Here is a 71,362-nt window from a genome sequence, read left to right on the forward strand (position 1 = left end):
TGTTGCATATGGACGCGTTGCTTGAATTAATGTTTAACAGATTGCAAGTGAAAAAAAATAAATACATTTGAAAGTAATAAAAAAATAATATTTTTATACAAATAAAATATTCAAAAAAAAAAACAAAAATATATATTAAATAAATACATTATTCAAAATAAAAAAAAAATCGTGAAGTGATTTAAAAAATAATTAAACTACAAAAACTATATGGCGAAAATGTCGTCTCAACGAAATTTGGATTTTTATAAAGTCAATATAACTTAAAAAATAGGAAATTATTAAAAAAATAATTAAATAAAAATTATGGAAAATGAAATTAAAAATGTGAAATCTTTTAAAAAATCAAAGAAGTTTTGTACATTTCTTAAAATAAAATAATTTTTAATTTTTTTGTTTTCCAAATTGAAAATAAAAATTATTGTTTATTCAATTGGTTTCAATTGATTTCCAACAAAATTTGTTTACCTTGCGCCGGATTGCACTGGTCTGCAATATTTCATCAAACTGGATTACTTAATAAATTCAAAGATGGAAGACGAAAGCGATGACAAAGATGACACAAAAAGGTGAGTTGAACATATATGACTTCTTCTCTTATATACTTATTTCATTGTCTGCCGACTACGTAAGCCGGGTTTTGTAACAACTTTCAGAAGTAATCTTCATGAACTGCTCTACTTTCTATTTTTATATAAATTGTGTTCTATAATAGAAATTCACGATTATATATAACATACGAGTTTATAATGTGAAAGAAAGAATTCAAATGAAACGCTTGTTTTTAAATCAATTTATTTAAAATCGTTCTTAAATAATCAAAATAAAATTTAACGTCAGAAATAAATATATTTTCAAATTATTTTATTCAAGTGATCTACATTTCATCAGAGATCTGTACACATAAATTTAAATAAGACCTGTATGATACTCTTTTAATATCAAGTATAACATTATAAATTTTTTTTAATACTTCCTACAAAAGAAAGAAGCTTAAAATAGTATTCATTTTGTATCGGAGTTAATATTTTATAAGTGAATTTATAAATAAGCATGTTGCTTCCTAGACCTATGATTTGGGGAGCATTACTTTAACCTCTTTGTCCAATTATACCAAAACAGAACAACATTTTAAAAATCACGACAAATTTTAACACATTAATTTATTAATATTATTATAAATAAGTAAATAAAATTATTTTTTAATTTAAAGTATTTCATCTACTGATTGTCTTTAATAGGTATTTAGTGCTTCTAAAAGATTTTTGTTTTATAACTGCTTTTAACGATCCGAGAAGCTTTGAAGACTAGAATTGTCTTCAAGATATTCTGAAGTCGTTGTACCATATTTATGTTAGCCAGACTAGTGCTTCCTTAGAATCAAGCATCGTAGCTTCAAGGATTTAAGGAATTGTTTATAAATTTAAAGCTTGATATGTCTGGATGAGATCATAAGCTATCTAGGTCTATATTCTACTATATATCTAATATATATATATATATATATATATATATATATATAAGACCATGTGTGCTGTGATTACTTTTACTTGTTATTTTTAGATATAATTTTTATTTAATTATATTTGAATACAATTTATAGACAATTCGAAACCTTAAAAGAGAACTAGTATTAGAAAAATTACATTTTCGTTTTTTTTGTAATTAATAAGATAACTGAAATATATTCTTCTTTGGTGTAAGAATTCTTAAAAGGCTTAAATCTATCGCATTATATTCTTGCTGATATTTTACTTCTATCTGCCAGTTAGTGACGTCTACTTTCGAGTTTCTATAATGTCCTTTTCTCTTGTTCCTTCGCAAGTCAACAATTAAAACCTTTAACTTTGATCTTCTTTTCAGTATTTTCATAATAGGGTTAGCCAATTTCAATTTCCGCTTCTTGACATATTCAACTGTGATATATCTATTAATCAACTAATACTGATCCTAATTTAAAATATATGTAGGGTCATAAAATATAAAGATGTGATGTTGCAATTTTATAAAAAAAGATTCACCACTGTGTGTAGCTATGTTTTTCAAAACCAATCATTCAAATTATTTAAAGTATTATCTTATTTTTTGATTTAATGATTTTCTACGAGTAATACTTTAGGATGGACACTATGAGTATTTAAATTTCAGTAAAATAAAAAAACTTCTCAAATGTTTTTTATATTTGCTATATAGATCAGAACTCCCAATACCAATTTAATAAAATTCATCACTTACGAGACTCGAAGTTCTTATAATTTCAGTAGAAATAAAAATATTACTTAGACCTATACTTCACAAACTAACGATTTATTTAAAAATCGAAAAACTACGTTCATAAGTAAGATAGAAATCTGAATCAAGATCAGGATGCCAAACTATTTTAGAAAGTGTTAAGTTTCTAAAGAGTTAAGAAATGTCTAACTTTATAAGTTTGTATTAAAATTATTTATTTACTATAGTAGTATTAATTTAATTATTGGCGGATTATCAGTGTTTTCAATAATTCAATGGTTAAGATAATCTTGGAGTTAGCAAACACTTAGCATTGTAACTGTTCTACTTTTAGTATTTTTAACTATTTCGAACCATAAAGCTCGGTGATAATTCTTTGGTCGAAAAATTAAAAGAAAATGAAGTCCATATTCAAAATTTATCAATACGCGGGATGTCGAAAAGAAAACTTTATCCACAAAATTTTCACTACTAAAAATTTTTCAATATTTCAGAAATTCTTAGATTTAATAACAGATATCTCCTAATTTGTTATATATAAACAATAATAAAATTTAAATGAATGCGGAATTGTGGTAATAAGAGTTAACTTTTTTACTTTAAAAATTTCAAATTTTTGCAGAAAACCTCAACTCTCTCAAAATTTTTGTTCCAATAAATAAAGTCCCAAGTTATAGAATTAAAGTATATAGACCAATCGTCTTTGATTTGGCCAGTGTGATAAGATATGATCAAAAATTGGCATGTATCAGAAAGTGATTATAATTTATACTTCGTCCATTCTGCTTATCTTAGATGAAGTATTTGAGAATTGCTAATAAGAAATACTCGGTATTTCTTGGTGTTAAGGACGGCTTAAATCTTTTTAAGAAAAGCTGAAGCGTGCCACAAAGTGTGTTCACTCGCAATTGAGTCTTGCAATTGAGTAGGTGTAGAGTTATTATCATATTCATAAATATATTCAAAGAGCAAAATAATGAACTAAGACTACATTGAGAGACAATATGAATAGTTATTTAAAGGATTTCAAGTGTCTTATGTTTTGTAAGATAAATAAAATAATTACTATCATATTAATATTATTTTGTAAGCCTTGATAATGTTTCGGAATTTCAGTTTTCAGATCTGAAATATTTTTCTTCAAATTTGTATTGCTAAAAAAAAATCGAATCTGTGGGTGTAGGTTATATCATTATCAGTGATAATGTCACAATAAAAATCGGTATATGTAGTTATTAAAACCTTTTATATAAGCTTAATTTCATTAATATGAGTTAAAGCTTGAAGCTACTTTTCGTAGGAAAACTGTGAAATCTTTCTTAAGTCAAATCTTTTTAATATTTTAGTCAACCAATTATTGATAGAAAATACATTAGAATGTATCGATAATACCACCTTTCATGTTGTTCGTTTGAAATTTTATAATAATGTAATAAGGTTGTGAGATATTTTGTAAAGAATTAGAAATAAGCTCAATCTGCACTTTTTCCTCTTTTCAAAACTTAAAGGAAGAGACTCATAAATTCAAGAATCTCATGAAAGTACGAAAGGTTGACATGATTGAAGATAAAACATTCTCATCCTCAATCCTCAAAAGAAAGACTGATGACGACAACAAAAAGGGCATATTAGAAGTGTTGGAACAGAAGTATAATACACCGGGAGAAGTATAACTGTATTGATGAAGATAAAAAAGGTATTGATGAATAACTAAATACTTTTCGAGGAGAAAAATTCATCCTACTTTTTGAACAAACGTAGTACAAAAAAAATTTATGAAAGTTTAAATCGTAACACGATATATTCACACAAGAATCATCTGACAAAATTTGAACCTTTGATATTCAAGTGCAAAGAAAGGTTTATTTTGCAAAGAAATAATATTTCAATGCTAACAGACTTTATCATCGAACATAACCATATGGGACGATATCCTTGAAGAAATAGTATTATATTCAATGACTACAGATAAGTCAATAATAGTAGGCTGTACCAAGTTAATAAACAAAGAACAGCCATAATAAATAAGTATCCACAAGACATCATACTAATGAAAAAATTCTATTTGGCTATATTAAGTAAGACTATTACTTACTAGAGACTTTATATATCGGATAGTTCCAATTATTTGTCAAATAAAAATTTGGGAAGTATTGATGAACAAGGAGAAGAAACTATTATATTCTGTCTAACGTATGTGGTTATAGTAAGCATATATCAGCTGAAATTTATTTGATGTGTTGGGAGCACGAATCTAACAAGGTTACAAAAATGAATTACCATGGTCAGAATGGTTAAAAAACATTAAAATATAATAAGGCACCGCTGTGATATCACAATGGATGAACTCAGCTAAAGTGTGACGTATTTAAAGTAGAAAAGTAGTCGGCCATACTTACCTACTTGACATAAATTTAAAGTAGCAGTAGCGGGTAGCAGTTCTCAAGCCAAGATATTAGCTTCATGATATCCATTTTCCAGAAATATATAGCATAAAGTAGCGCCAATAAAACAGCTACAACTAAATAAGTGATCGTTCGAATGTCATGATAGGTATCATTTAGAAGTTGCGAGTTTTTAAAATTTATATAGATTTTTCATTAGTGGCAATGCCAGTATATTATCATATTGAAATTAAACTCTATTTGATACATTTACTGGACTCACATAATTGAATATATTATTGCGTTTGTTCCACCCTATTTACGTGGTCGTTCGCGATTACTGGATCCTGATGAGAAATTAATAGTCAACTTGAGTTTAATGTAACCGTATTTATTATGCTCTGTACTTTGTTAAAAACAAGCACAATTTTTCTTAATAACAACCAATATATATCAAAACATTCCTAGAAATTATATCAAAGTTTACTTAAATTCCATATTCACAACAATATTTACAGTAATTTATTAAAACTGTTTAAATAAATAACAAATAATATACTAGTACTGTAGGTAAATGTAACAATAAAGCTTTATATACACCGACTCATTAAAGGAGTTTAATGTGTTTTTACAAAAGAAATTTGTTGTAGAACTCAATCAATACACTAATATTGGAGTTAGGAATTGTACTCATCAATTTCTTTAATTTTTTTCGTCTGACATATCAATGATGTGAATAATATATCCATATTCGTCACATATTTATTTATAAACTTGGTTCCATGAACAAAAACAACCCCGGAAAATACTTTATCAATCTGTAAAATGATAATCTCAAATATCAGTTAGTCAGACGGGGGGCTTGGATTTGCTCGCGATCACAAGTTGATTAGTGAATAAAAGTACAGGAAAGCCATATCTTCTAATAACAACCCTTAGCTTGTCTGCTTAGCCAACTACCACCCATGCAATCATTTATTTTCCTTTAAATTAGATTAAACTTGATTACGGTAGCGATGTAGACATAGCCTAAGAGTATTAAAGCAGAAACCTAATCAAATGTGCTTTAATGTGGGCGCAACCCAACAAAAATTGAATATTATTTCATAAATGAAACAAACCGCTATCAGTTCCATTAATTAAGTGTATTTAATTGCATAAATTCATTTTCAGTAAAAAATTGTGCTTCGGCTTATTGATGCAAATGCTCAACTGTGGGTTGCTGGTTCACATAGCAACACTTTGTCACAGAGAAAACCAATTGATTGGTGATTGGTCAAATCACAAAGGTTATGCAATTCAATTTGGAAGAGGAAAATTAATTTTCCTCCACGTCATCGGTATTGATTTCGGTGTGTAAATCATTTTTTTCGCATTAAGGTGCGAAGGACTTTAACATATTTTCGACTTAGCCTTCGATTTCCAGCATCCAACAATTATATCCAATTTTTTTATTTATTCAAATTCAGAAAGAAAACAGTTTTTGTTCCTTAGCTGAGTTAAAAATTTGCATGTGATTTTAAAGACTTTCTCTGCTTGTTGCTGACAGTATCTTTATTGATTTGGACAGTAAATCACGTTTTCCACAACATTTTGTGTGTGTGAGACAATTAAATAAACAAACATATGATTATATTAAACATATGTATTTATGGCAACAAATGGAACAACAATCCTTCAATTCCACCACCAAACATTTTCTGTTTGCATCCTTGCTTCCTACGTTGGCGTTGCATGCACGTAAGTCGACTAGATTTTTAGGTTTTTTTCTTGTTTATTTATTTTTTGCAAGCCCAAACAAATGCCAAATGACAAGTCGCTGTCAGACGCACGCCAAGACTTACTGTAGCGAATTAAATCTAAAATGACAATAGTTGTCGAGATACATGGAAATCTCCTCAGCTAGAGCTAATGGGATTCACCTGTACATTCAATGCACGACAAAATAAAACGAGTTTAAAAATTGAAATATGACTATATTTGATAAATAATTAGCAAAATTAAAGGAAAAATTTTAATAATTATAAAAATTGTATATTAATGAACATATGGACACATTATCTTTGGATTTCCCAAAACTTTACTTTACTCAAATCAGTACTTGTATAAGAATACACGGTAAATTTATTTAATATTTTAATTTTAAAAAATAACTACAATTATATATATACATATATGCATATAAACCTATATCCATATATGTTTATCTGTAATATCCAAATTAACCTTCTTGATATTTCGACTTTTAAGGTTTTGCCCGCCAAATATTAAAATAGATAAGAAATTTACTCTCATTTAATTCAAAAATATCTTGGAATTCGTAATCTATGAACATATCTGAGCCTCCAGTCAAATCTTGTGTATCGTCACAATCTCCAAATATCGCCGTTAAATCTTCACGATTAACGTGGTTATTTCATTCATTACCATATTCTTAAAAAAGGTTGTTAGTTTATCCACTACAAAGAAATAACCTGAGTATCTCTACACCATCCTGGACAACTTTTGTTTTGAAGGCCACAATAAGGGCACACCTAGAGTGCCACAAAAAAAATTGGCACCCTGCATGCCATCGATAACTCCTTAACTCATTGCTAACATCTGAAACTAATATGTAGCGAAGCTATTTCTAAGGTCTGAGGTAGAAAAAATTAAATTAAATTGAAGAGTTCTAAATTTCGTTAATGACAACAAAATTGTTGGATGGGTAATCAACACATATTTAAAATTCACCAATCATATGTACTTTATAGTCGAAAATTCAACATATATTTATCAACATTAATAGATTACTTCGCCACACATTAAGCATCCATACAGAAAATACTGTATCATATCCCATCCAAAAATGCAACAAAACAATCAAAGTTATACTCAAACTAACGCAAATGATATACTAATTATAGAAGTATTACCATATAAATGGTGAAGATAATACAAACTCTGCCAAATGAATTTATTTTAAAGATATAAATTTAAAGCAATTGCTATACTTCAGAGATTTTTACTTAATTTTCTAATCTATATATTCTTGGACTAGGAGAAATTCAAGTATCGGAAATCAATTTTAAACAACCGAAATGTACCTAATGAAGAGAAAACGAAATAATAGTTATTTATGATAAAGTTGATAAGTTAAATTTATATGTATATACATTAAGACTGAAAAGTTTTCGGAAATTCTCATTTAAAATTCGCGCGCTGTATATTTTTCGATATTTTAAGTTTATGTAGTTTGGCAGCACTGTCCTTAATTACTATGCCAAAAATGAGCTCGATCTGTCAGACAGTTCGTTTACGGCAGCTGTTGAAACCAGTTCACCTCAGTAGTGCGTTGCGAAATGTCTTCGACGGTCGTACGACCGTCCTGGAAGGCTTTGTACCACTCATAAACTTGAGTTTTCGATAAAACTGATTCCCCATAAGCCTTTTGTAGCATTCGCAACGATTCTGCACACGAAATTTCGTTCGAAACACAAAATTTGATGCAAACTCTTTGTTCAATATTTTTTTCCATTGTTTTTTTCGCAACGCCCTACTGAGGTGAACTGGTTTCAACAGCTGCCGTAAACGAACTGTCTGACAGATCGCGCTCATTTTTGGCATAGTAATTAAGGACAGTGCTGCCAAACTACATAAACTTAAAATATCGAAAAATATACAGCGCGCGAATTTTAAATGAGAATTTCCGAAAACTTTTCGGTCTTAATGTATATGAATATATATATAATGAATACGGAAAAGATTTCTATGCCGATGATGATAAAAGTTTGAATAAAAATGAGATAATAATTATTAGTTCATTGTACTTAATAGAACTGGAGGCGCCAAATTGTATCTCTACTCAGTAATCCTTAAAACATAATATTGAACGTTAACCTAGAGGAATAAAAAAATAGAAAGTAGAATAGAAAACAACTGCAAAACTATATTAACAATGCTGTGAATCGTTAAAAGAATCATGATGACACTGAGCTCTTCGCTAAGAACTAGATCTTAAATCCAACCAAGACTTTTACTCAGTTATTGACATATAGTTTAATTTGTTTTAAATTAATTTTTAACGTCTGCTTTAGTGAAAGAAACTAAATTCTTAATATAAACTATTTCTTTCAAGGTTTTATCGAACAGTAGTGAATTGCAACGACGAAAATTTTTATTATTTTTAATTAATTGAGTTTGTAGCTGACCTTACAGCTGTTTCGAGTATTGCCAAATACCTATCAGCAAGGTCTTCAAATTGTTTCTTATTTTTATTTATTTATAAGTAATTTTTTGAGACTGCAAGTACCGACGGTTGAACTTGTACTCTGCCAAATTTGAAGCTCAGAACATTGATCATTAGTTAACCGACCCGAAGTCGTAATTGAGTTGTATATTCGAACATGAAGATTTGTTAATTTGCTATAAAAGCGTATTAACATATTAAGCCTAAGTTATTAAATCTGAAGGTTTTAGATTCCGCAGTTATATAGATCAAAATTTAAACTAAGGTACCAGGATATTGTTAGCAACATATTAATCAATTTGGTAGTTTTTTAGTCCACATTTTGAAATAGTCATTCCAGTGGAACTTCAGCCAGTCTATGTATTTCAATGTTCTATGTGCAATATGTGAATATGTGTTATAGTTATATGTGTTAGTTAATTTGTTGAACTATTGCTACAGGACGCGATGAACTATGTTGCTCAAAAATTGAGTTTCAAGCTGGAAATTTTTAGAATTTTTTTAGGTACAGTGTTCTAATAGTTTAAGCCTTTCAGAATCTTGTACAATTATTTCGATTATGAATATTAATTGTAAGACAAAGAATACTTTTTGTCTAGTATTTTAAATTGGAAACTTATAATATTGCATATAGCATATTATAGCACATAGTTCTGCTGACCTATATCTTTCTGAAATGTGACCAGTTTTTCTTCTTATGTTCTCATGGCTAACACCTATTTTTAAAATTTTTGCCCATTTTGTAGTATATTTAGTCACAAAAATGTTTGTTAAAGTTCTATAAAAGTTTAAGCTCTCAAAAAAAGATTCATTGTTGAAAAAATATGCTATTTTCCTGTTATATACAATAATCTTACTTACTTATATTTTAGAAAATCTCGGAATCTCAGTGAAAAGAAACGTCGTGATCAATTTAATTCATTGGTAAATGACTTAAGCGCTCTTATATCAACAACCAACCGTAAAATGGATAAGTCGACTGTACTAAAGTCAACGATAGCATTTCTTAAGCATCACAATGGTAAATGAGTAAAATATAGATAACCTATAAATCAATATTTATATAAATGTTTACTATATTTTAGAGGCCACTGATAGATCGAAAGTGTTTGAAATACAGCAAGACTGGAAACCATCTTTCTTAACCAACGATGAATTTACACATCTAATGTTGGAATCACTGGATGGTTTCATTATAGTTTTTAGCAGTAGAGGTTCCATATTTTATGCATCCGAAAGTATTACCTCCTTACTAGGTTATTTACCAGTAAGTATTTATTTTAATTTAATATCATGTAAGGTAAGTTTATTGTTTATGTATATATAACATATGTCTCATAAAACAATCCATTTGGTTGGAGCAACATTGACACGAAACAGCCTGTATATATTAATCTGTATACAGGGATTTTTTATATTAATATAGATTTTTATATTTCTCAGCATATTCTTATATATTTATATATTATTACAGAATGATTTATTAAATATGACCATATTTGACTTAGCCTATGAAACGGATCACGAAAGTCTGCTTAACATATTTCTAAATCCAAAGCCTGTAATAGAACCACTGCAGACTGATATCAATTCCTGCAATCAGATTACATTCTATGTCCATCTTCGTAGAGGTGGCATTGAAAAGGTTGATGCCAACGCATATGAATTAGTAAAGTTTGTGGGATATTTTAGTAAGTTATTATTTAGACTTGAGTTAGATTACTTCTTGATAATAAATTTTTATTATCTTCAGGAAATGATGCCAATGTAGATAATATGCCAACGCCAAATACTCAAACACCACCAAGAATATTTCAAATGAATCCTGGCGCAGAGGTTGACAAGAAACTGATTTTTGTTGGTACCGGACGTATACAGACGCCGCAATTAATACGTGAAATGTCTGCCATTGATCCAACCAGAAATGAATTCGTTTCGAAGCACAGTATGGAATGGAAGTTTTTATTTTTAGATGATCGAGCGCCACCTATCATTGGTTATATGCCATTTGAAGTGCTGGGAACATCAGGCTATGATTATTATCACTTCGATGACTTGGACAGCATAGTGTCGTGCCATGAAGAACGTAAGACTTAAGTTTATATTTATAATATATAATAATTGATTAGAAAACTACTTTCTAAAATTTACAGTTATGCAAAGAGGTGAAGGCAAATCGTGTTATTACCGCTTTCTTACCAAAGGCCAGCAGTGGATTTGGTTACAAACAGATTTCTATATATCCTATCATCAATGTAACTCAAAACCTGATTATGTTGTATGTACCCACAAAGTAGTTAGTTATGCAGATGTGATAAAGCAAAATAAATTGCTTGCAAAAAATAGTAAACCACAAGTTGTGAGTAGCAATCTGTCGAAATCGTCAACACTAACATTACGTGACGTCGATAGTAATAGCCAATGCGTTGACTCGACAACTGTTTCAACAGGCTGTTTAGGTTTATTTAATAGCACCTCACCCACCCTAGACTCGCCACAATCAATGTGGACAAGTGCAGTTTCCTCGACAACCTCAATACAAATTCCAACGCATAAATCTTCACGGTCAGCCTCTTGTATTACTGACTCATCACCCAGTAAAAAGAGACGTTATCCTAGCAACGCTATCGAATCTGACTCAGCTTCAATGTCAGCTGATTCGGTGACGAGCAAGAATTCCTTAATGACGCATACGAGCTCGGTAAGTAATAATTGTAAAACTGCTATAAAAAGAGTAACTATTATAATCTATTACATTATAATACACATATATAGTGAACTACATACATGGTTAAGCGATTGAAGTGTTACCTATTCAAGCGACCATATATTTTTTGTGTGAAATTAATTTTTATTGATTACAAAAATTTACAAAAATTACAAATATTTATGAAAATAATCAACACTTCTGAAATGATCACTGCAGCTCGATGTGGTCAGCTTTTACCTTAACTATGACCTTCAAACGATTAAAAAATGAGTTGTATGCTTCACGAGTGTAATATTCCTGTAGTTAGGCCCATTCCAAACGAAGTCTGTAACATGATTTTTTAACTATTCTTACTTCACACGAGTTTTATGAGACGGTGTCGAGTCCTGTTGGAATTTCATGGTCTACGACCGAAATGTTTGCATGTCCACGGCTCTAAAGCAACTTCCAAAACTCTTCCCGATAATCAGTCGCATTAACTTTGACACTATGCTCGATAAAAGCGATTGGAGAGCGTCCATCGGCGGTCACAGCTACCCATATCATTACTTGAGATGAAAAATTACTTCGGATGGCCATTCGTAGTCAAATTTTAGGCAGTGCGTTCAGTTAAGTAAACCCGATCGAAATTCGCCACGTTAGTGTAACCGTAACAACTCCTTTGCTCTTTCGAGTCTTACTTTCTTGTGCCTTTTGGAACTTGTAATGCCCTTAACCTTTAGCTTTAACCTTTAGGAATATGCGTCGGATTCTTCGCTGGGATATTTTTAGTTCTTTGGCCATTTGGTTACTACTACGACATGAATTTCGTTCAAGTCGAGCCATTACTTTTCGAACCAAATCAGATGATGTTGCTGTTCTTTTTTGTCCATAACCAAAGTGTTCGGCAACGCTGCCTATACTATTATAACGATTTATGGTACGATATACAAACATTTTATTCACTTCGAGGTGTTTGAGCTCACGAACCATAGCTGGTTGTGATGTTTCAGCGGAAAATAACACACTATTACGTTTGAACGCCATTTCGAATAATTTTTGTTCTATAAAACTTAAAAGCGAATGCTTGTGGTAGACAATATAAACAGTTGTCCTTCGAATGAATATCACGTAGATGGCAATATAAGTTTGACAGATATATCTGTCTGTAGTTGGTAACAGTTCAATCGCTTAACCTTGTTTGTCGATATAGTAACAATAGTTTCACACTGTGTTCCATAGCATATATTTTATATATATTAAAACGAAAAGCAAATGATTTTATGTCATTTTCCACTTTTGTTTTCTGAAGCAGAACAGACAACAACGTCATAGTATAACAGGCACGCAGCAACAGCAGCATTTATTGCAGAGCAACCAGGTCCAGCAGTCAAATCAAGGAGCTCAACATATCTTCCAACAGCAGCAACACCAGCAACAACATATGCAAATGAGTCATGTGCAGTCGCAACAAAAAATGATACCAATGTTAACACCACATGCTGCAATGGCGCCAGCGCAAATATTAACAAATAATACCTGTCAGTTTCCACAACCCGCCTTTCCAATACGTAATACGCAGTTGATGGGTACAACATTTCTAGATCCAACGCAATATCTTACGGCGATACCAGTGCAACCTGTTATAGCACCATTCCCAGTAACTCCTGTTGCGCCTGTACTCTCGCCGCTCACCGTAAGTAGGTCACACATATATGGTATTAAATATTTGACTTGAAATTCTCGCAGAGTCAAGCTGATATGCTATCTGGCGCCATGGTTATGACGCCCACACACACAACGCAACTACAGGAGCAACTGCAGCGAAAGCATGACGAACTGCAAAAGCTCATTATACAACAGCAGGATGAGCTTCGTATTGTATCTGAACAACTACTTTTAGCACGTTATATACCAATGGTTTCTGTCAATTATAATAACGCAGCGAATAGCAATAGAAGTTTTAACTTCAATAGCAGTGCCGTGGAACCGCAGTACAACCAGTATGGATTCGCTTTGAACTCAGAGCAAATGCAAAATAATCAGGATCAACAAATGATGTTGCAACATCAACAGAATCTGCAACATCAACAACAGCAATTGCATAATCAGCAACAACAGATGCAGAATCAACAAGTACAACAACAACAACAACAACAACAACAACAACAACAGCAGCAGCAGCAGCAGCAGCAACAACAACAACAACATAATACACAACAATCGCAGCAGCAACAGTCACAGCAACAACAATCGCAGCAGCAACAACAATCAAATCTACTATCACGCAGTGTACCTGATCTAGATCAATTCCATGATGATATTGACGCCTTTCTAAACTTATCACCATTACAATCGATTGGTTCGCAGAATGGTTTAAATCAAATCAGTAGCAATAATGACGGTGGCAGCAGTAATCAACAAAATACACTCAGTCAAAACTACATAAACAGTACAAACACCCCGCAAGCTTCCGCAAATGAAGATTCGTTATTGTCCTATATGAATATGGCGACGGAGTCAAGTCCAACGCTCAATTTCGCGATGGGCATTAGTGACGATGGTTCCGAAACGCATAGTGAAGACATTAAAATGATGCAAAATCATCATCAACAACTACAGCAGCAGCAACAACAACAGCAACAACAACATCAGCAACAAAATCGCTCATTTTACTCCAATAATCCCTTTCAGAACCTCAACAATCAAACAACTAATCAATTACCAAATGATCTGGAAATTCTACCATATCAAATGTCACAGGAGCAATCACAAAATCTCTTCAACTCACCACATGCATCCGGCACCAGTCAATAGCTGTAGGGTTAGGTCCTAACTTATGTGTATATATATGTTTATATTATCTTATGTATTCCTTCCGAAATCGCTGTTATATATATTTTTGTACATATTAGGCATAGAGAAAATGTTTGAATATTACAACGAAGCATTGGATTCGCTTTTAAAAAGCTCATGGTGTGGTAATTGTAATAATTTTAATTAATTATTTAATTATTTGCAGCTCACAGATAAAAAAAATAATTGTATTAAAATTTATTCAAATATCACGCGATTAGGTTTCGTCTATAATTTTCTCGTTACTTATTTAGTGAATTTTGAACTGTGAGAAAAAAATTATAATTTCTGTGTATATGTTAATTATGTGTAAGATAGTCATAAGTAGATCCTATGTGTATCTTAAATCGTGTAAAATATTATTGCAATACTATTATCTCTAATGATATTTTAGTTATTTAGTTTAAGATAATCAACAAAACGCTTAAGGCTTTTTGTTTAGGCCAAGTTAGTTATAATTGAAGATGTGTATATTATTTAATTTATATTAAAAGTTAGTTAATTTTATAAAAAAAATTATTAAGTTTGTTTTCTTTTATGGAACATTAAATATTAATTTCTTTTAATTCCAATTAGTAAAAACAAAAATTTTGTAATAAAATAAATGTGATCGAAATATAGTTTCAACTATTTTACATTCATTAAAATTACAATATATAACTCTTAACTAAGTTCTTAATTTATTTATTATATTTTTTAATTTTCTAATCATATATATTATAATTAAAAATTTTGCTACCATTTTTTTTCTAAAGATTTTAAGCAGATGTTTTGAGTCATACTTAAGTGATATTCTCGAAGTATGAAATTGGAGCATTGGAAGTGAAATTTAATTATCAATTTTTTTATAAAGATTTTAGTCATAAAATAAGTTTTTATCAGAATATAACTTATAATACAAAATCGTATTCTCAAAACGTGTGTCGACCCCTGAAGGATTAAACTCAATTTCACAAGGTCCAGAACCTGCAACTACTCAAACAACATAACTCGAAATCATTTGAAGTGGTTTTAACCTTCACTAACTGACTGGACTATAAGTAATTCATTATTATTAAACATTAAAAATGTTCAAACGGAGAGTTCTTACAAAAAAAATATATCTTATTGAGCTAGGTGATTCTCACTATTTTTTTTTCTTTAAAAACCATCAAAAGTCACAGTATACGACTTGAACATATTGAAACCACCTCTTAGGAATGAATAGAGAAGATTTCCACAGCAATATGAAAACTTCTTTCCAGTAATCTGTGGACAGAGATTTGAGCGAGAGCGTAGTGGATCAAACTAGTGGACTAACTTTATCTAGGTCAGAAAACGTGGGCGTGGCTCAAATAGATTGGGGTACGAATTGTACACCTTTAAATCGTAAACATAGTCAAGTACGAACACTACATAGTATTTGAGCAAGAGAGGGGCTAACTTAAGTAACCATCAAGCTAAAAAGTCCGCATCAGCCTCTATATCTATATTTTGAGTCTAGATTTCTGTATTGTTATTATTTTTGTTATTGCTTTCATTGTTGTTGTAAGTTTTGTATACATTTATGCACGAATATGAATGTAAATAATTTCCAAGTTAAGTTAGAAATGAGTTATTTATTTTAATCTGTTTTATCATTTTAAATATTTATATTATTTATTTTATTTCAGTTATATTTATTTTTGATTATCTGTTTATCTGTTCAGAATTCAGAAAATAACAGCTAATAAGTGACTACGAAAGTTTATTTCATTTCATTTTATGACATATTTATTTATAATACTTGATTACTTTAATATCCAATGTTAATGACCTTATAATTATTTTTTATTTTTTAATGCAATTTTTAATTGACATATTTCTTAAAATTGTTAACAAAAGACTGAAACATTTTGTAATAAAATTGTTTAATTTGCAACATTTTTTGGCCATATGTTCAGTCTTATAAAAACTAATCGTTAAAAAATTTAAAATAAAAAATTAATTATTTAAACCAGTTATTAAATCAGTCATTAAAGAAATTTAAATAAAGTATTCATATCTGGATTAATCATATATGAAGAACTGAATTAATTAGAATTATTGTGATTACTTAATTAAAGAAATCCGACATTCTGACTTTCATTCGGAAGGCGGAATGTCTGCTGTTCGGTTAGGGTCTGTTGCAACTCAAAAGATCAATCATGGTCGCAGTGCTCTGCTCCGTTGAGAGCTAGTGCCCCGATATATTTTAACATTACAAAGTGAATTTATTTCTTTGAATGTATTTTTTCAAACTCTCAATAAATAAAATCGAATTAAAAATAAAATGTACGTCTTACTTGCATTCATACTTATCCATTCATACATACATATATTATAATAACTATTTATAAATAATAATTAGTATAATATCATAGCAGTATCCACAAAAAAAATTTAATTTATTTATTTATATTTATATATTATAATAACTACCTATAAATAATAATTAGTATAATATCATAGCAGTATCCACAAAAAAATTATATTCATTTTGTGAAATATATATTTAATATTCATTAAAATTCCGCATCTTACATGACATCCATATCTGTTTCATATTATAATAATTTAATATAATATTTATTAAAGTACGTAAAATATTTTATACATAAATATTACTGAAAAACGTTTTGGTATAAACTAGATTCTTTTCGAAATTGTTTAAAGTTTAATATATACATTTTTTTAAAACAAAATAATTTTTTTAAGTTTGTATTTTAAATCTTGGGTTTACTAAAACCCACACGAAAGTTATTAATATTAACTATCGACAACAATTAAACAAAATATAATATATTAGAAAAAAAATCAACCAAATTTATATTATAAAATTTAATGTTTTATTATAAATATATAAATAGTAAAATTTTTAATATATATATATAAATATATAAACACACATTTATATACAGATTTAATAGAAATATTTTATATAATTAAATGGTCATAATTCTAAATCTAATTAAATTTAAATAATTATTAATTATTTGAAATATTATCTTATTTAACTAAACTCTTAATTTTTCCACTGCATTTTGAAGTATTTGGAATTCACAATGGATGATGTTCATCAGATTGGAAACTTGATGCTTGGAGTCCAGAACTTCAATACTCTGCGTATAGGCATTATAACGAACACCGAAAGGACGTGGTATCGAGTTAGCAAATTTACTAAAAATAAAATAATTTCAAATTAAATTTATTAAAATTTGAAAATTATTGAGATAAAAGTAATTCAATATTAGATAGTTAATATTTAATATTAGCTATTAAATATACATAGTGCCAATAATTTCGTTATTTTATTTTTAAATGTTTTTATTATAATAATAATAATATAACATTATTATTATATATTATTGTATATTATATATATTATATATTTGAATTTTATCATATATTGTTGTTAATTAAATCATTAAACTTGTACTTACATTGTTTTTTCCTTAGCACATTCAAAACTTCCGGCCACATAATAAACTTCTTGGAATTTTGTTATTGGATACTTGGTTTCACCAGTTACAGTTGGCTCAAATTCTCTATGTTCTGGTTTGTCAGTCAAGCAATACTGTAGTTCACCGTATGAAGACAATAATCCAGCGCCGTAAGCCTTTAAATCACCATCCTGACGACAAATTCCGTACTCCACAGTAAACCAGAATATCTAAGATATATAAAAAAATCACACAATATTATATATATGAAAAATTATTATATATATTAATCTTTAATATAATTATTATTTATAAGGAAACAATTTTTATGCATTGTGACTTACCGTTGCTAATTTCTCAACATATTCATCAGAAGCTCCCAAAGAAGCTAAACCAATCTCTTGACAGAATTGTGCAAATGCAGGATCAGCGAAAAGTGGCACATGTCCCAAAAGTTCATGACAAACATCTGGTTCCGGTGTATACATTGGTTTGCTAGGGTGACGAATATACTGTGTAGAATGGAAAACACGAAAGGCAAGACCAGCAAGAAAATCGCGAGATGATAATAGACCAGCTACTGGACGTAAAGTAAAGCCAGTGCAATCTATGAAAATAATGATGGTAAAATTTTAAAATATATAAAAAATTTAAAGTAGATTTAAAGCTAAAATTTGCTATTAGTATTATTAATAGTAATATTAATACAAACATATGTAATCAAATTTATTTCAATATATGGTCTTTCCCATATATAAGTTATCTTTCACTTATACATTTTAGTTATACCATAACCTATCATTTCTATCTTTCTATTTTATTGGTATGCATATTTATTTCATTTATCAATTTCATTAATAAGAACTTACCTTTAAGAAAGTTTGAAACATCCTCCAACTGTGGTATATTATCATCTCTAAAGCCGCAATTATCAACCAACAATGGGAACACATGATTATATTCCTTGCATGCATGAGTTTTGTACAACTTTGTTAGATTCCGGAAAATGATTCCCCAAGTTTCTGTTTCTTCTTTGGTGTAATTTACATGCGGTAAAGGCTCTCCATGTTTATAATTGTAAGCAATATCAGCAAAATATTTTCTTCAAAATTTGATAAGAAAGAATAATTCATATTAATATTACAAACATTTTTATTAATTATAATGTTTACCTTCTAGCACGATATTCTGGATCAGTAAAGCCAGGATGATCAGAGTCAAGCTCAGCGCCATAACTCAAGATCTGATTAGCAAAACGATCCAAGTCACGTATTCTACGTGGAAACCATGGTACAGCAGATGTATTATCCCTATAATCTCTTGATATAATATTGAAGTAGCTGCATTGTTGACGCAAATCATCAATAGCTTTTCCAAGTGAACCTGAGGTACTGTCGATTTCCACAAAAAATTCATAACCAGGCACACGTACAGATGATCGTGACTCTATGTGCACCAAATTGATGTCATGTTTCTTGAAAATCTTCAGACTTTTGGCGAGAGAGCCGCTGCTTTGTTCTTTTGGTGAGAATAGCAAGCAAGTATTACGTGCTTCTTGCGCCTCTATGCCTTCTACTATATAGGATGAACCTTCTATACGAGTTGGCTATAAAAATTATAATGGATTGATTTTATACTTTAATTTTTTTGTACAGTGAAATGCAATAAAATTTTTTTTTTTTTATTTTTTCTTTAAAGCTATTAAATTATTGCGACTTAATATTTACTATTTAGTCCAATCAATGATTTTGCTAAACGAGGTCTTTAATGACTTGCAATGTGGCTTATCTGGCCAATAATAAAAATTATTCAATTTTTAATCGACAAGAAATAAATTCTATGCAAAAAAAAATGCATTTAAATTAAAAATTCAATTAAAACGAATGTTTATTTTTTTTTGTTTTCTTAAATTTAATCTTTAAAATTGTTTTAACTATCTTAATTACTAAGAAGTGAATAACACAAGTTTATAGCTTTCAATAATTTATGCAGAATTTTTTTTTAATATTTATAGACAAGTTAAGTTCTTTTCATAAGAAGATTGATACTGATGGACAATCAGTATTAGTAGATGTTGATACTGTCAAGGGCTATATAGTTAGCAAAGAATTTGATTTTGCTTAGTACTGTTGTCAATGTTTGTACTTTTTTAAAAATAATCTCACAAAAAATCAAATATAATTAAATTAATTTGTTTATGTTATTTCCAGTTCAAACATATATATTTCTACGTAGATAATACGGCTAAGCAATTGCATTGTATAGACAGCAGGATCTTTTGCCATATCAGCTTGTTTATAAGAACCGCTCAATGGACTGACAGCAATCGGTAGAAATACAAACGGAAGTTCTAAAATCGAAGAACACTTAGAGACACAATTCAAAATCTGATAGTTTGGTTAGTTTTAAATTAATTGCATATACATCACTAATAGCAATTGTCATAATTATATAAAATAATTCCTCAAATTAATTAATTAAAGAAAAAAATTTCATTATCAGAGCTTTTCGAAAAAAAGTTTTCTAAACCTCTTTATAAGTACATAAGCACTTAATCACATAATAATTAAGACGTACATTGCATAAAAAACAGCATTAAAGAATTAAAAATATTGTTTTTAATGAATTATTAAAAATATTATGTATTAAACTTAATTGAGACATTTACAATCCGGTATAGGAAATGTCGGAGATCATATAAATTGTACATGATCTCTAAAAGCAAGATAAGATGAGTAGATGTAGATCTATTGCCTATTTGTTTACTTGCCTATCTGTCTGTGTTTCTAGGTGTCAATCAGTGTTTTAATATACATATTAGCTTCAAACTTGTTGCGCTAATCGAATAAACTACGCTCACAGATACTTATGACAGCAGATTGGTCACATTAATGAATAAATTGCTTCCCTATATCATATATAACTGGAATATCATACGATTAAAATTCACAGATTAAAATGTATATATGGAAGTATTTCTTTGGCAACTTACATATCAGATTTCTCATCGATAAAAACGAAGGATCTAATATATTAAATTATCTAAATTCAACGGAATGGATTGAGTCTATATTCTTCAAACTTAAGGGTTCTTGCAGGGAATCTGATAGCAAAACGACGACAAATCTTTAATTGGAGTACATGAAAAGTTACCTTGTAGTCTGCACACAGTAATCATAAACCAGCCATAATGTATATATAATACACATATATGTATTATAGAAATTTATTTTTATTTTTTATTTTATTTTTGTTAAATAAAATATATAATATATTGAACAGTAAGCATCCTATATACAATATCATTCACTTGGGCTTAAGGCACTAGAAAACACATGAAAATTAAAATTCGTCTGAACTATCTAAATACGTATTTGTCATACATATCAGAGCAATAATTTCTGTTATCCATACATACATACAATCACTTTAGTAGAACATTAATGGTAATCAGTATAGTCAAGCTACAACTTATTATGAACCATAATTGTAGTCTCTTCTGTCATCCTCATTCCCAGTGTAGCATAGGGCACAGTAAATAAGATTAATATCAAGGTTGCAAAACTTAAAGCGTGGGTGATAGGCGACATAGTATTGACCGATATTGAAAAATTAGATATTATCTTTAACCAAAAAACTATTATAAAACCTGTAGAGTAGAAAAGTAAAAATAACAACTAAACTCTTGTTGTGTATATGTTCAAGCCAAATAAGATTAAGACTTTCCACTATAAAAATCTACATAATATTGAGTATTGAGATTGACATACATTTCCAATGTATTCAAGTCACCTAAAACTAATATTGAGGTATGTATTTGGAATGTTTATTTAAAAATATTTAGTTTCAATTTCTTTTCATTCATATGTTTAACACATCATATTGAAGTAAAGCGGGAATTTTGCGGGTCACACGATTTTGACGGCTCTTAAATGATATTATGATAATAAAATTATTATTTTATTATCACCATATCATTATAATCTTCATAATTTTGCAGATTATATGGTAGTTTTATTTTGCGAAAGTGTGTATGTATGATCCGGTATGTTTTTTGCTTGACAAATATGTGTGACTATATGTGATATAGTATGAAGATTTATGCTATCAGTTGCGTATTATTGAGTACGGTTTTGAAGCTTTCAGTTTAGTTATGGTGAGAAAAAATATTGTCATTACCATAGATTGTTATTTATATTCTTGTCAAAACAACCCTTCAAACATAATTATAACACCTCAGTTTAAAGGGATTTAAATATAGTAAAATAATAGATTTTATATATATTCATTCGTCTTTTAACGTAAATATAATATTTGTACCATTTTTTCGTAATAATCTTCTGATATATTTAAGACTCTGACGGGAACGAAATCTGTATTTTATGACAAAGTAGATGATTAATGTGAAACTTGTTTTAAAGTTCAATATCTTTAGAAGAAGTAATGCGTGTTACTACAATATGAAGTTAAAAATAGGCTTATAACTAAACTGCTTTCTGTCAAACTAAGGTTTTTGCAAGTCACAAATATTTTGGAAACGTCATATATCCTCTCAACAATATTAATCACTATTTATGGAGAAACAGTTCCAACTATTTTTTTAAATGGTCTACCATTTCCATCGTCCTTTTATTATTCCCAAAAATTATTATATCTTATATTCACGAACCTTGTCGAAAGATTGTTGTCTTTGCATATTGATCCTTTCAAGTCTTCAACTTTCTTGTAAAATTATTAATGTATATCGTTAAGTGTAATGTTTTGTAATAAATTTTTATTTTACAAAATTTTTTAATTTCGCTTTCACAATTTGCAATCACAGATACTTTTAATTCTGGTAATTAATTCTGAGCTCAGTATCGCGCCACACGCCGTTTTCACACAAACTGAAGTGAATTCTCAAGTGCGCGCATGTTTAAATAGACTTTATGGACGGCAATTGGAAATGACTTTAATGTACCATAGCTTCGCTGATAATTCCTAGCCTGAGATGTGGGGTTATCGTTGTGTCCGCAAACTACGTGCGCTGCTGTTAATCATAAAAAGATGAATTAAGAATTAAATTAGAAACTAAAAAGTACACTAATTTATTTTTGATACAATTGGCATCAATGGTATTTTAAAAGACATTTTCAAAAAATAGCAATCGAATTATACAATAATGCTAAAAATTTTGCAATCAAAATAAATGCTAAATAATCGCAGTTCGGAGATTTGAATTAACCTACAATAACAACAACAACGGAGGTCTTTTGTATGACGTATGTTACACATGGAAATTAATTTTTAATAAATAAATTAATAAAAATTCAAACTAAAGCTCAAGAAAAATATTTTTATTTAATTGTTTTTCTTGTTTTACAAATGCGTAAAAGCCAATGTTTTTGTAAATACATTTTTCCAAACAAGTGGCTGAGTAATTTTTTCCACAATTGACGAACGCTTTGTTATCTTTTGGCTGTGGTCTTAGCTCAATAGGTTCAACGACTGGAAATATTAGAATTTAATTGCTATCAGATATTTTACTGCTGTGAAAACCTCCTTGTTTCAGCTGCAATCAAAGCAAGTGAACGGCAAACCGACATTTGTGAGGTGAGGTCAGGTTTTATGTCTTTGCTCTACAACAATGTGTTATGTATATTATGTGTTATACATAGTAGCGTACTAATTGTATTAAATCAAATCTATACTACAGTATATACACTTATTTTATTCTTTTAAGTTAGTCTCATTGTATGTGATATTAAAGAATTTATGAATATGTATTGTCAAGAAATTGTTTACATACTAGGTGTATTTTTATGAAAGGTACTGTGCAACGAAACCGTTGATCTCCTACTGCTACTGCTGACTACTGCCGTGCTTTTAGGGCTCATTCTAGTCTTCATGTGAACAACGCTTATCTGCAATATTACAATGGATCATTATGTGAACACCGGAAATATATAGAATCGCAAAAATACAATATTCAATGTATATTTCCGGTACGAATATTCTCCGATCAATATTCTCAGGTCATTTTGAATTCTATTCAATGATTAATTTCTTTAAAGGAAAAAGTCAAAAGAGGAGAGGGTGAGGTCACACTAGAAAATGTTTTTTATTGAATTTTTTTTTTGTATTTTACTTACTTATTTGTAATCGGAGTAAGAAGCAGTTTTATTTATGTATATAATATATATATTATATATTAAATATTATTTACTACTATATTATTAATTATAGATTCTATGATATCAGTCAGAGTTGTATTAGTGTTGACTTAGAGCTGAAAGAGTATCGATACTTAGTGAGATTAAAATTATGCATGGTTTTTATAATAACAGAGATGAGGGCATCGTCAATTTGAAATGTTTTGGAGAGACCAAGTTAAAGACAAAATTATAATGCTGTTTGTCACTTGGAAGTGGAAGATAACTGAAAAATAAAATAATATCTAATAATAAATAATATCTGATAAAATATATAATAAAAATATATTATTTCACGTGTAAAAAGAAAATTCCTTTCAATAATATACGATATATAGTAGATATATCGTAAATATTTATATATATATTATAAGATAATTATAAGATAATTTACTGATTATCCGATTTTATAATAAAACGATACGACAATAAGAAGTGGTAATTTCTTTATGAAAATATTTTCCCTTAGTATTTTGAGGCATTGTTTATTAAAATTTTTATGAAACTGGTAATCACGTGATTAATTAAAAAAGATTAAAATCATTTAATAAAAAAAACTTGACCTGGTTTGTTATATTATTTTTGTTCATAATATTTTGAAATTTCTATAGTGAGTTAAAACCAAAGGCAATTTGCAACATTTTATTTATTTTTTTATTCATTTTGTTATATAAAATTCTGGAACTTTATATTGTTTACATATTGTATTTAGCCTACATATTATACATAACTTAAAAGGCTATTTTCTACTGCGAAGTTCTAAATATGTTTGCATAATTAAAATTAAACTAAAATAAGTAATTAATAATCATTTAAATAGTTTAGACATATATTTTTTTGGGTTTTTACAAAAATTCAAATTTACAAATATAGCGCCTCATATAATTTAAATGACCGATAAGAAATTAATATGTGACAGTAAGCATTTTTTGTTATAATTAATTATAAAAATATGCGATGCATTTTAAACTAGTTAGCATGTAATTTGTTCCGTAAATCAATTTCAATCAAAAATAAACTTTTTGGCAGCAACGAATTCAGAAATATGCTACAACTGCTATAGATTCGATTATATTAGGTTGGGCTGAGAATATTGTACATCAAAGCAATAGATAGTGGGTGCTCAAATAATGACCCGTTATGATAAATGGTTTGTATACGAACAACGCTGAAAGGCACAACTACTCCATTCAAGTGAAAGTGAACAAAACTGATAAGCTTATGAACTTAGCTGTCTCTAAATTTGAAGGATGGTAACACTATCAGGGCGCTAAGAAAATAAGTCCGATTGATTTTTAATCTTCTATTGGTCAAATATGGGCATTAACAAAGAGGTGAGATACGAATTCCTCCTCCTTTTCAAAGCCACAAGCGCTACGCAGTGACTTGTCAGCACCAAAAGCGTAGTATTGAGCAGGTTCTGCTTTATTTGAAGTAGCTGTCTTTAACTAAAATACGTTTGGACTATGAATTTTATCTATCCAGATTACAACTGATATAAGTACATATAGTATACAGATCCAAACCATTCTAATGGAAATTTATTTCAGTTATCTAATATTTATGTAAACTATAGCATTAATTACCTCAATATAGCGACATTGATTTTAGAATAAATTATTATAAGTAATATATCTTGGATTGTTCTAAGAAATTGCATGTTCAGCTGTCATGCAACAGACTTCACATATTTAACTACAAATATAATTACTTTAGTTAATATTCTCCATATAATATTCAATATAACTATATCTCTAGTAACCGAACAGACCTATCTAGCACTGTAGTGAAAAACTGATGTAATTTTTAACAAATATTTCAAACTTTAAATCATTTGTGAATTGGAAAATTAATTTGTGAATTTTTCAAGAAACTAAATTTTTTAACAGAGATGATTATTTTCATATAATCAGACTGACACAACTCGTCTGGCTCAATTTAATATAAATTTTTTATTATGATGCGCGAATGTTTGTGGAAGTTTTGTATGTTTAATAAAACTAAAAAAAAAAATTTATTTAATTTATATTATTAATAAAAGCGTAATAATTTTATTTTAATATAAATCGTAAATTATATTCTGACTTCGCCACACTTCTTTTAAGTACTGAAACACGTAATACGTGAGACTTTGACTTTCCGGTAAATCTACAACTTTTTGAGACAACTTTTTCCACTATGGTATTTACCAATATTGTTTTGATCTTCAGATATCAGGCTTTATAATGTTAAAATTTTTGAATCGATTACTATAAAAAAACACTACAGGAGCCATTCTGTAGGTACTAGTACATACTAGAGGATGATCAATGTAAATCATTACCTACACCATCTGGTGTTTTTAATACAAAAATTACCCACTCTAAATTTTACTATAGCAAGAATTAAACTAAGTCGATTTATAATAGAATGCAAAAATTGTCTTAGAATATTAAAATATACGAAAACCCGTTATCAAATCAAATAGCAGCGCTCGGGAAATCGAAATCATACCCAAAGGTTTTTAGTGATTTTTGAGTAATCTATTATTTCATTATAAATTCAATTTTAACTTTCACAGTCTTGTGTAATTTATTGATTGAGGGTTTTACCTTGCATTATAATCACCTTAAATATATAAATGGTATTGCAAATATAGTTATTCCAAGTATATCTTCTTGGGAATATATTCTCCCCCTTCCCAGTCTGGAAAGTTTAGTTACGAGTATGAAGTTATTTGAAATAAAAGTATATTAAACATTCCACTCTAGAACTTTGGAATAGTATGTTTAAATGACAGAATTCCGATACCCGGGCACTACCGGATTAGAAAATTTTAATAAACTTAGCTATTCTAAACAACTTTTTTAATACGCTATATGTCAATGTAGTTGACATTTTTATATCATTTTTATGTTATTGCTTATTTTTTTGAAAAATTGGTGTTAAAGATAGAAATTTCTTACATAGAAACCACCAACCACAAATTTGTTAGCAGTTTTTCAAGTTATCAATGAGAGAATACAGTGTACTAGTCGCCGTTGGTGACGTATGCAGCTTTTTTATTAATGCAATCAATATAAAATGTATTCGACTCTAAACTTCGATGTCTAAAAAAAAGCTTAATCGACACTTGCCATAATAGCAAAATTTATCAAAATAGCTGATCCTGTATTTTGTTATCAAATAGGCATATCCGGGAAATCGGAATTGTTGCGACTTAATTTCAATAGATCGACAAATAATTAAAAACAATTTAATCAATAACAATATTAATTTTTTTTTGTCGAAAGTGACGCGTCTTATGACGAAAAGAATGTTTTTAAAACTTAAAAGGGTTCGAATAGAAATAAAAAGATAACAACAAAAATTTTAGTTAATTTATTGAAATTTGGCTGACCAGAAAACGCTGTTTCGAATATTGCCAAGTAGTCATCATCAGTGATCTTAGGAATTATTGAAATTTTTTTTAATTAGTCAACTTAATTAATCCATACATTATTAATTTAGACTCCAAGTGCCAGGCTTAGAACTCATGCCTGAGCGTTGACTAATCGTATTTTTTCACAAGAAGCCAAGACAGCACAAACTTTCAATTTTCCAGTTCGAAGTTTTTTTGTCAATTTTACGACGAGCTTATAAATTACAGTTTTATTCGGAAACACAAGTTAAATGAGGCAAATTTTTGAGGTGGCCTATTTTTATTTGAAAGCTATTCTTTTTGCAGAGACATCTGTATTGTGTATTTTTACTTACTATATGTAAAGCGCCTTTTTAGGGTGCAATTACACAAAGAGGCTAATTAATAATAATTAGTTTTCTATCTAAATAAAAATTGGTAATGATCTGTTGTATCATGTATATAAGTTGAAGATTTCCAAATTCATTATTTATCAAAATAAATTCTACGTATACAGTTTTTTTCTTGTTTTTTATTTTGAAAAGAATTTTATACAAAATACATATTTATCTACATAAAGATAGATAATGCATCACATTCCGAGTCATCTAATCTATAAGCAAAGAAACCAAACGATTTTTAAGCAGCGGCAACTCCAATAGCGCCAGCGACTGCAGTACCAGCGGCAATGACTCTTTGTGCCTTATCAACAGTCTTGGCAGCTTTATCCTAAGAAATTATATATTATCAGTAAGAGAAATCAATTAAAACATATTGTAAAACTCACCAATCTGTGTCCAACTTTGCCCAGGAAATGTGCCTCGGCTGCTTGATGTCCCAAAACGCACAACACCAAAATAGCCAAAAATGCGAAGAGTTTATTGAAATTCATTTTGTTCTTAGTGGCTTCGGTTGCTTCTAAACTTAAACAATAAAAATTTCTCGAATCGGAAGAGTTTTTATACCATTTTTTTGGGGCAAGTACATTTTCATTGATAATATCACTTCTTATGTGCTACTGATCACATTTGCACAAAAGCTCAAGATAATGCCCTTAAGGATTAAAAATCGATTACTTGTAAGACTGATAGAAGAGAAATTCTAAGAAAGTAAAACACCACTAATACTGTCTATTGTTATCAGATTGTTACGTCGATATAAATAGAGTTCAAGTTTAAGGTTTGGAAGCCTAAAAGTTAATTACTTTTAAGTTAAATAAAAAAACATATACTCATTTAGGTTAGCAGAACCTACATGAGTGTTTCTATAAAACCTTAAACCACACGTGTCAAAAAATCAATATTTTATTTACAAATTGATTACCAAACTTAAGTGCTTGAATATCAAATGGAAATAACTTAATTATTATTGCTGACTAACTATTGTTTCTATGTTTATCAAACTTACTATATTTGTATTTCATTAAAAGATATTGATCTTAATGCTTAAATTAATAATTTAAAAATAATTTAATTAATCAAATAGTGTCAAAGCAATAACTGTCTTTTAATATAAGAGATTTGTCTTAATATCTTAATTAGAATTTAAAAATAGTGTAATTTATCAATTAAATTATATTAAAATTTAAATATAATTTATGAATAATATATATTTTTTTTAAACAAGTTTATATTTTGTTATATCACCGGAAAAAATGGACGCTTTTTAAGCTTTAAACAGCTTTCACTTTCACTCAAAAATAATTTTTTTTTTTACAATAGCTGAAAAGCATCAAAGGCCACAGTGTGAGACATCAACTCAGTAAAACCGCCTCTTAGGAATGAATGGAGAAGATATCCGTAGTGATGTGGAGACTTCAATATAGACTCTATGATCGGGGTCACAAAATCCACGGATGTAGAGTAGAATGATTGGGACATCCGTGTCCCGCTCATCGAAATGTGGCGTGAGGTATGTGGGGATTGGAACCACATGGCTTGGTCGAGGTCTGCAGGGAGGGTACTTGACGTAAGGACATACCGTCGGACAAGTGTCAAGAGGTACTGAGTTGTAAACGACGTTGTCGTGGATGTGCTTATAGTTCATGCAATCACATATAAGCTTACGCTCAAAGACACGGCGTAAGAGAGTAGGAGCAAATAAGCGGTTTGTAGTATAGATTTCGTATTAATTCTATTCAGTATTAAATCAAACTCCCCACGCTATTTAAATTGGAGAAAAATGAAAAGAAGAAGAGTAAGATTCTTAAGCATGTTTTTTTGGCAAAGGGTATTGTAATCAAAGACGTTCTTATTTTATTCTTTGCATTATCATTAATGTTTTTTCATGATTTGATTTCATAAAGAATTGAGTCAGAAAGAATCGTTTTGCTCTATAATTATGGAAAGAGTATGGGGCCCAGTGTAAATCTAATTTGCTCTTAATTTTATTGAGAAAACTGATTTGCTTCTCAGATTAAATTCCTTGTAATCCATATATCCTTGTAACCAACGAATGACGAATTCACAAGAACATAATAGTGTTAAGCTTTTAACAATTAACTGCCTTATTATCTCGTCTCGTTATACAAGTGATAGTTGTGACTGTAATATCTCCTTATGGGATTCTTAGATTGCAGTCAAAGTCAAAGCACATTCCTGCCCTTTTTTTTGGAAGAAAGGAGAAATATTCTTGAGAATAATTAATACTCTTGCTCAAAGAAATGTCATCAGTGCCGATGATTATTTAATAAATATTAACATTATTTTGATATTCAATAAAATATTCAGGTACATAGGACTGCGTTCTATATATTGACGTCATATCATGATCTATAACTCATGTCTGGATTATTTGTTTGCTTTTTAAACTCCAAAATGGCATCTGTTTTGATATTCATGCTGCAGTCAAATTGTTTTTTTTCTACGAGTTTATTTTAAATATTTTAAATAAGTAAATTTTAAGTGATATAAGTACTATATAAGTATGTCTATGATGAAGCCACGAAAACTAGGGATTAACTTTTTAGATACTGACAAAATGCAAAGCTTTCTGCTTTTGATTCTATATTGTGGGCTTATGGTTTTCACTAAAAGCTATTGTGTCTGATGTTAAAGAGTACGGACAAAACACCAATTGGAATTAGCCATTATTGTTAGATCATATTTTTTAGGTTTACCTTCTTCTTTAAACTTTTTAAAATAAATTACTCAGCATTAATATTAACTGCAAGTAGATTTGAGTGTAAAATGATACAATAAATGCTTAATGAAAGTAATATCTGTATATGTGTTAACTTTAATATTTATTTAAACATAAATATAGAAATAATTTCCAAAAGTAGCTCTTTAATTATTTAAAAAATTTAATTCTTACTATTTGAGAATCGCTGTCAATGGCAAAGACAGAAGTATCAGACATAAATCTATTACTTCATTAAAAAATTGTGGTATAACTTTAGGCGAAAATAAAGATCTTGTTTGAAAATTTCATTTAAATTAAATTTATTATACAGAAAGTAAGAAAGATATTACCAGTTATATACTTATTTTAAATGCAATACAAATTTTATATATAGAAACTAAATTAATTTAATAGCGAGCAACTGGCAGTAGACGTCCAAACAAACGTGGTTGCATAAAGCGACGCATAGGACTCAAACGAACATTTTTCAGTATACAACCCACCGGCAAAGTAACCTATTGAAAAGTGATATATCATAGATATGTATCAGAGATATATATATTATAAATGAAATTTAATCAACATATATATGTTACGAAGCAGCGTTAGAGCGAGTGTTAGACAAGTGCTTTCTTGACTGAAATCACATGAAGCTTTTATGCGTGTTGTGGCGTATGCGAATTAACCAAACTGGCCAGAAATAACTTACAGATTGCGTTTGGGTGACCTTCACAGGAGCCTTGCCTGGACAATGAACATAGGATTCATGACCAGATAAGAAATTTGCATTTGTCAATGGTGCGCGCATAATTGGAGCTGACATTGGGATGCTGGTACGTGAGAAATCTAAATTCAGTGTTGGTAGCACCGGCGCTGGTGTAGACGCAGCAGCTGCACAAATAATTATTTAAGATATTTATTTATGATTTAAATAAGAAAATAAGAATATAAAATTCACTCACGCTTAACGTGTATTTTAAATTCACAACGGGATATTAAACCTTCCTTGTTAGTCGCTTCATAGTAAACTGTGTGTACGCCTACGCCAAAAAGCTCTCCTGGTAACTAAAAATATGAATGCAAATGTTACATTTCCATTTTTATGTGTTTCCTTTGCTTTTTGTTACACCATATGGCTAACAAAAATATTGAAATCACTTTAAATAAGCACTATTGACTTACCCTTGACTTGTATAATTTTTTTTGGCCATCTTCAAAACGCGGTTCTTCCCACACTACCGAACGGAACGCTTGATTTGTGCCTAACGTCACTTCGAAGGATGGCGTACAAAAACTGACTTTCGGTGCGATGGCATGCCGGACATTTATGACAGTTTGACATCTGGCGCGCTTGCCCGACACAGGGTCATGTCCACGGAAAGTTATCACATAAGTGCCAGCGGTCAAGTGCGCTTGCAAATTTTTCGTCCATTCAGGGAAGGATTCAATGTAGCGAAAATCTAAATTGGTCAACGGTTTTTGTAGAATAATGTGTGCAGTTGCTTCATTCTTTGCCAAAAATACTGTTGTATTCCGTGGGCACTTGATGTAGGGGCGCTGTATGCCAACTGCAGCACCAAAATTGAATTGCGGTGGTGTTTGTGGTATAAATGGTCTGTTTATAAATGAGCTAGTGGAGGTCGAGCTTGTTAATACAGTAGATGGTGGTAGTACCGCATTAAACAGTGGCGTATCAACGCGGCCACCTTGAGTCGGTAGCACACAGTCGAGTGTAGCGTTATTCGACCACTGCTGGTTAGAAGTGCAGACAGTTGTTGTTTTATGAATTGGCAAATAGCCAGGATGACATTGCAAACGACAACGCTCACCCATGTACGTCTTTCCCAAAGTGCAAGATGTGGGCAGAATAACACCGTACCGTGGTGGTGGTATGCGTGGACAAACGCTTGCTATAAAAAAATGATTTAAATTCATAACGTAGAAAAACTTGTTAGCATACTGTAATTGTTAAGGATATGTTTAAAAGCAACAAAAATAATAGTTTATTTTTCATATTATTTTTTTGTCCGTACTTCTATATATTAATACTTACGCAAACATTGGTTTTCATAATTATCCCAGACGCCAGTGGCATTACAAAATCGCTGTGCTGGACCTATTAGCTTATATCCCTTATTGCACCACACCTTACATTTGGTGTTATAGAAGAACTTCTTCTTATGCCGATACTTGGTGCAGTGTATTTCACCATTAAGTGGCGCCACAAATGGAGTACATTGATCGTGCAAGTCCGTGCGTGGTTCACAAGTTTTTCTATCTACACTTAAACGTTCACCCACACCGCATTTACACTGGTAACTGCCCTTGTGGTTAATGCATGTGCCACCTATACAACCACCATTATTAATCTCGCACTCATCAATATCTACACAAAAACGTCCATCGCGTATTTTATAACCAACAGGACAGATACATACGTAACTGCCATTTGTGTTCAAACAACTAAATTCGCATATGCCAGGTGTTACGCATTCATCAACATCTACACATTCAGTTGGCAATCCGGGTTTAGGTTTGTAACCAGCTGGACAAGTGGCTGCGCAATTTTTATTATCGATCAACTGACTACCTTGTGGGCACGAGCACACATAACTATCCCCAGTAGGGCTGCAAATGTGCGAGCAACCTCCATTATTTATCCCACAAGCATCCGAAAACTGACAGGTTTTACCATCAGTTAAAAGATAACTGTTATTTGGACAAGTACATCCCGTACCCTTCACGCAAGTATGAGAACAACCACCGTTATTAATCTGACACTCATCAATTTCTACACACTCCAGGAGAACTTCATCAAAAAGTGTTCCAATCGGACAAGCGTTTTGTAGTATACAGGTCTTTCCATCTGCTTGAAGCACATAACCAGGATGACAAGCACAAGTGAAGCCTCCTTGTTTGCTTTTACAAACTTGACTACAGTCATTATCACCACTTAAGCATTTGTTCGCATCCAAACAGGTTGCTTTATTTTCAGACAATACATAACCATGGGGACAGCGACACTCGTAACCACCATCCAAATTAAAGCACTCATGGGAGCAATCATTGGCACCCGATTTGCATTCATCTATATCTAAGCAAGTATTTTGATCAGCAGCCAACTCAAAACCAAAGTCGCAACTACACTCATAGTAACCCATAAAATTAGTGCACTTCGAGGTGCAATTTGCTGAACCAACAGCACATTCATCGATATCTTTGCATTCTATTCCATTTGCTAACAATTCATAGCCTGAACGACATGAACACTTGTAACCACCTGGTTCATTCACGCATAAATGATGGCAAATGGCTAATGACTCCTGGCATTCATCAACATCTTTACAAGATTTGCCATCATTGTCTAAGACGTATCCTTTCCGGCAACCACAAATGCCGTCTTCTAGACAATTTTGTTCGCAACCGTTGTTATTCGTAGTACAAAGATCAACATACATGCAATTTATGCCATCCTCAGCAAGCACCATACCATCCGGACATATGCAGATATAATTATTTTCTTCTATTATGCATTTGTGAGAGCACTTATTGTTCTCGCAAGGATCGCGCACATTACAAGCACGTGTCTCTGGATTGGGCTCAGTACCATCGGCACACAAACAGGTAAAAGCGCCTGGTAAATTAACGCAGTTCAGTGAACCGCATAGATCTGGCTTAGATTGACACTCATCTATATCCTCGCATACATGTTCGCTACTGTTGACAAAGCGATAACCACCAGGACAAATACATCGATAGCTGCCGATTGTATTAATACAATCATGTGAACACTTATGTGTTCCCGTCACACATTCATCTATTTCTTTACAACTGAATATCTCATTTGAATAGCCCGGTGGACAAATACAAGTGAATCCGTTGTTGTCTTCACTTGACTGGCATGTGCCAGGAACACAACTTTCATAGCCTCCTGCCTTAGCACAACCATTCTCAACTACATCGCAACTATGCAAATCAGCGCCCAACTGGTAACCTGTTGGACAAACGCATTCGTAGACGCCACTGGGTAAATCAACACACTGATAAGCACAACGTGTTTTATTTAGCGATGGACTACTAAGATCCTGACATGTATCTGGTGCACAAGTTCTGCGATCCTCTAATAAATGTTGATTATTTGCGCAAGTGCAACGGAAGGAACCAATTGTATTTTCACATCCTTGAGTACATGCTTTATATGGCACCGCTTCTGCATCATCCTCATCTTCCACAACGATTTCGCATTCGTTAATATCAATGCAAGTTTTTTCATCCTCTGCCAACTCATATCCAGCGGGACAACTACACTCAAATGAACCTTCAGTGTTGACACAGTGCTCACAGCCACTAATACCATCACTGCACTCATCGATATCAACACATTGCATCCCAGAACCGCCTGCAACAAGCTCGAAGCCAGCAGGACATGTTACTACTGCAGGTACTTCTGAAGTTCGCACAATTTTACTGTCATCCTCGTTGTCATCTTCTATCTCCTCTTTATTATTAAGGATAGGCACACATCTGTAAGAGCCATGTGTATTCTCACAAACGCCTGCGCAATTTGCTTTCACCTCGGGCAGTTCACATTCGTTGATATCTGGAAATAGAAAGCCAATGTAATTCAAAGAATTTAAAAAAATCTCGACTATAATTTGTAAATGAGGGAAGAGAATAAAGTAGCAGAGTCGCCTTGATGTAGTGCAAATTAGTTAAATAGAAAATTAAATAAAATTGAAAAAAGTTGTTATTAGAGTCAATTAATCAGTGTTCTTTTCGATTGTTATCAAGTTTTTGCGGCACACACCTTGACAATTCTTTCCATCGATAGGCATTTGGAAACCATTTGGACAAAGACAAAAAATACGTCCCAACGATGAAAGGCACATATGCGAACAACCCCCATTGTTATTAGCACATTCACCAGCGTCCTCACATGTGTGATTGTCAGCTGACAATTGAGTGCCTGGTAGACCCTCACACGAACACCTGTAACCAGCCCATTGATTGTGGCAAGTGTCCTGACATGGCCCATGACCGTTACGTAAAAAGCACTCATTTATGTCTGAGGAAACGCAAATTTGATATGTGAGCAGACACAGTTGCAACACATATACAAGTGAGTGTCAAATGATGTTGTAAATGAAATGAATGATATAAAATGATAAAAAACCCAATATATTTTTCACTAGCAGAAAGCTTACCTTTACATGTGTTTCCAGTTATTGTATCTATTTGCAAACCCTGTTCACAAGCGCATTGATAAGAGCCGGGCAAATTATTGCAAATTTGTTCACAACCACCATTATGAGTCTTACATTCATCAATGTCTTCAATAAAGAAAATACGTTAACAGTAGAAAAAATTTGGAATTAAATTAATTTGTATGATTCACCATGACAAGCCGCGTAGTCATTTGGATCTAAACTGAATCCTTCAAAGCATGAGCATTTGAGACGTGGTTCATTTTCCCCAGGATATAAAAGACGTTCACACTTATGTTCACATCCACCATTATCAGTACCGCAATTATTGTCTAATAAACGTGGCGTATAAGGATCCTTAGTGGGCTCTACTATAATGTTAATGTCAGTTACGGGTGGAGTTACAACCGTTGGCTGCACATCCACTGTCCCGACAGCTGGTATTACAACGACAGGTTCTACACTTATTTCATTGTCAGTTTCTTCTTCATCCACTACTTCTGTTCCAGGAACAGATACTGTCGGTGGTGGAGGCGGCGGTGGAACCACACTGTTATCAAAATCACCATCTGCATCAGCATCAACAGCACCATTAGCTTCTTCATCTTCATCAATTTCTTCTTCTTCATCAACAGCCTCATACTCATCATATTCTTTTTAAAAATAAAATATTTATTTAGAAATTTTATTAGTTTTTGCAAACATAAACCGCAAGCAAAAATAAATAAAGTTAAATTCGCAACAGCTTTTATTATTTTTAAATAGTTTTTTAGTGAAATTGTATTATAATAATTTTGCTCATCTCAAACCTTCTTCATCTTCCTCGTTGTACTCTCCTAAACGAACACACACTGGTATTTCTCCAACCCATTTGCGTTCACTGCAGTACAGTGTTTTGATTGAAGAATCCTCGAAATCAAAATTATCATTACAACTATAAAATGCGACTAAGAAAACCTTCTCGCCCTTACGACGACGGTCGTATTTTTGGACGAAACCATGTTGTAACTCCGGTGCTTTAATTTTCGCTTGTGCACAAGACATATCGAGTGTTGCTGCCAGTTGTGCACTTACCGAACGATCCTCTGGTATGTCCTTTTGCTTTTTCTTCTTATTTTGGTGTTCACTCGCTGACTCTGTGTCGATTTCATTTGAAATTTCAGCTAAAATAATATAAATTTATACTATAATATAGTATCTTTATAGTCCATTATAGTGCATATGATCAATCTCTCTTTTGATCTATTATTGTAGCATGAAACTCACTAATATTAAATTTACATGAATATTATAACGTTTTAAGTTATGAAATTAGTTTAAGTAATATTTATTTACTTCAAGATCGAATACATATAACTTACATTTGACGCAGGTTGGTGGTTCGCCACTCCATTCATCAGTGTCGAGATTACACATCAGATCAGTTGTTCCTTGTAATTCGTAACCAGGCTTGCAAACATATATGGCATGGATGGTGTCTTCATCATCTTCGATTTCAATAGTTGCATGCTGGACTTGTGGTGGATTTTCACAGTCCTCATAACGTGCAAATGAGACTAGAAAACATAAATATAGAAATATAGTACACTACAATATAACATTTCATTAATAGAGAGTTAATTACTCATTATTAAGAAACATGGTTTCCTTTATTATAATTGACTTTAAAAATCAAATTTAATATAATATTTCATTTGTAATAGTCTTAAATCATTAAATTTTGGAAAAAATATATTTTATTTTGTATACCTTTAATATTGTCCGAAATATATAACATATTATTATAATTTATTACTTGCTTTCAGTAACACATCACTTTAAAACTGAGAAGCACTCATTATCAGTTCAACCTATCAGCAATAGAGTACGTTAGGGGTCTTATTGTTTATTTACCATTGAAATGTTAAGAAAGGAAACAGATAATCCGAAAACATCATTTTAACCTTCGATTATTTGCCAGTTTTAGTAAATAAAATCCAAATGAGATAAATCTGTTTATCTCATTTATTCCAAAAATGATTAAATATCTTTTGATTGCTATTTTGGTAGTCCAGAATTAAAGGACATGCTCAACTGAAATTTCTTTCAGAGGAGAGTTAATGATGAGAAGTATGGATGAATGATGAAATCATGGACAGTGTAGTAGAATATAAACAAAATAAGAAAGAGTGTAAGTTGCAAAAAAAAAAGATAAAGAAACTAACCCAAGGTTTAGGATTTATACTATCTTAATTAATTGGACATACAAATCTATTGAATTATAATAGTAAGATATATATTCATATTTATTGAGTTAGTGTAGTGAGGTTTTCAAACAAAGGAATATTACCGTGCACTATATGTTACAGCTGCACCTTAGGTTTCCATCAAGAATGACAACAAGAGTTCAGTGATAATTTTTTGATAATTGCTACCATTTGTATAATATGAGTTATAGAAAAATCAAAATTAAGGATTCGAACATTTCTATGTAACACTGATTCTAATATTATAACTATTGTTATAATAATCACAAATATTTATTTTTCCGGATAAACAAAATCGATTGTTTCATATGATTACCTCTTCGAGATGTATTATATTCCTTAATACTTGCTATTATTTTTAACGTGTTGAAGTACTGACCTTTTAATAACGTAACCATCAATAATTATATATTGTCATTTAAGATGATTTGCTTTGGTGTTACATTGAAGATATAGCGATATAGGGTTTTTCAATTATGATTTCATTTATATAAAATAGATGAATTTAATTTATTTCTTATTATTAATGTTTTCTATTCGGTAAGTAATTATTTTACAGATTTTGTCGAAACTTTTGACAAAAGAGAAATGTCATAATCTTCCTTTATGGTTCCATAGATGTTGTTGGTAAGTCAAAAAACCTAAAATTTGTTTTTTTTTTGTTTGAAGGATCAAGAGTTAGATTCAATAAATAAGATTCGGAAATAAAATTGAATACATTTTTATGAACTTGAAGTATTTTTAAAATTCGAAAAACAAGAAAGCCACCATAAAATTATTTAATTAAAAACTTGCTAGAAAACGTGTGGTACTAAAAAAAAGTACTAAAAAACACAAAAAAATAATTACTATTCAAAAATTTTAAAATAAAAGAAACACCAGAACAACGCAATGACCAACTTGTATTCTAAAATTTTCAAAAGTATAACTTCTCTGCTTTTCTTCTGGATCTTTCTTCTGAAGTTTAATCTTAAATTACAAGCAATAAATTTTGTTTTTAAATTGACTTTATTTTGTAGTAAACTTTTAAAAACTTATTGTTTGCAGTTTTTTAAATAATAATTATATTACAGAAAACAAAATAAATAAAAAAAGGCATTAATAATTAAACAATACTTTTAAGAGAATAAAAACAAATATTTTATTAGAATTTAGACATGAAGTAACCTATCTACATCTTAATGTTTTTTAAAAATATTAAAATATTAAACTTTTCCTTTCCGCCCTCGTACATGATTAATGATTCTAAATTTTCCATTTAATTTATTTGAAATGTTCTCTTTTCTCACAGTTTGGAGGCCGGCCGGTGTCTTTGTGTATAAAAATGTTTGGTGTATAATATTTATAGTTAATATGTCTCATTCTATTCAAGTTCTTTTATAGAAATTATATTAATTCATTTGGATAAACTGCAGAAATTAAGTAAATATTACTTTTCCAATATATGAGGATAAAAGATTAAATAAAGATAGTGTAATTCCGAAAACTTTAAATATAGGTTCAAGACTGTATTTAAAATAAATTTAATGATGACTATTAAAATTTTATTCACAGATATAACAAATTATATATTAATTATATATTATTATATGTTATATATATATATTATATATTATTATATATTATTTAGTTAGTACATACTACAAACATTTATAGTAAGAGATTTCGTTTATTTATAGTAAGGGTTTCGTTGTCTTGATTTAGTACAACCCTTTCAATAATATATTGTCTGCAAAAAAAAATACTGTTTATGTTTAGTTTGATATTTGCCATTTTATAATGTGGAGTTCTAAATATGCTTAAGTTTTAAAAACTTATAACAAAATGGTAATAATTTTTTACATCAAATTTATCTTCAGTACGGGGGTAATTTTTCGCTTAGTGAAGACGTCAACAAACAAAACTTAGTGAATTTAACTAATAACGGTTGAAATATATATCTACAAAAGGTATAATAATTATTGAAAGATATGTCTGATGAATATGCCATCTTTTCGACAATGGAAAGGTGTGACGAAAGCGTTGAATTCCGATTGCTACATTCACTATCTTGACGAGATATTGAAGCTACAGAAGTGGAAATATCATAGTACCATAGAATGCAATTTGTCACCACCAGACAAATGTGAGGTTTAGTAAATGGTTGTATTGATGCGGACAGTTCCTGAACCCCTATTTTTAAAAAACGTACATTACTCAAATTATGACCGAGCTATTGATTGAAGTCTACAACAGAAGTGTGCTTTGTTGGGTTAACAAAAACCCAGTACAAAGTATTTAAATCGGTTTTTTAATTTTGAACTCAGCTCAATATATGCGATGCATACATTTTTACATATGTATATAAAATATACCACAGAAACGAATTGATCGACATTAACACAAATCAACAAATCTAACTGGTGTGATAAGATTTGAGCAATACTTAAGTCCTCACTATAACTGGTAAAAACGGGATAATAGACAATAGATATTTATATAACTATAGAACAATTCGATTTATTGTTGTCCGTCCATCTACATATTAATTGGATAATTAATTGGAGAATTTTGTATGTAAACCTTAATTATCTTCTAAACTGCCTAAAAAGGAACATATATCCCATAATGCACAATGTCTTGTACACATACAAGATAATCTCAACTAATTTTTTTCTATTATTTTTACTATTATAAATTTTATTATTTTTAATTTTTAAATTTATTTTTTCCATTAAATAGTTGACATTTGGAACACGAGGATAGTAAGCAATAATGTTATATGCACCTCCTTTACTTTGGTTAAGATTCGATCATCTCTGAGACTCATGCGAATACAGGGACATATAGAAAAAAATAAAACAAGTAATGGTTTAGATTGATGATAAGATCATTTTATCAGTTTGATTATTGAAAAACTAAAATTTAATAAAGTTTTTATTTAAAATTTTATCGATTACATTTTTATCTATATACATTTTTAAACTTACATTGTTAATTTATATACATTTTTACTCAAATAGTTAATTCACAGTAGCTCTGTATATCCATATATAGGTAATAACAGTACAGCCGGTTTTGAATTGAATTTCTTATAAAATCTTTCAATGAAAAATCTACGAACTGTAACTATCTATACAGAAATATGTATGAGTTAGTAACGTTAGTGGAGAAGTAGAAAAGTACCGAATAAAAACAAATGCTGAAATTTTGGTTTCATTGCAAGATATAGGGTTAAAAGCCGCACTCAAACTTCAGAGAATAAAATAGACTAGTCATAACCAGCAAGATGTGGTATTTTTTTTTCGAATAGCAATGTGAACTATGTGATATCCTCGATTTTGATATATTGATGAAATAAGAACTGATAGGAACGGAATTAACATAAACAACTTGAATACGGTTGTGAGGAATCGTTAGGAGGAATATTGTTAGAAAAGCCAAAACTGTATTGTACTTATTATGCAAATATAAAATAAAAATACGTAATACCTAATACCTAAAACACCTAATTAACTACTACGTTTACTGAATAATCAGAATATTTATTAGGAAAGGTATTAGATTGTACTTTCCACTTCTAAATAATATTACACTTTATAAAATAATGCAAAAATAGTTTAAACGGAAAAAGTAAAGTTCGTTACCGTCGAGAATAATAGTAAGAAGATGTATACACCATTTTAATATCCCATACAGTGGACTTCATGATCCCGACAAATGAGTTCAGTAACCGAAGAACATCATTATAAATAGGTGAAAACAAAAAAAATACTCAAATAGTATTTGTCTTTTTGGACAGTTACTTTCTTACCAAGTTACCGAACTCATTCCTGAGGATCGTGAATAGCGCTCTACTATTATTTAGTTTTCAATATATATATTCGCCAAGTTTTTATTAAGAAAATCAGTAAAAACTTTTTTAAATATAATTAAAATTTTAATGTTATTTTAAAAAACAACTTTTCAGTCAAAAGTTTTTTTAATCTCTAGTTTTATGTATTCACATAAATTTAAATAGTGAATATAATATTTAAAAATTATTTTAATAAATTGGCTTACCGCTGCAGGTCGCTGCTACTACAGCTAATAAAAATAGAAATCGCGTCATATTTAATCCTTTAGACTAGAGTATTTTTATAAAATATTTTTTTTTAAAAATAAAATAAAAATAATTTTTATCTCATTGTATACTCGTAGTTATTCACCTTAAATAAGAAAATTTATAATATTATTTTTAGATTTCATTTCAATTTTTTAATTCACTTTTTATTTATTAGAAAACAAAAAACAATAAATTTTGAAAAATATATTGCCCATTTCCTTTGCCTGAACTAAAACTATAAAAACACTTTTTAATTTTTTTTTATCCACAAAATATTATTTTTAAACACTGAAATAATATTTTTATATATCTTTTTGGATTTGTATATGGTGACACATCAGACAGGATTAATGATACTTTCACAAAACATTTGTTACGTTTTAAGCGATTTACCTCAAATCTTCTACACGTTCCGAGAGCCGAAAAATGACTGAAGTTAAGATACGCCTTTGATGCCATACATATAGTCAGTCCACTTCACTGTTGCGAAGAGATCAGCAGAGGAAAGTGTCTCCAAAGTTCACAGGAAAGGCATATGGAAAAGAGATAAAGAAGAAAAACTATTTTAATGAAATGAATGAATGATTCTTTAGATATAAAATTTTCTCTCTTCTCAGATGAAGTGGGAAAATTTCTGTTGACATAAAAATTTCTTATGGTATTACTGCCGCTCCATACAAACACCTAACGTACAGCAGTCGTCACCGTAAAGTTCTGAAAGATTTTGTTTGTGTCCATGTGACAAACTATTTTTACGGCGGTGCTGTTAAAAAAATTAAAATGTATCTGAGCGATATAAGAAAATGTATCTGAGCTATCAAAAAGAACAACAAACAATATATTTCACACAATTTTATGCCTATTTCTTGCTTTGATACTCGTATATACGCCTCCTCAACTGAACTTTTGTTAGATTCTGATAGCTAATGTTGAAAAGAATTTTAAAAAATTATTAAAGAAATTACAAAAGTCATAAACATTTTAAAAATTTTATTAGCAAATGTTTAAATTCAATAAATTGTGTTCAACAATTAATTTTTTGTTTCGATTACATATAATTATAGCAGTCACATTACTTATTTTAGTAATTTCATTGACATTGACATTGAATGAAATATTTATAGGTGAAAAAAGTATCTTTTATCTAAAGAATTACAAAATTTAATTGCGCTTTTAGTTAATAAGAACGCGTACGTACGCCTTTAACGCCTTCAGCGATTCAAGACTTAAACGGAATAATTTTTATATATGCGATTTCTATTTGCCAATATACATGATTAGGTAAAAAATATTATTATTACTACAATTATAAATTTTATTCTATTCCATTTTTGTAAATACAAGGAAAAAATTCATAGAAATTGGATTTTTAAAGGCAACGCTTTTATAAATTATTATTATTTCATATATATGAACTTCGAATCTATCTATCTATCTATCTATTTCCAATCAAATATTTTTTTTATCAGTATTTAGAGTGCTTAAACACTTAGAGAACTGATGGTTCACACAAATTAGAGTTTCTTTCGACAAATTAGTATTTACCAATAAATGAAATATATTTCTTACTAACTAACTTGTCGTTGAAAATTGCTTTATTATTTCTCGAAGTATTCTCCATTATTTGTCAAAGCTTTTTTCCAATCTTCTTCAAGACATGGTTTTTAAATGCAACAACGGCTCCATTCTTGCTTTCGCTGACAAAAATCGTTGTCCACACAATTTTTTCTTTACTTTCGGAAACAAGAAGAAGTCTTGGGTGACAAATGAAGTCTGTACGGCAGATTTCCCAACAATTCGTTTTGTTCAAATAATCGGTTGTTAGACGAAATGTATAAGCACTCGTATTGTCAATAGCAGTCGTTTTAAAACACTGGTGTATAGGGCCTCACGCAGAGAAACAACTTCTCAAGAATGGGATTAAGAATACCCATGCTACATTTACGATAAAAAAGTAAGCCTAGCATCATATAGTAGTTTTTGACAAATCAAAAAATTCTATAAACTTGAAGCAACGAATTTACAATGCTTAAATAATTTCCTCAGTACAAATCTATAAGATTTAGTAATAATATTGAAGATTAATGAAGACGATTGGTCACATCCTTTTGTAAATTTTTTTCAAGAAGTTTTTGATTATGTGTGATTAGTAGAACAAAAAATCATTCACGCAGACAAAAACTTCCTTAAAACCCAAATATCTAATTACCAAATGGTAATTAGATATAAAGTATTTTTGACCTGAGAGTCATTTGGATCATTTTTTTTAAATCTATTTAATTTTTTTGATGTAAACATTACAGTTTATCAAATCACAAGTGAACACTAAAACTACATTCCTAAGCAGTTTAAGAAAGTCAGGTTTTTATAAAGAAGGTGCCTATTTATGTCGGTTTTCAACTTATTGTATAGTGGAATTTAGCAATAAAGACATTTCGGGCGACTGCAAAGTAGACAAAGATGCTAAACCAAAGAAGGTTTTCTGTGGAATTCACAACTTTGTAACTCGTATCTCATTTACAACGACTAAGCTGGCCATTAAACGTAAATACTTAGAGTAACTAAAAAACTTAGGTAGATGACGATTCTTATCAGGCCTCATAACCCACTTGATCCAAATTGGAGAAGAAGCGCACCAGTTAAACAATGTTTCTATAACGGACCATTATTTGAATTGAAATACGCTTTGATATGCAAGACTGCCATTCTAACTGAATCCACCCAAAACTTAAAATATTATGAATTATATGGACATAAAATATATTAAATTCAAGTCTTTTCAATTTATCTAAACCCTTTATTTAAAGATTATACATAGATAATATATGTAGGTAAATTTTCTAATCAGAGATGTATTTAAATTTCTTCTGATTATTCGTACTTACTTCTACTAATCACATTCTTTATGATAAATAACATTAATCTGGGTCCGATATATAATACCAGGGTTGCAATTCGTTTCCTATACTGCTATTAGGAAATCCAAAGCTGTTATTTTGATATTCATTCGAAAAACTACCTATTCTGTGATTAGATTAGTGTCAGTTGATAGCATAAAATATCTACAATGGTCGCAGTTCCTCACTTTACTGTAACCTATAACCCCGGTTATTTGTATTCTACTTCTCTATTCTATGCATATTTACTAAAATTTAGAATGAATATCACAATGAATGTGTGCAAAAAATTTTTAAAATAAAAATCTAAATTAAAAATACAGGTATTTTTAAACATATCTAAAAATACGATTACACTATGAATAAAAACAAATTCCAAGCTTTACAAATTGGTTTTTACTATATAAAAACAAAACAATTGCTAATAAAACTCTGAATTGATGTAGGCGGGAGGCAATGATTATTTAATCTTATTTGGCACTAGAAAACAAAGTTTATTATACTTTTGCTAAAAAAAATGTGAATTACACATCGCATCAAAGCATTCCAATAAACAATTAAGTTATCGATAATAAAATATATAAATAAAATCGATCAATTTTATTTTACGCTCGAATAGTAATTCAATGCCTGCAGTTGACCTTAGAACCCAGTGAATTTCTCAAAATAGAGAAATGTGATAAATACTCTTTCAAAAAAAAAATAAATAAAATTAATTTATATTTTAGTATTAAATATTTACATTTATATTATATTGTAATTTTATATATGTTTATCACATAATAAAATTTTTTTTATAAGGGACCTTTCCAGATATTGAAAAATGTTTGACGTCACACTTCGCTTTCTACTTTAGTTTTCTTGACAATTATTAAGACGCAACCACTGAACTGGAACACTCTTTTGTTTAGGCTTCGACTTCGTTGAACTTTGATTGAATGAATTTACGAGGGGTTCAGTCTAAAATGTTTTTTACTTATAAGGAAATGCGGAAAAAATTTTATTTGTAGTTTATTGGATTTATTTATGGGATGAAGATTTTTTTCTTGTTTTTTATGTACTGTGAAAAATATATTTTCCTCTTTTCTTTTTTATTTAATAACAGAAAATTATATATTATTCCACTTATGAATAAAATTGTATACCTTATATACCTTTCTCGTAAGACCTTTATTAAAAAATATATATGATAAGATTTAAATAATATATTAAAATAAAAAATATTACTATTACTAGAATTAATTATAAATATAAATAATTAGATTTATAAATATAATTATAATCTATAAGATAAACAAACTGAGAATCGTGTTGCAGTTACCCTGCACTGAAAAATAGTTGGAAGAAACTACTTTACTAGAAAATAAGATACAACTTCGAAAAGTCTTCTGCACCAAAGTGCAATCGAACGAAACTTTTGGGTAAATACGCTTTACTATTCCGAAAAATATGACAAATACTGTTAGTTACTAAGAAACTAACACTTAGAGAATAAATCTAAGTCACTGAAAGGAGCATAGTAAACTATACGGTCGCTGTGCTACACTTAGTCATAACATTCATTCATTCTTTCTAACTGAACATTGGTGCTTTCATAATTCGTAATATCGGTTCGAGCCTACAAACAATTCCAATTTTTGTTTTTTTACAAATAACATTGAAAGTCCAGACCATATAATTATGGAGTGCATATATAATATAGAGTTATAGATTCGTTGCTACTAAACGATATCTAAAAAGTCTAATTGGTTAGGCTAGATTCCTTCCATGCTGAAAAAGATTGCAACAAGTGTCTTATACAAGGTTATTATACATGGAATGTTAAACATGACCAAGGCTGAGAAGGTCTGTAAAATTCGAACACTGCTTGTGTTCTTCTATAAGTAGTGTTTAACAACAATCGTTTTTCTAAGCTTCTTTCTGTGAAGAAAGAAATCTGTGTTCTTTTTTGCCTTCATTATGTACAATTTTTTAAAGCAAAATTAAATTATTTAATCAATATACTTATTATTAACTTCAGCGAAATGTAGTATTGTACACGAAACACCTGATAAAGTAATGGATTGCGAAAAGGAAGATGAGTTTTCCAAAAAATGTATTAAACTTTGATATAACTCAACTCTGCTTGTGAGAGTACTCTTTATATACATATTCAAGCAGTTGTACCAAATGGTACTTTATTGATATTTTACAGCACTATTTTTCTGTCAGCTATTCTTTACCTTAATTATTAAAAATATAATGGACTTATGCACTCCAGTCTGTGAAACGAAACATTTTAGGAAAAAAATATAAAATTTTTAAAAATTTTATAAAACAGTCAAATAATAGGAGAAATGCACTCATGGAGATAGAAAAATTTTTGTGGAGGAGAGTAGCATTTATTCAGCGAATTAAAATAAATAGAAATTCAGTTGTCGAACTGAATTGAATGCTTAATCTAATTATTTACAAATGGTAATAGCATGACTTTCATTTGTGAGAGTATGAAGTATTTACTTAAGAAGAATACTTAAGAATATTATGAAGTATTTACTTAAGTATTGGATACTAACCAAAATATTTGACTAAAATATTTGATTAAAGATGTACTTTACATTCTCTCCATGATAAACAAAATTCAAGTATTTATTAGTAAGTATCCATAATGTTAATAAAGTTATTTAGGGTCTAATAACTTTATAAAATAGAACAATGTAGTCTTTGGATAGAAAGACAAAACAGACAGAAAGACAAATATAATTAAAGCAAAGACAGAATTAGTTGGCGAGATAAATTTTCAAATCCTGTGTGAACTTTATTTCATATTAACGTTCGGTTATTACAGATATCCTTGGATTCCACTTATACAGTGGGTCACTGTATTAATAAATCGACAATATTATTAAGTACAATTTTTATTTATTTATATTAAATATCTATAACAAATTTTGTTACTGTTTGATTCAGGAAGAAAGTATCTTAGGTAACAGCTCTTCAAATCACTTTTAGTTTGAGGTCATATACAATTCATAAGTAAACTTATTTTAATTATAAATTTTTTATTATGAATTTTAAAAATATTTTGTCCTTGTCTGCAGAACTCTTACCATACTGCTAAAATCACTTTAGTGTTTTATAATTTCTATTTTCAGCAATTTTTAAAAATTTCAAACTAATTAAACACATTATTAATTTTTATATATTTTTATTTTTTTAATTTTATTAAATTTTGTTAATAACAAACAACACTACACTTTCCATAACAAGTTAGGCGAACTTATGTATTTTTATTAAAATAAAATCAAAAGTGTAATAATAATTAAAAAGAGTCCAAAATATTTAACTAATAAATATTTTTAGTAATTTATTTGAGAGTTAAAATAGAACAAACTAACAATTTATTGTCAAACTTAAAATTATTTAAATTAATTTGAATACACTTCAAAAAATTAAGTGATATTTGTAATTATAATTTTTTGATTTTGGTTCACATCAAAGTCTTTTATAAAATCTTCTCAATTTTAAAATTAATTTTTAATGCTAAGATATGGACCAACTTGGCGCACATAGACACTGCGCTCAGCTTGCGATGTTGGAGGACATCTAACCACTAGTATGCCATCAGATGTAAGTTCTGAACGGACATCATTTGGATAATGTCCACGCGGCAGCACAAACCGCTTTACAATATGTCGTCCTACAAAACTGTCACCATCGCGTCGCTTATCATGCTTAGCTTCTACAATAACGGTGTCCGCTATTGTTTTTACAGTGATTTCATAGGGCTTAAACTGATGTACATCCACACAAGCCTCAAATCCATCTTTGCCAACAATAACGCGACTTAAATCTGGTGCTGAACCTACACGTGCCAATCGTTTCCAATAGGGCACATCCCAATCAATTAAATCCCAATCACGCCATAAACGTCTACGATAATCCCAATAATCCAAATCATTCGAATAATTTGAAGCGGGCACTACTGCCATTTTTATGAGATTATTCAATAAGGATCAAAACAGTTCAACTTTTTTTATTATTTCGAAAATATTCGTTTTTGACACACTCAAAATGACCGATGAAAACTCTTCGTACGACCGCTCGCGATTTTTGCACTGTGCAAATAAACTCGGAAAAGGTCTCTGACAGTCTTTTTATATATTTCGGAGCGGCAGCTTTGGCTTTGTGATGAAACAGAATTGCGAATTAATTTATAAACTTTTAATTGTTGTTGTTGTAGTGATGTATGGATCATGTGTTAGTGCGGCAAACAACAATTGCTTCAGTAGCTATTGTTTATAAAAACGTTTACTGGTCTCATGTGGGTTGGAGATTCTTTTGGGTTTGTTTACACTGACATGTTTTCAAAACACAAAAAAAAAAAAAGAAACAGAGAAACAAAAATAATCCATACAGTTCATAGAATAAATAATTAATTTATAGTAACCCTTTTATTTAAATTCTTGAACTAATTTAAATAAACTTTTTATTTAAAATATTTTTGCTGCTTTTTCTTTTTGTTTTGATATAGTAAAATATGACAACAAAGATTTTAATTGGATTTATACGCTTTCTGAACGGAAATCCGAAAATTCGCACAACCAATTTCCAAAAAAAAAATCCAAATTTGGCTTTGAAATGTTAGCTCTGTGGCTGCTCATACGTTTTTGATACAAATTTGCCAAATTTGTACCTTTTGACAATTTGCATATGTACACATTTACACACTTTGTCGAGTTAATTATTCACATAGATACATCTCATCTGATATGACAAGCAATTTGTTTGCAAGCAATTTGAACGCAAAACGTAACAAAGTCACTTTTATGGGCCTGACCCGCCTACGGAAATTGTGACGACACTTCAAGTAGCAAATATCGACGTCGCTTTGGATGTTTGCTAAACATGTTTACATCTGTAAATCTGCGCATTGGACTCTAATTATTCCATTATTGTTAAAGGCTATTTGCAATTAAATTTAATCGATTCTCATTTACACTTGATTTTAGAAAATGGAAAAGTGTTGTTTGTCGGTATGATTGCGAAGTACATTTGGTTAAACTGCATTCCTCTAGTTATACGTACTATATTTACAGGTTCGGCGAATAACATAAATAAATTCTTTTAAATATTTTTTCTTCGGTTTTTTATATTTTTTCCATTAGTAGTTCCCAATGAGTAGCTTGAATCTGATCAATACTATATATATATAAATAAGCAATTTTCTACAGAAATTACTTAACATTCTAATTCAATGCCATGTCGGCGACATTTCGCCGTTTTAGTCATCTTGGTCGTCCATGCGAGGTTATGATGTTAACAGCTTCTGTGTTAACATGTTGCTGCAATCTCAGTTTGTGACTTGTTGCTCTCTTTCTTATTTTTTATATCGGTGTATATCGCTGTTCCTAATGTACCATGACGCTTTTAAAATGTTCCGTAGAACCTTGTTCTGGAAACGTTGGATTATTTCGACGTTACTTTGGCTAGCGCTCCCCCATAGTTCAGCGCCATACGATCATACAGGTTTTAAAATTTAATTGTATAGCAGAATCTTGTTTGGCATAGATAGTGTGGACTTGCGGGCAATCAGCCAATCCATTTTTCGCAACTTCATATCCAAGTTTTCTTTTTTATGTGTTCCTTCCATCGTAGTTTTGCGTCCAACGTTATGCCAAGATATTTTGCAGTGTTGGCATATGGTATCTGAGTACCTTGAATCGAAATAGGAAAGTACTGTATATTTTTAATTGTAAAATCTACATGAACCGATTTAGCAGAATTCAGTTTGATACACCATCTTTTTGTCCAATTGTCTAACGAATCTGTAGCTGTTTGTAATTTGGATATTGATTCTTACCAATAACTTAAAATATTTATAAATACCTAAAACAAATTATAATGTCAAAAACATATTCCTCAAAGTTGATTCTTCAAAATATTATTATTAAATTTCAGTTGAGTTCAAATAAGTAACTAATAAAAATAATTTTTATACATATAGTTGTATATATTTATATCTACTCTGATACAAAAATATGTTATTTCACTATATTCTTTCTTTACGTACCTACAATCAGTAGCGAGGCGTCAGTTTTGTGGCAAGGTGTTCACAATTTAATCAAAACAGAATTCCAACTATAACGTATTCCCCCTACTTCTAAGTTTTGTCCTTTCCACAAGCAAATAGCGTACAAAACCAACAAAACAATTTATTTAAATGTTCGCAGCATGTGATCCACTGGTTTTTATTTACCATAAAGCTGTAGCTGTAGGAAAACGACGACTTACCATAGATTTCGACATTTTTACAACAGGTATCAAATTCTTCATATCTGGAGTTGGTTTATTCATTTTATGGATTAAAATCTTTTAATCAAATCTTTAATCACACATTTATCCATTTCTAAATATTATTTTTCACTTCAAATTTCTTTAATTTCTTTCTTTACTTTTACTATTTGCTAATATAAAATTGCAATAATGACTTTGTTTTGATTTATTTCCAACCTCTACATAAGAGTAAGAAACTCTCATGCATTCATTTACTCTTTTACTTTGTATTTACAATGCCCGGTTCAGTTTTTTTACTGAACCATTTGCCCATATAAAACAGCAACCGTGACTTTGATTGTATTTGCACGCTTTGTATAAACTTTTGGTTCAGTTTAATGGAATGAACCTCTCGTCAAATGTAAAGCGATTTTCGCTCAGTCATTTCTTTTCTCTTTTGTATTTACTTTGCATAACATATTGAACCGCTTGCACGCATTAATCTAAGAGTTAAGATTATTTTACGTACATATATTTGTTTGTATGTTTTGTGTTGTGTATTCAATATTGAACATAGTCCCAATGTGAATGTTATTTCATTTGCATGCTTTGTAAGCAACGCGGTGCAGTTTTTTTCTGAACCTTAGTATATTTCAAGAGGAATGTGTTTTCTTTTTTATTAATTATAAGCAATGTTGGGTGTATCTAACATATGTGAGATTTTGTTTGTATTCTACGTTTTGTGTTTATGTTAATCTGTTTGGAAAAGCTATTATAAAAAATGTTAAGTAGCAATATAGCGAGATTATTTACCTAATAAAAAAAAATCTAAAAAGGAAGCTTTGTTAAGGTGTTCAGTGAACACTCTGAACCATTCGATGCCTCGCCTCTGCCTACAATATATATTAAAATCCACTCATTTAACTGACCGTAAAAGAAACGAAAAGTTTTCACTCATCTCCCCCATACAGATCCACACCAATTTGTTTACCTATATATTGGGTGCTATTAAAAGTACCCGCTATTGCGTTGAGGATTTTGTTGCTATCCTTCTCATTAAGTTGCAGAATAATTTAGTAGTTTAGATGTTTTAAAAGTAAATAATAAGAAAATTACTTAATTGAAAATATTTAGTTGGTCTTGGACAATTAGTCATTCAATTTGGATTATATTGCTAATATAAATATTTAATGAAAATAGTTGAAATTTCGGTATATGTGTTCATACTTAATTCCTTTACAATGTCACTTACACGTGTTACAACAACTCAAAAGTACTACAAATCGTAAATAGTTATTAGCTATTCTGTTTTTAAATTTAAATAATTAATAATTTTGAATATGTATATTTATTGTATTGGTATATATATAAGGCAATACACGCCCGATTCGCTAGATTCGATTGTGGGCTTAATACGTTTGAATTTATTGTAAATCTTTTCATCTTTCTCTAATGACAACAAAACCATTTAAGGAGAACCCAATGCACACTGCACTTGAATGAAGGCAATTATGTATGCAAATATGCAATTCATTCAAAACAGCAACAAACAAGATTGTTTCAAATGAAAATATATCTATTTACGCTTAACTCTTTAGCCGTCGCGTGGCCATTGATGGGGAATGATTAAGTAGCGCCATTCTTCAAATGTACGCCGGCACTTAAAAGGCGACATTTCGTTTAATGCTTTTCATTCATTTAACTGAACTACACTCTTAGCCCACTTAGTTTAAATGTTGTACAAAAGGTCACATTTGTTGTGTCATTTAAGGCATCATCACAACGTCCTCTAAGACATCTAAGATATTTCCGCATAGACGCATAGGCAGTTTAATTCTCGCATAGATACAGAATAGATACTTTGTTTGAAATTTAATGTTAAGAGCCAATTTATGTTCAACAAGCAATCGTATTAACTGCAGCTGTCAAAAAGAATTGTTGAGTTGTTGTGGTCTATGTGGTCTATGTTTTCTCTGTTCTAAGGTGTTCAGCAGCATTTAAAGGGATCGTCACATAAAAATATTTCTTTAGCACGTACACAATGGGTTTCAATATAAATTTAATGCTTTTGTATATTTTTATTGTATTTTTCATGCAAAGCAAATATTAGAAAAATATTAGAATGTTCCTACAAATTAGTCATATTGACAATTTAGTGGCTTTGGGCACTTTGCCAACGAAACATGTTGCTGCTTAACTCACGCGAAATATCTCGGCGCATCCCAACGTAATCGACTGTTTATCCGCAACTCGGCAACTCGGCAACTCACCTACTAGCGTACGATTACCGCAACAGATACTAGATTTCATACATTCGAAATTCAGAATTGTGGTTATAAATTAAGATACACATTTTGTGTTATGTATCACTTCTAAATAATTTCAAATCAAATGCAGACGATTTGTTGCTGAAATGAAATTTATTTCACTTGTTCGCCTTTTGTACTGAATTCTTCGTATGTTGACAAATTTTTATTATTCATCGCAACTATTAAAAACAGTTTGGTAATCTTTTTGTTCCAGTGCTGACAGATAGTCTGAATAGCTACAAGCGCAAAACAATAATTCAATATATTTTTATATTATTTATTAGCTGGCAAATGTAGCAAAGTGTGTATGTTTGTATATATGTGTGTGCGAAACAGTTGATTTTTTATTTAAATTTTAAATTTTTTTATTTATATTTTTTTATTATTATTATATTTCAGTTAAGGCCTGAAATTATGCTTCACCAGTAAATAAACTAATATTTAATTTTATTAACAAATTTAATTTTTCTAAACTAATATTAATTTGCATATATTTTGGCCAAAAATAATAATTTATAAAAGTAGTTAGATCAAGTCCCAGCCTACACTACAAGCCATGTAACCGAGTTAAGCCTGAATAAGTAGATCAATTGAAATACCATATAAAACACAAAATTTCTAGTTTTATAATGGCTGACAATATCTCGGCTATAACTTCATGCAACAGATCAACGCTTAACGGTTGTAGGTGAGCCACACAAAAATCAATGATGACATATCACATGTTCTTACCGGCAAATTCACATCTCTAAAATGTACAACAAAGTCTAGAACGGCTTGTATTATTATATTATTGAAAACCCATATCTTCACAACTATATTTTATTTTTTACATCAACAAAAAACATTTATGTCACTCCTTCATTATTTTTAAAAAAGTATGATCTTATCAGTTCCCTGTAGCAAATGTAATACCATACAGTTAAATAATCGGGATTTTAAGTTCCACAGATGTGACAATTTTGTTTCGTAACAAGCAAGCTAAGCAAAATGTATTCCTTTTGTTATCCACGAAATGTATCCACTCTTTTCGTAGTAGACTTTTACAATTTTAAAATGGCAAATCATAAATTGATCGTTAAAATTATAGTGCTGGACTATGATCACGATGATCCTTCATTTTTATCATTTCAAGGAATCCGTTGTAATACTATTCGAAATCAAAACACCAATTATTTTTATTAGATCTTGTTGAATGCAAGCGATCATAGTTACAGCCGTACTTGTTTAATTAGAACTAGCAAAAATTGTTTTGGACCTAGTGGATATCTATTACTAATTACTATGACATTCACCTCAATCTGTTGAAGACCAACTAAATAAGTTCTGCTAAGCATGCCATACTTCTTAATTATATATGAGTTTCACTGGAATACGAAATTTTGGTCTTCTTTTCGTAGAGTATGTGTTACCGAGTTTTGTTTTATATCTACCATTTCCGCTGCAACCTGTTTTGTTTCTGCACACTTTAGAAGTTTATTATTGCACCCAGTATTCTGTGGCTTCCGCTGAAGATCCATTATGTACAATTTTGGATCTTCTCTATGTAAAATATGTCCTATTGACATATATGCCCTATGCTCAACTTAATGAGAGAAGGACAGCAATAAGTAAGAAGGTATTTGCAACTATTATTACATGTTTTCATTTTAGTTCCTAGCCGGTTTATTTTTCAACTTCACAGTCACGGTAGTGTATGTATGATGTATGGTCAACAATTTTTGAATATCCTTCTATATACGTATGTATCCATAATCTATCTATACCAAATCGTTTCCGCTGATAAACACAATGAGCGTCTTTTCAAAATTTGTAGAGAAAGTTGGCTCACCATTTCCTGGCAATTGATTGTCATAGAGTATCCAAATAAAAATAGTCTAAATATGTTCAAAGGTCCCTGTCATAATAATGGCATATTTCCACAATTTTCAAATACGATTTTTGATTTGCAGAAACTTTTATTAAGCAAAAAGCTAAGAATTATAATAGGAAAAAAGAATATGTAAAGAATACGAATATATTCTTATAAAAGAAAACATGATTATTGTACTTGAAATTCAAACACCAAAAAATATAAAATAATTTTAACCAAACTCTTTATATCTGCCTTATGAAATATTTAATTTTTCAACATAAAAATCTGTAATAACTAAGAGTTATTTAAAATTCTATTAAGTTTGACGATAATATCTGCATACCAGTGTTTAAATTTTTTAAATACTTCAACTTGCTCAACACGTACGTGTCACATATTACGGCAAAAAGCAATATATCAAGGAAGTACGTATAAATAGTTCACATACTTACTCATGTTAGGTTGTATGATTGTATCTCAAGCATTTTTTCACAATAAGCCCAGTAAAATGCTGCTGTTACTGTTACTTTAATAACTTTTGCTTGCTTCTCAGTTTTTTGTTGTAGTTCACAGGCGATGGCACACGTAAGAAAGGAACTTAACTGCATTGCAGACATCTGAGAATAGAAAGCACATACGACCTATTCAATATGCACTAGGCACTATGGACTATGCACACTTTCCATAAATAAAAGGACTTTAGTAACAAATATAGAAAGCAGAGAGGTACATTGTTGTCATAACAACTTTAAAAACTTTACTAATATTAATTTTAAATAAAACAATAAAACAATGCAAGTGAAAAGGAGTGAGAAAATTGATTTAATTCACAGTTTAAAGTAATATAAAAAACAGATTACCAAAAATATTTCATTTCCATAGTTCGAGTTCAAATTCGCGTTATATCAATTTGTAAGTAAGTGCCAATTACCGTATAGAATTATTTTGCTGCTAAAATAGATTTGTTGTTTGCATGTTTAATATTTAATGTAGCCTATTTTTAGGCAATCACACGTGTATCCCTGCGCTCGGTGAAAGTGCCCAATTATTGCCCACTTATAATATTTGTGTATTGTGCTATTTTCGCTTTTAGCTGTTGCAGTTCTTCGTGTAATGCAGTATCATCGATTCGATTTCGTTGTAATTTATCTAGGTTAACAACGCTTGAAGTCCGAAAATTATAGTAAAATACTTAAAACTGCTTCTAAAAAATAGATATATTCTTTTAAGAGTTAATATATTTTTGTAATATCCATAGGAAAACATCATTGCCACTGTGTATTTAATTTTATGAGCATATGTATATAATCATCATATTATATCCTTAATGATTTCAGCTGCATCATTTCTTAAAACGTGTACCGAATATCCGAAGACGCTATAGCAACTCTGCCAAGTCTGATTATGTCCTTGCCCACACAGTCATCGTCGTCTTCTCTACTCATATGCACTTGTATGTTTGCAGGAAGTTAAAGGACACATTTTAAAGTGCCATTTTGACGGTCAATGCAAAATATTTTGCAGTAATTCTTAAATGTCTATTTTAATAAGTATCTGTAATTTCGTACGGCTCCTTTTGTGTACTGAAATTTTATGATTATGCACTTGACAGGGCAAGGCTACGAGAACGCTTAAAGAAATGTCAAATGTTTTGGTTTTAGAGTAGTTTTATTTTAAAATTTTAAAATTTCATTTAATTTACTTTAGAAAGTTTGATTAAATATTTATCTTAACTTAAATTTTAGTACATTGTCTTTTAGTTAGTGCTGTTTGACTTTTGATTTTAGTATATATCTTTGACTTTTAAAATTTGATTGAAAAATTTCGAGTGAGTTCATGATATGTTAATGCAAACAAAATAAATATTAATAAAAATTTTATTTTATAATATTATAAATATATTAATGGGTTAGCGGAGTACCATTAGCACAAAAATTTATTAAATCATAAACTTATCAGCTTTATATAAAATTTACCTACAAGTTTTTATATTAGATTTAAATTAAAATATATATCTCTGCTGTTACCAGAACTTACATTTTACTTCAGATAAACTAAATAATTAAATAGAGATAGTTAATAATTAAAATATACTACAGTATAATACAATCGAAACTTCTAATAGTTACTCTACTATATCTGAATTTGCAACCAATATTCAACCTAACAATTTATAAACCCCAACAAGAACCTAAACTCATTCTACCAATGAATACGCAATAAAATTTATTTATAAAATCACGCTAGTAATAACTACCACCCTCTTAATATAATATAATAAGTAAGCCGGCAGTAGTTTCTAAATAAAGAATCGCATCGCTTAAACAATAATGAAAACCTCAAAAAATAGATTACCTATAATAAACGAAGAACCGCAATGGCCAAAATCTTAAGAATAAAAGTCCTGAAAGCCATTACAAACATAATTTGCTATCCGTTATCGGAGATTATCTCTCTGGAAGACTTTTAAACTTAACTTTTTAAGTATAGCTTAAGTATGTGCTTAGACGTTAATTATGGATGCCAATATTTTATGTTTATCAATTTGAAAGATCTCAAATAAACCAGTAACGTGTATCTGGTGAACTACAGCTAAAGAAATTTTCAATATAGTATAATATATAAAATTCTTATTCGAATTATAAAGCTTGATTTAAAATTAAACAATATTCAACTTCTAAAATGATAGAACTAATCCTCCCGGTGAGTTCAAATTAAGAGGTATGAGTATTCTAGTCATTGTCGTATTTGGGCAGTGTTATAAGAAACGTTTAAGAATAGAAAAATATAACATATTATAGCTTGGAACAAAACCCGAACCTTTTCAATACCAAACAAGCTTAAATGAGAATGAGGTCTCATATAAATCATACCTCATTATGTTTCTATATGTGTGCATATTAATTAAGAGGAATTAAAAAGATAAATTGTTCTAATACGGATTGTATAAATAAAAAAAATTGTTTAAAATGAAATAGAAACATATAAAATTGAGATATACGTATATTAAAATTTCGAAAAACTTCCTAAGAACTATTATATTGAAAATTGAAGAAGAAAAGAAGGGGTAATCTAAAGAAATTTTATTTCAAAATAAAAAAAATTGTAATGAACTTCAAAAATTAAAATTATAAAATATATACAATTTTATAAGGGCAAAATAATACAAAAAATCGGTATAAGACAATTGCTAGCGATATAAGGAAAGTGAATAGACTATTGAACATGTCATATTGATGTGCAAGTGCTTACTTCGTTCAAATATGTGGATAGACATAACATTATCACAAATTTATTTAATCAATCATATTATTCATTATAAATACGTTTATCAACTTGTTCCTATGCCTGAAAACCCAGTTCAAAAATGGTACTGAGATAGTGCTTTAGGAACAGACAACCCATAATGTCATCCTGTTTCAAAAACAATTAAAAATGGGAAAAATAAAAAAAGGAAAACTAAGAGTGATATGTAATGATTTAGAAGTTAATAGTCAACTAATATATCTACAACTAGACTAGTACCTAAACATATGAGTTTAAAGATGAACATCATCTACCAGAAACACAGAACGTAGTTATCTTAGCTTTTTATAGTACTTTTTGCAGTATAATTATGAGGTTGGCTTAGTACGAATGACTATTAAATTTAACGGGCTTTAATTTCTAATAATTTTTCTTCAGAAAGTATATACGACAATAAAGCCAGGCATTGTTTCTCTAGCTCGTTTATTATCAATATTTAGAAGTATTCGAACAGCTGCTGTACAGTACAGTAGTTCATTTTATTAAAAATTATGAATCACTTTTCTATTCGAAAACTGATTAGTTGTCGTTTAGACATTAAATCTGTGTTTGAAAACAGTATGTAAACCAAATCTATACTCCACCAGATCAAAATGCCTCCATTTTTAGTATCCGGGATATATGATTTCTGACTAACATCAATCAGATAAAACTATTGTAGTACTAATAATAATAATCACAAACAATTTTGATAATAACTAATTTATCCAATTGGTAATAATATAGTTTATCATCTGATTTTTTTAAAAAAATTCTTGAAAATGATTTTTTTTTAGTATATATGTTTATATATGATCATGTTGTATTATTCAAATCAACTTTTAAGGAACTGAATTTTTCCAATATTTAATACAAATATCTTACAAGATAAAAATTATGCCTTATGTATTATTGTAAATGTGTACTTATTTCTCTAACAATATATAATATTTAGAATATATTACTGCTTCTTTTATGTATATAATAATAAATAATTTAATATTATGGAATTACACTTAAAATTTTAATAAAACATTTCTAATAAAACTTTTAACATAATTTATGAAATTTTTAAAGAGATGAAACAGTGCTTAATAATATCTCTATATATTTAAACACTATATATTTAATTAATTCATATATAATAATGATTTCAAAAATTTTTTTAGTACAATATTCAACAATATTTGCTACAATAAAATATTTAGAAGCATTTGTGGTGTTCTTGATTTTACTGAACTGGTACAAATTTTGCTTAGAGATATAATTTTTGCAGTGTCTCAGTTACATTTAGATTCCTTTAAGTGCTATGAACTTTATATAAGTTATATATATCGATTAATAACGGTTCCATATATATTTAAATATATATATATCGAATATATTGTTCTATCAATAACCATGAAAATTTGATTAAGTTGTATATATGCTTAGTGTGTATTTGCATTTTAAGATAAAAGTTTCTTTACGAGTAAATTTCTTATGTTCTACTTTAGTTTATAATACAAACATTGCTTTGCTGCACATATTTTGTAAGCATTTGGCTTACCTTTTCTACAATGGTAATTAAAACTACAAATAAATATTTTTCTTTATACATATATATTTTTCTTTTTACAACTGACTAGAGTATCTATTCAACTTACACTACTTTCACTTTATGACTACACTTTTTTCAAAATTTTCCTTTCATTTCTGTTAAATACTAAATGGAACAAGGTTATCCTTTTGCTGAACGTCCTTTACTGTTGCGTTTTAGGTGAGTTTATAGTTAGCGCGAAATGTGTTAATATATTTTACAGAGGCGTGCATTATCTAGTCTTGTAAGATAAATTATACATTTAGAAATAGGGAATAAGAAGAGTAAGAAGACATTTACAAAAATTTAAGACGTTATTATATACTTGATGGAATATAAATAATATACGGATTAGATGTCTGAAAGGAATAGAATTTGATTCTCCGGATTTGAGCAGTTGACTCTGATAGGGTCATGTTATACAAAGGGTCATTGTCTTGTGGTAAGGAGGTGGAATATAAAAATAAAAAAAAAGCACATGATCACATCAAATTTCAATTTGTTGTTGTTTCCAATGCAATTCAAAAAGTTAAGAATGAGAGAAAAAGAGAAATATCGATTTAAATTTGAAGAAGTTTTATATGCTCTATCAAAACAGTGTTACTCTGTAATAAATGTCAGAATTTGCATCGATTAGTAGCAAATATTAGCATTTTTGTATGCAAATTCACAGAAAAATAAGAAAAGTATCTTCTAAATAAGGCACAAAAAAACGTTTTAAAAGAGTAGTAAGATGAGAAAATTGATAATTGTGATATGACTCTCTTTATAACATGCCACTTGATCATGACTAAAAAGAGCGCTAAATTGTGATCATTGATCATATAATCAATTATCAATTGATTCACAGTTATGTCAATTGGGACTGTCTGTACAACATGGGTTATATAGTAAATGAAAATATATTTAATATTAACAGTACTTGGTTTCAAATAAGCACAGCAAACTAATAAGAAAAACACTTCTTATTTAAGTACCAAAAATTACTAAGAGTAGCTAAGCCTAGGGGATCATGGCTTTTAGTGAATACCAGTTTTAAATTGTATGGCGTGAAATAAATTATTACTTTTTCTTTCAACAAGAATTAATTATGTTGCTTTAAAATCAAGAAATATATTTAGAACTGTCACTATATGAGGTTAATCTCCTTCTAAGAGTGACTCTTAAGAGAACTCTTAAAAATTCATTATTTTAATTTTTAATCTGAATTTAAAAAAAAAGAATAAAGCGAATTGAGCTTTTCGCATTATTAATAAAAGTGCTGAATCATAAAATAGTTATAGAATAGATTTTAGAATGTTGATTTCGAGTTTATTATTTATTAAATCAATTAATTCGCAATACATTTTTAAATTTCATAAGCAATCATTGATTCTTTTGAGAGTGTTTATAATAAATAGACATGATCAATATTTGACTTTATTTTAGAAGTAATCAACATCATTACATATTGATTTGTTTTTTTTTTGTTTGCAAATTTTATATTTTTCTATATTTAATTTTTTTTCTTTGAAATTTATTTAAAAATCAGTAAAATAGTTTACCAAATCGTCATTTTATGAAACACGCCACTGTGCTGAGCTATGTAAACTCATCAGAAACAAAGTCAGAGATGTGCAACGAATAACCTTTCCACTTACTAACGCACAAACTGCCATACATTTCTAAAAATATATTTTATATATTATATGTATATTATCAATATATGCATACGACTATATTAAACATATTCTTATACGGCTTTCAACTCTTATATATTTGCTAGCACTACTTTTTTGCTATTTTAAAATTTATATTTTATTACTGATTTGGTATAAAAATTGGTATAAAAATGTGTAAAAAATTACTTATAAATTTTAAAAAATATTTTTAAATAAAATATACAATTTGGAGTTATCGGTGTGGCTTTAAGGTAGCAAGTTTTCATGAACACGTTTTAATTTAATTAAATTTAAATAATTTTATGATTTAAAGATATATTTTTAGCAAATTGCAAATGATGCTGGTTTCTTTATTTATATATTTATATAATATATATAAATGCTATAAATTTTTAATAATGCAAATTATTATTTTTTAATTACGTATAGTGCATACATATACATATGTATATATCTGATATTACGTTATATACAAATAAATATAATACTTGTAAACATAAATTTTAACAACCATTATAATATGTATTTGTATATTAACGTTAATGTATCTATACATATACACACACATACATATATATATATATATATAGATTTGTATGTATATATATGTAAATATAATATAACAAATTACAAATATCCAGTTTCAGCACTAATTACATTTATTTGTTTACATTTTTAAAATTTTTTTTAATTTTTTTTTATTAATATTTTTAAGCTAACGAAATTGTAAGTTATATGAAACTATTATCAATGCCTATAACTACTTTCTAGATAATTCTGGTTCTTCGGCTTCATTTCTTTTTAACTTTAACGCAGCAATTATGTTTTTGTTTTTTTTATAGGATTATATTTTAAATATATTAATATTTTTAAGTATAGTTTTCATTGTTTTAAGTTTTTATATTTTATTATTATTATTACCAAAAATATTCAAGGTTTAAAACAATCTCTTTCATATCTTACTGGCCTTACATTTCCACTTGAACCTGTCAACATTTTGAATTAGCCCCTCTTAAGAAAATATTACCCTAATGCACACATTCCTACTCCCCATACTCCCACAATATAAAAACCCTTAACCTTCATAATAACACTTAAGCATTGTCTATCGTATTCATGGGGTTTGTTCACATTTAAAAACAATTACTTTTGCGTTTCGCTACTGTATTCTAAGACTTTTTACCACTCCCTTCAACGCCAGTTGAGTTCTTCGATGCACGCGATTTCTTCATCAAAAAACATGTCAGAAATTCAATCGACGACGAAACCTTTTGTAAACTCTCCTCCGATGATGAGTTATTACCTTCCAAACATTTACTATGCAATTTGAAACCACCGCTTCCCTCACCCGATTTCGTTGTACACTTACCGGACGTCTCCTTACCATGGCGATGATAATTTTTACAGCATTTCTTGGATAGATTATAAATTTTTACTGACTTATCGACGTTATTTAATTTATCTTCGTCATCGTTGTCATTGTTAGAATTTAGAGCGGATGTGTACTTTTGTCGACTACCGGCAGCTGATGTGCTGGCACCACCATATCTATCGCCATACTTATCTAAAGCACACGCAGTATCCTCACCAGCACCAGCACCACCTTCACCATCATCAACGTTTTCATCTGCCTCTGCAGTACTTTGAAGGTTATTTTGCGTTTCATCTACAAACTTATGCGTACGACAGCGTTGACGCTCCTGCATCCAATCGGTACTAGCGGGCAAGGACAACTGTATAGTGGGTGTGCGGTAGTATTGGCGATGTGGATGGAATCCCAGCCCAAAATCATCCATATAAGATTGTGAATTGATGTTGTCCAATTCATCAGCTACGCTCAGTAGAAATGGTAAAGTCGACATATTTATCTATATTAAATTCCTTCAGGTGTTTATTTATATTTTTAAATAATATTTAAATAGTATTCTTTATTTTACAAATACTTTTGCGAGTTTTGTCTGTATCTATATCCTTTAGAATTGCACATATAATTAAATTTTTTTTCACATGATTTTTGTTGCAGCAGTTAAAAATTTTTTTTCTGCACTTAATTTGCACTACTAATTTTGCAATGTGATTTTATCTATGAACTGCACTCGTTCGTTGGTTTCAATAAACTAAAATTGCATAGGATACGAAACTCCTTCGTAAGCACTGCTGCAGAATTTCTTTCCATGCAATGTTTGTGTAGCAATCACAACATAACTGCGACAGCGAACACACAATAACAAATTTAATAGGAAAATAAAATCATTTACACTCACTTCACTCTCGCTCTCTCTCGCTCTCCTTACTTTTATTCTGGGTAAAACCGATTGCAAACGAATGCAAGCTTACTCACACTTACACATCCTTTCGGTTTTACCAACAAAGTTTGTTGATACGCAAATTACAGCAACTTGTGCTGCTTCTACTGCTGCTGCTGCTGCTGCTGCTGCTGCTAGCTTTGTTGCAGCTTCATGCTACAAAACTTCGTTTGTCATTTGCATTAAGCATTTTCAGCGTCGACTGCTGTTCTGCAGCCTTATTAATTACAAAGTATGAACACTTGCAGCGGGTGTGGGGTGCAAAGTTGGGTGTACTATATTTTGATTTTGTGAGCAGTACAAGCCAAGGTTTGGGACTCGCATGTTGAATGTATACGTTGGTTATCTTTATTTATGTCGCTGAGACTGAAGATTAAATTTTTACTGACTCGTCGCATAAATTTATCGTTCTCACTGTTTACATTTTATGTCCTTTCAATGCAGTTATAATTTTCATAACACGTTTCTTTATTATTTAGATTTAGTATGCTTGAAATGCATCTACGCCATGCGCCTGTGACATACTTGGTGTATATGCAGGTGATGTCAAATGTGCTTTTTTGTAAATTATTGATGCACTAGTTTATATAAAGAGGTTTTCGAACAGAAGTGAAACAACAACAAAAATTTATTTTTTAAATTATTTTAATTAATTGAATTTTTGGCTGACCATACATCTGTTTCGAGTATTGTCAAATACCCTTCATCAGTGGTCTTGGAAATAATTCTTATATTTAATTATTCGTAAATAATTATTTTTGAGACTGCAAGTACCAGAAATCGAACTCGGGTCCTGCCAAATATGAAGCTCAGAATCAGCGCACCTTAACCAACTGATCCAAAGCCGTACTTGACTTTTTATGTTCGCATATTTTTGCTGGAGTTTTGTTATTAACAATTTTACTTGCTGTATTTATATATTAGAACGAAATCATAAACCAGCTGTAGAATAATTGAATTAATTAATTAATTATATTTTTTTTTTATTTTTAATTGTTAAATTTCAAAACTATTCTATTCGTAGAGGCATTATTTGTTGCATGATTTGTTCTTTCTTATGTATAGAACCTAATCTAGGATCTAGTTTATAGAATTTGGAGAAAGTATTTCATTATAAAATCTTTATAATAATTTTTCAGTTATATTTTTATATATTTTTAATAAAATATAGAAAAAAACAATACATTAAGTAAAAAATATTAAAAAGTTCCAATTTATACCAATTATAACTATATATAACGTATTTTAAATTCTGGAACAGGATATAAATATACTTTCGTGAAGTTTCTAATAATTTTATTTTATATTTAGTATCCACTTTTAAAACGACAGAAACATGACAGATATGTACTTGGTCTAATAAACAAAAAATAGTCGTGCAAAAAGCACAATACACTTTCAGTACTGCTCAAGATGCTGAAAAAAGTCGATCTGATAGAAATCTGTAATTATAAAATCTTATCTAGCTTATGTTAAAATGTGTTGCTGCTGTTCCAACATCAGCCCTCTGATAGATTCATAATCAATATCTTTAAAACAGTAGCGATAATGAAAATAATCATCATTACAACTTTTAAACCAATCATCGTTCTGTTACATATTTTAATTAATATAAGAAGGTTCACCCAGACAAATTGACACAATTCCAAGACTTCACGGATAATACATGTTGTCTTTGACATGTTATATTTTTGTAGAGCTTACCAATTCTCAATACAAAGTGTGTTAATGATCATCTATCTCTAGGGCAAAGTAACTACTGAACTGGGAAATGGTATTCTGAGTTTTGTTAGATTTTTGTTATTTTGAAACAAACAGTTGCTTGCGGATACCAAATATTTTTATCAAAAGGTCTTTTCCAACTTAGTAAACATTCTTGCTTGGTTGTGTCACTGTCAAACAGAGGACTTGAAAAAGGTTTATCATTTAAGTCGGAACATACTAATGACATTGTCTTGGTGAGTTTACTCTCTAATTGCAAAAATTATGCTCACTATTTAAGATTCTTAAAGATTTACTAGCTTCCCTCGAGTTGACGCTTATTGAACAGCATTCTCCCATATGGTTCACATATTTTGAGAAGTGGTGAGCGTTATTTCAGCAAATTTGAGTAGAAGAAAGAAATGACTTTATACGTCAATATGTTTATGACTTTGTAATTATTTGTTTTCTGATACCTATGCAATTTGATAAATACGTATTTAAAATTTTTATAAGTGAATGGAATAAAACTGGCGCATACTTGCGTAATGACTATGAGTGAAATTTAAGCTCGCGGTCGTAAAGATTTCGGTTGTAGAGCGGAATGTGTAGTGAGTTGTTCCAACTGATATATATGTTGTAGAATTTTGTTATTAAAAAATAGTCGAACTAAGAATTTTACACATAAATAAATTTTATAAATACACTACATAATAAACAAGTCAACTACCACAAAAATTACCATCAATAACTATAATATCACATGTTTATTACAAATACACGCAACGAAGGTTTTGGGAGCATTTGTAAAATATATATTATGAAATACAGATCGATTGTTTGAAATCTTTTAATGAAAAATATATAATAATTTTAATACAATACGAAACCTCAGCTTTGAAAAGTTGAAACTTATAAACTTTAAGATAAAATAGAATTACCATATACATGTCACATTAATGCTGTGCTATGCACCGCTGCGTTGACCTTACTTTCCTTTTTCTGAGTGTATTCACTGCAGTGTGAGTATGCAACTGAACGAACACTAGCATTACTGGAGGCAAATCCAAGTTAAGCACACCAAAGCACTGGCACTGAGAGTACTGGTATTGCAAAAACAAAGAACCTCTATTCGCTGTAGTATCTACAAGCGAAGAAAAACAAAAACAATGAAAAATAATGCAAAATAGAACACTTTGATACTTTTGAATGAGGACTACATACATTCTGCCAACGGAAGAGGCATAAATCTTTAAGTATTTTATGTAGAGTACACAACAATGCATACCTATATGTATACATATACATATATATGTATACAATATATATATATAGACCGTATATTTAGCTGCATTTGACATACTTTTTGGTATGTACGCTTTGTGTTTAATGCGTGCAAGTTGATGTCCTTTTAAGGCTTTTGTCTGCCTAAAGTGCACTTTGCATAGAATACACAAGTGTATAAACACAAAAATACAAACAGTAATGCACTTTACGTTTTTGGTTGGACTTGCTAAGGGGAAAAGACATGTTGGGGATTAAGGATGAGTGACACATTAAGTAGCCTATTTGTTATAATTGCAATAGCAATTCCAGTTTGCTGTTTGCTGAATTGTCACACACTTGTGACAAAAGTGTTGCTTCATGACTTATCAATGACATATATCGTAATATATTTGTGAATTATAATGTATAAGAACATTTGTAAGAGATTACATGTATCTTACAATACATGTTAATTAATTAAATTAATTGTGATACAGAATCAATTATATATTGATCAGTATACATAATTTATAAGAAAGCAACTCAACACAAAAGTAATTGTATATACGGAGGCCATTTGCAAAGATTTGCACCTAACTGGGAAATAAATTTCGAAAATGGAAATATTAATACAGAGATAATACATGCTCCATTTTAGGAACAATCCTAAAGAATATAATTCTCAAAAGATCAAAAATCTAAAATTACTATGAAAGGTATAAATAATAATTATTATTTTAATTTGTTTACTGTAAATGTTTATGAAATTAAGCAAAATAGTATCGGGATATTAAAATGACAACTTGACATCATTATAAGCAGATTAAAAAGCGTAGGTAACTGACAGTAAATATAATCGTAGTGAATAGTCGTTCAGTTTGAACCCGGCTTCTCCTGTTTTAACCGAATGGGTTAAAGATGCACAAAATGTTCGCTGTTGGAAAATAAAAATTTTTGTTAAATGTTTTAAATTTATTAAAAAATAAAGACAATACATCAACTCACACTTCGGTAGCTACTATAGTTAAGAATATACCAGAACTTGTCCTTCGTGTTTATTTATGTTTTCAAAATTAAAAATTTGGTTCGAAAGACAAACTTTATTATCAAATAAAGATGTCTATCAGCTAAAAATAAATATTTTTAAGTTTTTAATGTAATGTATAATATGAAAACCTTGAACGGTTAATATATTGTCGGGATATATCGATATAAGATATATCGCAAAACATAGACATATCAAAAAAAAAAAAACAAGAGCTAGAACTTTGAAAACTTGAGTTTTAAAATTAAATCCAAAACTTTTACAACTCCCCACGTTTATAAACCCTTGTTGTGCATAAATATGATAACAAAAATTATCGTATTTCTTTGATTAATTTTGCTGTTTGCTAACTCACTTAATTATGTTTTTTAATGAAATTTTTTTAACATTGAAACGTCAATCAATTTCCCTATTGCGGAATACCAAACTCAATGTTTTCGTTATACTAATTTTGTAGAAAACTTGCATTGCAGTGGGCGGAGCTGCCCTCGTACATGTGCACCAGTATTTATAACGATGTGCACTAGCATCGCCCTCAAAATACTTAAAATTCCGTTTGAAGTCACAGGAAGGCGTTGGTAGTCATGACCCAAATCAACAAAATAATACTTGGTTTACTTTCTTTGTAAGGAACACAAATTGTTGGTTAAATTTAGTAGAAATTGTTTGCCTTAAGTTTTCCTCTTCCTTGTGTCCTTTTTATATAGCTACGATTTATGAAAGTACATACAGATTTGAATTACTTAAATCTTATTAATAACCAGAAGAATACCAGAAGAATCCAGAAGATACCAGAAGAATTTCACTTTTATTTTTGGTGTTAGAAAAATAACAAAAAAAATATCTAGTTGTTAAAAAAATTTGGTAAATAACATACTTTAGGAACTAAAAAGGACGGAATATACAAACTGATCCAGTTATTTGTCAAAAAAATACAATTTTTAATATTATTTACAAATACATATTTATATATTTTTATATATAATTGCTTACTAATTAAACATAATTAGACAGTTAGTGACAAAAAATTGCTGTTAATTTTTCGTAAGAATAATCTAATTTTTAATTTGTAGTCCATTAATAAGTTTATTCTGATTTTTTTATAGTCTTATTTTGACGAGATAAGGAAAAAAGAAATAACTGCCTAATTGACGATATATCTCAGACTGGTCTTTATTTTATTAATATCTGTAGATCTTACATAAAAAATGAAAAATATCTTTAGACTCCAGAACAATACACGTTGTGTTTATATTGCTCTTAAGGGTTACACAAACTCATAGGGTAAGACGGGTTAAGCTCAAATTGTAATTTGGATAGAAGTAGTGAAAGTGTAAAAGCAGAGCCTTTAACTTTGATTTGTTTAAAACATTTGAGATGTTTGAAAACTGAATAATTTAACTTCACTATACACTATATAGTAGCGCTACAATACTAATCCTTTTATTATAGAATCTTTCAAATATTTTGAGAAACAATTAATTTCAAAGTGAAAGCGAATAACCTATTGGAACTTCAGGTAGATCCGATCTAGTTGGATTAAAATACTCTCCAGCTAAAGCTTCTATTTTTTTTTTCTTACAACTAACAAAATGATAGATTACTTAAAGATTTTATTTGTAATTATTATAATAAGAGCAGTTTTTTAGTTTGTATATTATAAAGATATTATATATAACTATACATATAACCTCCCTACCTACTATAACCTACTGGAACTTCAGGTAGATCCGATCTAGTTGGATTAAAATACTCTCCAACTAAAGCTTCTATTTTTTTTTTCTTACAAGTAATAAAATGATAGATTACTTAAAGATTTTATTTGTAATTATTATAATAAGAGCAGTTTTTTAGTTTGTATATTATAAAGTTATTATATATAACTATACATATAACCTCGGAAATTCTCATTTAAAATTCGCGCGCTGTATATTTTTCGATATTTTAAGTTTATGTAGTTTGGCAGCACTGTCCTTAATTACTATGCCAAAAATGAGCGCGATCTGTCAGACAGTTCGTTTACGGCAGCTGTTGAAACCAGTTCACCTCAGTAGTGCGTTGCGAAAAAAACAATGGAAAAAAATATTGAACAAAGAGTTTGCATCAAATTTTGTTTTTCGAACGAAATTTCGTGTGCAGAATCGTTGCGAATGCTACAAAAGGCTTATGGGGAATCAGTTTTATCGAAAACTCAAGTTTATGAGTGGTACAAAGCCTTTCAGGACTGTCGTACGACCGTCGAAGACATGCCGCGTTCTGGACGACCTTCGACCTCTACCACCGACGAAAACATTGAAAAGGCAAAGGAAATCGTGTTCAAAAATCCTCATGTGAGTGTTAGAGAGATAGCACGAGAGCTAGGCATCGGTCGTGAGATGGCTCGTTTGATTTTGGTGGACAATTTGTGTATGCGACGTGTCAACGCCCGGCTTGTTCCGATTCACCTCAATTTGTTCAACATTATCAACGATTTTAAGGCCAAACATTCAATAAATACCATCGAACAGCCACCGTATTCACCTGATCTTGCACCGTGTGACTTTTTCCTGTTTCCCAACCTCAAATTACCACTCAGAGGAACGCGTTTTGAATCCATAGAAGACGTAAAACAGAATTCGCAGAGGGAACTCAAAGCCATACCGGAAAGCGCCTATAAAAAATGTTTTGATGATTGGAAGAAACGTTGGCATTTGTGTATCGCTTCTAATGGAGCATATTTTGAAGGAGATAAAATAAATATTGATGAAGATTAAGAATTTTGCGTTTTATTTAAAACGCAAAGGAAACTTTTCGGTCACAATGTATATAAAAACTGTAAGCGTTTCGAATTTTTCTTTAGTTCTTTATCAAAGCAAAATATTATAATAAATTTTATAACACAAACATATTATTAATAAAGGATGTACTCAAACGATCAATCTGTAATAATGTCCCATTGTCCAATAGAAAAGATGTTGCTAAATGTTCCTACCCTTACGACTATGAAATTATGTTATCTAGGAAGGCTAGCGATCAAATTATTAACCCTTGCTGCAAAATCAAGGAAAATTTGCTTAATATCATTAAGGTGTCAAACTGATATTCAAATTATGGAGATAGGGAAGCAAATTATTGTGCAAATGGCATTAGAAGAAATCGGTGAATGGC

General features: G+C 29.7%; 5 protein-coding genes across 6 annotated transcripts; 1 reads left to right on the forward strand and 4 right to left on the reverse strand.

Moving 5' to 3' along the window:
* The first annotated feature begins 386 nt into the window (after positions 1-386).
* LOC119690021 (circadian locomoter output cycles protein kaput-like) lies at positions 387-14,830 on the forward strand. 2 transcript variants are annotated; one of them, XM_038105032.1, is made up of 8 exons: positions 387-569; positions 9,717-9,865; positions 9,930-10,111; positions 10,319-10,535; positions 10,598-10,930; positions 10,998-11,545; positions 12,846-13,229; positions 13,283-14,830. In XM_038105032.1, the coding sequence occupies exons 1-8, from the start codon at positions 532-534 to the stop codon at positions 14,348-14,350; spliced, it is 2,919 nt and encodes a 972-aa protein (XP_037960960.1). In that variant the 5' UTR covers positions 387-531; the 3' UTR covers positions 14,351-14,830. The 2 variants fall into 2 exon arrangements, with proteins under 2 accessions (XP_037960960.1, XP_037961027.1); XM_038105099.1 differs by having other exon boundaries at positions 12,849-13,229.
* Positions 14,831-17,343: 2,513 nt separating this feature from the next.
* Positions 17,344-22,726, reverse strand: LOC119690170 (protein henna). Its single transcript, XM_038105204.1, has 6 exons — positions 22,499-22,726; positions 19,002-19,435; positions 18,699-18,931; positions 18,174-18,436; positions 17,830-18,059; positions 17,344-17,566 (listed from the first exon to the last, which is right to left on the reverse strand). Exons 1-6 carry the CDS (start codon positions 22,523-22,525, stop codon positions 17,404-17,406), a joined length of 1,350 nt encoding a protein of 449 aa, XP_037961132.1. The 5' UTR covers positions 22,526-22,726; the 3' UTR covers positions 17,344-17,403.
* An 8,151-nt stretch (positions 22,727-30,877) lies between these two features.
* LOC119672100 (fibrillin-2) lies at positions 30,878-42,151 on the reverse strand. The gene is made up of 10 exons (XM_038083068.1): positions 42,014-42,151; positions 37,088-37,282; positions 36,536-36,889; positions 35,918-36,379; positions 35,727-35,852; positions 32,576-35,122; positions 31,705-32,432; positions 31,485-31,587; positions 31,232-31,413; positions 30,878-31,037 (listed from the first exon to the last, which is right to left on the reverse strand). Exons 1-10 carry the CDS (start codon positions 42,060-42,062, stop codon positions 30,930-30,932), a joined length of 4,854 nt encoding a protein of 1,617 aa, XP_037938996.1. The 5' UTR covers positions 42,063-42,151; the 3' UTR covers positions 30,878-30,929.
* Positions 42,152-48,173: 6,022 nt separating this feature from the next.
* Positions 48,174-49,085, reverse strand: LOC119669453 (heat shock protein 27-like). The gene has a single exon (XM_038079347.1). It carries the CDS (start codon positions 48,922-48,924, stop codon positions 48,463-48,465), a length of 462 nt encoding a protein of 153 aa, XP_037935275.1. The 5' UTR covers positions 48,925-49,085; the 3' UTR covers positions 48,174-48,462.
* Positions 49,086-62,770: 13,685 nt separating this feature from the next.
* LOC119672456 lies at positions 62,771-63,986 on the reverse strand. The gene has a single exon (XM_038083509.1). It carries the CDS (start codon positions 63,757-63,759, stop codon positions 63,067-63,069), a length of 693 nt encoding a protein of 230 aa, XP_037939437.1. The 5' UTR covers positions 63,760-63,986; the 3' UTR covers positions 62,771-63,066.
* Between the last annotated feature and the right edge of the window lie 7,376 nt (positions 63,987-71,362).

This window comes from Teleopsis dalmanni, chromosome 1, assembly GCF_002237135.1.
Source record: "Teleopsis dalmanni isolate 2A chromosome 1, ASM223713v2, whole genome shotgun sequence".
Taxonomy (NCBI): Eukaryota; Metazoa; Arthropoda; class Insecta; order Diptera; family Diopsidae; genus Teleopsis; species Teleopsis dalmanni.

What these genes read in the sequence shown, in the direction of transcription:
- LOC119690170 (XM_038105204.1), bottom strand. Translation starts at nt 22,525, where the DNA reads ATGCAAAGACAACAATCTTTCGACAAG. An exon ending in GACAACAATCTTTCGACAAG is followed by an intron (nt 19,436 to 22,498) that starts GTTCGTGAATAT and finishes TAATTTTTATAG; the next exon opens with CCAACTCGTATAGAAGGTTC. An exon ending in TGTGCTAAGGAAAAAACAAT is followed by an intron (nt 17,567 to 17,829) that starts GTAAGTACAAGT and finishes TTTTATTTTTAG; the next exon opens with TAAATTTGCTAACTCGATAC.
- LOC119690021 (XM_038105032.1), top strand. Translation starts at nt 532, where the DNA reads ATGGAAGACGAAAGCGATGACAAAGATGACACAAAAAG. An exon ending in AGTGTCGTGCCATGAAGAAC is followed by an intron (nt 10,931 to 10,997) that starts GTAAGACTTAAG and finishes TAAAATTTACAG; the next exon opens with TTATGCAAAGAGGTGAAGGC. An exon ending in TAATGACGCATACGAGCTCG is followed by an intron (nt 11,546 to 12,845) that starts GTAAGTAATAAT and finishes TGTTTTCTGAAG; the next exon opens with CAGAACAGACAACAACGTCA.
- LOC119669453 (XM_038079347.1), bottom strand. Translation starts at nt 48,924, where the DNA reads ATGGCAGTAGTGCCCGCTTCAAATTATTCGAATGATTTGGATTATTGG.
- LOC119672456 (XM_038083509.1), bottom strand. Translation starts at nt 63,759, where the DNA reads ATGTCGACTTTACCATTTCTACTGAGCGTAGCTGATGAATTGGACAAC.
- LOC119672100 (XM_038083068.1), bottom strand. Translation starts at nt 42,062, where the DNA reads ATGACGCGATTTCTATTTTTATTAGCTGTAGTAGCAGCGACCTGCAGC. An exon ending in AACTGGAAACACATGTAAAG is followed by an intron (nt 35,123 to 35,726) that starts GTAAGCTTTCTG and finishes TTCTATTTCCAG; the next exon opens with ATATCAACGAATGTGAACTG. An exon ending in AGGTCACCCAAACGCAATCT is followed by an intron (nt 31,038 to 31,231) that starts GTAAGTTATTTC and finishes ACTTTTCAATAG; the next exon opens with GTTACTTTGCCGGTGGGTTG.